The sequence below is a fragment of the Nilaparvata lugens genome, chromosome 2, assembly GCF_014356525.2.
Source record: "Nilaparvata lugens isolate BPH chromosome 2, ASM1435652v1, whole genome shotgun sequence".
Lineage (NCBI taxonomy): Eukaryota > Metazoa > Arthropoda > Insecta > Hemiptera > Delphacidae > Nilaparvata > Nilaparvata lugens.
In genome coordinates, this window is record NC_052505.1 from 29,573,408 (window position 1) to 29,645,496 (window position 72,089).

The window sequence follows — 72,089 nt, forward strand, 5'->3', positions numbered from 1 at the left end:
CGATGAATAACATGGTTCTTGCCAACAATCGGACTCTTTGTGAATTTAGATATGACCTATACTGTATATATATATATATATATATATATATATATATATATATATAATTCTATCAATTGAATACATGGAAATAGAAGTATTTATTTCAGTCAGTTATGGGTAGTTGATGAAATTGAATATCAATCAAAAAAATAAAATAATTTTATCAGTACAGAATTAGTTGAATGAACTGTCGTTGTACTGAGTTCTTTGTCAACAATATTTTGATGTTGGTATTTATCCATTCATTATTTTCCCAGGAGTTATTTTATTTGAATTAGAAAATATCTATCAGGTCCAATCAATTCATCATTTGTAACAATGAATTGTCCAAAACATGAATTTAATCGAAATAAAAAAAGGCCCATATACTTCTGTATTCATGTTCGTGAACGTGTTCGCATGTTTACACTTGTGATGGATAGCCAAAATATTGTAGAGCAAACTGCACGGCGAATTGTAATGGAGGACTCTGAATGAAAAGTTCAGCGTTCAGAGAGCGGTACAGCGAACAGTTGAAACAGAGGCGAGCGGCACGACGAACGGTTCGGGGTACAGTACAGTGAATGTTTAACATCTGATTTTTAACTTTATGAAACATATAATGCTCATGTTCGTTGAAAGGCGCTGTTCGGCGGAATTCACGGTTTGCTGCGCGGTTAGAGGTTTGGCGGAATTCACGGTTTGCTGCGCGGTTCGAGGTTCGGTTCAGCATGTGTGGTCGCACCTTTAGATGTTACAGGGCAATAATACAGATCACAGGTCAAAGCAACATAATAATCTATACTATAATAAAGGAAAGAACTGGCTTATACACGTACGGAGTAGGAAAATTATGTTTGACACATTATCACGTCTTAACTACTGGACTGATTAACTTGAAATTTTGCATATCGATTCTTAATTAACCGAGGATGGTTATAGGCCTATTTTCGATTCTTCAAGATTTGATTACAGCAAGTTCTCAGTTTGTCAATTTTTCAATTTTTCATGCTTCCAGTTGTTGTATGGAAGCATCTGAACATTTCTTTTAGAAGGGAAATTTGAAGACAGGTATGATTGGGAATCTTATTCAAATAATAAGAACAGGCTTCCCGTCGCACCCAAATTCCGTCCACCATTTTTGAACCGCCATTTTGAATCCAACTTCATTTTTTTAAATATGAAAGTGGTAATATGATACATGATTTCAATACAGGATTTCAAGAGAAAATATGGTGAAGGAATGGTGAAAACCGCACATCGATGTCTCAAACCTTTCAAAAGTTACTATAAGTCAAAGATACTGATAATCCATCTATCTATCATCTCCTTTACTATAATGAAGGAAAGAACTGGCTTATACACGTATACACGTGTAAAGGATAGAAAAGTTATGTTTGACGCATCATCATGTCTGATTTAGCCTACTTGAAATGTTGCATAAATATTTTCTTAATTAACCGAGGATTCTTATAGTCCTATTTTCAATTCTTCTAGATTTCATTACGTCAAGTTTTCAGTTTATTAAGTTATAAAATAGACCCTTGCGAAGCACGGGTTACCTGCTAATAATGTATAGAATATTTATGTATTATCTAATATATAAAATTATATAAATCATCTTGCATTGAATCACTTCATAACTCAAACTCAAATCAACGCCTGTTCAACCGAATCCCGTCATTCGCGATTGGTCAGGTTTAACATAAATTATCACCGTTTATTGAAAGACAAAGTCATTTCGCAGCCTGTTGCAACCTAGCAACACATTGAGCGATAATAAGAGTTGCCATCCAATCTACTACGACTGTGTTTTTGCACACCTAGCGTCCAAAAAACGCTGCAACACACACACGCACGTCAACACTAATGCTGCCCGTTCAACATATATATGCTGACAGTCTGACGTTAATCTCAGTTGTAGTGAGATCAACTTTAAACTGGCAGCATTCCTTCGAAATAACTTCAATGCTTGCGATTCGACCAATGTTGACAGTTTGGAGTGAATCTGAGAATAGCTGCAGGCAGAAGTTGTTTTCGGCTCGTTTGAGCGAGTTATGATGCTGCTAATGTGCGCGACTTGTCGCGTCATTTCACTCATTCTATACATATATATTCTATACATCACATATTCTATACTCTTACTGCTCATTTCAATCTGGCGCCTGCAGTGAGATTCACATCAGTCTGTCAGCATAGATTAAATAGGATGTGTTGACATTGTTCACGAAAAGTACTGCCAGTCTTAGAGAGATTCACTATACTTGTGTATTTACTTAACATTGACAGCATCGGTTGAATTAGAAACTTTGATACTATTTACAAGGAATGCTGACTGTTTGAAGTGAGTTTTACTATGGCTGAAATCTGTCGCCGTTAAAAGGCAACAAACTGTGTTTACAGGATGTCGTTAAAGTTTCGACGCGTTTATTAACTGAACGTTGATGACCGATTGATGTGTCGCTACGATTGAATGGTGCTATTTTGAGTTTACTCGTTACTGTTTCGACGTGTTTATTAGCTCGAGGTTAATTGCCGATATTGTTGCTGTGATTGATTTATTTATTGGTACTAACACATAATATCACGAAGTAATCCCGAGGAAACAACAAATTTTGTCCAAATTTGTTCTCTCCATACATTATGTTAAATAGCATTTTGGGGTTGTTTTCAATCAATCTTCAGTCCGGATGTATGTTGACTATATAGAGAGATGACTATCGAGTTTAGATTGTTGGGGAACTCATTTTGGATGGAATACCCTACTCAATTAAAAAAAGATTTCTCCAGTCTCTTGTATCCAAGTTCTCTTATTCGAAATGTGAATTTGAATGGATGCAGAACTGACTATTTCCACTAGAATATTCCACTCAATTGGAAAAATGTTAATCCGATCAGTTTTTTCTCTTCTTCCATGTTTTCTTCAATACTTCTTCCTCTCTAGTGCCACTAGCCACCAGTGAGAATAGAACTAATTTATTCTTAACTCAACCAACTAACTAAACTAGCTCATTTCATTCTCTTTGTTTCCATGAAATTAAATTGACGTAGGTTCCTGTACCAACCTAACTTCTCCTAACTGAAACACAGAGCTTTATAACATAACAATGTTATTATATCACGTCTCGGTAGATAAGATTCGATTTTCCATTCACTTATAATGTGTTGGCTTTCTTGAAAATTCAACAACAATGTTCTTGTGAAAACTATACTCCATGGATGTAATGGTACAATGGCTAGTTTCCTGTGCTACTGTACAGTTTTCTTCCAACCATTTTGGATCTATTTCTTCTACTCATTTGCTTTTGTCTCATCACATTTGATCATTCCTCTTTCTCTTCCTCTTTTATATCATATTCGAGTATAATCCATTAGATATTATAATCTATTGTAAGGGTGACTTCTCTGAATGATTCATGAGTAAGTTGTAGAATCACTTCCTGGTGGTTCGGAATCCACCTCAAACTGTAGGTTCATTCATTTCTCATTACCCACGCATAAGCCTAGAACTCATGTAGACATCACACTCAACAAAAAAAAAAAATCTGTAGAAATAAAGCATCCATCAACCATCTCTCTTCAACTACTCTCTATCATTCCTCGTCTTCTTACAATTTATTTTGAGCCTTCTCATTCTCTTCATTGATACTGTGTTAGGACATGAAGGAATACAAGTGACATCAGCTTGGGAAAAAGAAATAATGCTGCTACGATGCTTGAAGTGAGGAAGAGGTTCATTGAAGAGGTTATTTCCTTGAACATATCCTATCAAATCTTGTAAGGAGTTGAAAAGGCTGGGTGTGAAAAATGATGGTGATGTTCATATCCTCTTTCCATAGTTGACCTTGCATATAACTTGTATATTCTCTATCATTCAATCTCTACATTTTCATTTAAATGCGACTGGATTCTCATTCAACAATAATATAGTTCCTAATCTCACAACAATATCAGAAATAGTTTCAAGTTTATCTTTCCTTCCTTTTCTCCTCATCTAACACTCGTATGAAGATACTTGGTTTAAACGGAGAAATATCAGCTGCTCGTTTAGACCCCGTATGGAACACATTATGATAAATGTGACCATATTCAATAGTAAACGTGGTTTGGGGTTAAACCAATCCAATCTGATCTCTGAACAAATTATTCCAATCTTATCACTTTCCTTATCTCTTTTAGCAATTTTTGTATATTATCCAAATCTTCTCGTGTTCACTCATCTCCATCCCCCGTCGCTTTTCCTCTTCTCCTCTTTCTCTAGACTACAGTCATCATTGTTTCTCATGACGTATGATTCTATTCCTCATCATCATCTATTAATCTCCACCTTTCACCAAATATTCCCATTGCTTCAATCTTTCTCATTCACCCAGCTTTCTTTACTCCCCAGCAATTGTTCTCCTGGCAAGTGACCTGGCAAGCAGTTTATATTTTTTATAGCGTGGACAGAGTCACAAGCCAAGAAGGCAGGGCGATGAATGCGAAAAGTGAGAACCTATGAAATATATTTGTTGTTTATTGCTTGGGTCACCAGCGACCTCATTCACCTTATCTCATTCCTCCATTTTTCCCTCCTCGCCTTCTCTTCCTCAATCTCCCACACCTTCTTATCTTCCACATTCTACACCTTACCATTCTTATTCATCCTATACCTCCCTATCCTTCTTCTATAACTTCAAACTCTTCTCTTTCTTATTTCATTCACTGCTTTATTCACTCACCACCTTCCTACACCCCTAATACTAGCATTTATCTTTCTTCAAACCTTCACGAACTCTACTATGATATTAACTCTCACTATAGTAACTCTGTATCACACTTCGATCCTCTAATTGGTTTTGGCTGAGAAAAAGAGTATTCTTAACAACTTCATTGATCCCTTTCGTTCACTCTCATTGAGCTTTTTCTTCTTCATTCCCATCTTATTCCTATGATTCTTCTTCTTTTTCTTCTTCTTCCTCTTCTCCCTCTTCTCCTTCTTCCTCTTCTTCTTCTCCCTCTTCTTCTCCTTCTTCTTCATTCCTTCTTCTTCTTTTTCTCAACCTTCATCTTCTTTCTCTTCTTCATTAGGGTGACGATTATCATATTTTCTGCGGTTGCGAGGTTTAGGATAGAAAAAGTGAACATTGGAGTCATGAAGGGTACAGAGGAAGGATAGGAAGAGAGAAGCAGAGGAAAGAGAGGAGAGATTCTAGAGGGATAAGAGCAGAATGAGTTAGATTCAAGTTTGGTGGAAACAGGGACTGGATCTTGTCTGGGTGAATGGCCTTGGCTAGAGTAGGCCTACAGTGAACATAGATCAAACCAAGTGGTTACACGGCAATAGGCCGGTACTTTGTGGTCAGGCGAGATTTGGCCTTTTCCCGCCACATCCATCCTCCCCATTTTTGACAATGTCCTTCCCTTTCCACTCCCTTCACAACAATCCCATCTTTCATTACTCAACTACTAAAAGTCTTCTGCTTCTTTCATTCCCAAGGAATGATTTTTTTTTTGTCAATAATATAGTTATCCAGCCTAACAAGAAATTTCACTTAATTTAACAGCCTCGAGAATCAACCATCTTCCGGGAGAGCAATAATTGGATTCCACGGGCATTGTCAAAATATGGAAGCGAAGAGATGGTAAGAAGACGAGTAATATACTACTAAGACAAATGAAATAATTCAATCTATCCTGACACACTACTGGGAAAATGTGATAGTAACTCGTTCCATTCTTGTTCTGGTTTCAATAAGTTGATAAAAATGGCAATTGAAAATAGTGTATTAATAATTTATTAATTGTTTCATGTTACCAATACTAAATTATAATATACTAGGCTACAAATTGAAAATATATTATGAAGTGAACAAATTGAAAGCAAAATGTAGTGGAAAATGGTAGTGAGATTCATAAATAAATAAACGTTTTAATGTAGTAGCAAGTGACAACATCAAAATGCATTACGTCAAATGGTAACAACAAAGTAAACACATAACAGATAAATACAACTATTAGGTACTATAAGTCAAAATTGTACATAGATAAATAACTATAACTATAGCTACACCCAGAAATTGTTCTCTGACCTCAATGTAATAATCATGTAATGAGGCTATTACACTCCAAGATCTATTTGGAAAAATTCATTGATTGTACAAATGCAATTCTTTGACAAAATTACCTTTAATTTATGTTTACTTTCCTCGCCTTACCAAAGGTAAGGAAAGTATTGCTCTCCGAAAAAAATTAAGGTAACCAAATTTCTATCTATACGTTTCAAGGTCCCCTGAGTCCAAAAAAGTGGTTTTTGGGTATTGATCTGTATGTGTGTGTGTGTGTGTGGTGTGTGTGTGTGGTGTGTGTGTGTGGTGTGTGTGTGTGTGTGTGTGTGTGTGTGTGTGTATGAGTGTATGTGCGTCTGTGTACACGATATCTCATCTCCCAATTAACGGAATGACTTGAAATTTGGAACGTAAGGTCCTTACAATATGAGGATCCGACACAAACAATTTCGATCAAATGCGATTCAAGATGGCGGCTAAAATGGCGAAAATGTTGTCAAAAACAGGGTTTTCCGCGATTTTCTCAAAAACGGCTCCAACGATTTTGATTGAAATTATTCCTGGAATAGTCATCACTAAGCTCTATCAACTGCCACAAGTCCCATATCTGTAAAAATTTCATGAGCCCCGCCCCATCTATGCAAAGTTTGATTCCAGATTCTCAATTATCAGGTTTCAGATACAATTTGAACAAAAACTTTTGAGTGGAAGAGATTCAGCAAGGAAATCTCTACAATTTATGTTAAGTAACATTTTCACCTAAAATTAAAAATAAGCTCGAAATTCGAGAAAATGTGATTATCCAATAGCAAACTGTTGGCAACTGTTGATTCTATTAAATGATTCACTATGAAGAGATAGCAGACATCGTTTGTCTCCAGCGTTATTGCCCTGTCACCAGATGGCTCAAATCTTTGAATAGTAGACTTGAGATGCGCGGGAACACTAGCGTCAGGTGATCAATTTTCATAACGGCAAGGAAAGTTGTGTGAGCGCGCCACACCAGATTTTCAAATTTTGTAATATCCAGGTTTCTGATAGGAGGAAGTAGAAAATTGAATAATTTTATCGATGTATAGATTTATCGATGTATAAGTTTTTTGAGTCCTGGTGTAATTGAACCTGATCAGACCCAAAGTACTCCTATTTCTTGTTCTGTTTGAGTGATTTGAATCCAAGTTATCATAAAGATTAATATTTTCTGGAGCTCTGGACAATGAATAGTGCAGGTACCGTCATCACACCAAGATGAGCAAACCCCTCTCTACAATGAGCTCTGGAGGGGAGACCACAAATCAGTCTGATACATGTTTTTTGCATTCTCAGTAGCCTTACACTAGAGGACTTATGACCCAACACAAAGGTCCCTCGACTCAAATAGCTTTACATAAATGCAAAATAGACCGTTCTCAGTACCTTAGAACTCACACACAGTCTCAATCATCGTATCAGGAATATGCCTTTACTGATTTTTTATTCAATTTTCATATTCTTTTTCTCCCAATCCAGTTTCTCATCAATAAATCCTTGAAAATTCACAGAATGACTTACAGCTTCTGTAGTATTTCTTCTTATATAATCTAATCCCAAATCTTTCATTTTTCCTTCATTAATGCATAAAACATGAGCAGTACACCAATCTTGAGTAGTTTCGGAAATAGTTTAATTCGTTTCTCAGTACTCCATATGAATTTGACTTAAGAGAGATATTAATGTCATCAGCGAAGAGAAAACTCTGTACTTCTGGATTTGGGTGAGTCATTCATATGGGTGAATCATTCATTGGGTGAGTCATTCATATGAAATGATGAACAGAATTGGACCAAGAATTGATCCCTGAGCAACACCATGCTTTACAGGTTGATACCCTTACTCCTTTCCATAGATACTTTAGTGGATTTAGAAATTCCATGAAAAGCACGGTATGAGAGCCGGCTTGAATCTCCTATATTTATTTCTAGTAAGTAATTTCTAGTAATTCCATGAAATCTCACCTCTTGTTCGAGTTCATTAGAGGTAGCCTATTTAATTGGTGGAGCGAAAATAATTATTTGCGAATTCAGAGTTCTAATTTAGTGAGAACGTACAAAAATTAAACAGAGAAAGTTAAAAGTGATGGTCATCTTCTGATAGCCTACTGTAATTACAAATATTAGTAACCACATAAAATATGTGTGGTGGCGGATGGAGGCGGTGAATCCAATAAAAACATGTTGGATGACAGATTAAAAATATTGAATGCAATCTAATGACAGATTTAATTGAATCTACTATAGATTCATGCGTTTATCGATATTATCAATTAATATTATTATAATAATTATTGATTAGAATCTCGACATACTGCCATATAAATATACAAAGGACTTCTGCTACTGCAAATATTGACATTATGATAATAATAATTATCCAGCAGTTGGTGTACTGCAATATTTAATTTCTTCCATCATTATCAATTAATTTATTTTCAAAAATGAAAAAAAAGTCGCCCTCTCTTCAACTAGCAAAGCGGTTTTAAAAAAAATCTTAAATCTGAGAAATAATAAACTAAGTATAATAAGAAACTTCAGTCCTATAATAAGGTCTTAAACGATATTTCAGACTAAACAATGCAAAGTTTTTCCGTTTTGCCCCCCGAATCCCCTTTCAGTTTAGGAGAGTTGAGAATATATACACCCTTAGCACGTTGGAACGTTACAAAAAGGGGCTCATGTTGTGTGTTTGTGTTATAGGCTCAAACCTAGCGAAATGGGGTTGAACTGTGTATGTCTTATAGGCTCAAACCCATCTAAATGGGGAATCGAAATCGTTCCTGGTCTCTAATGTTCCATTGTTTCAGGAAGAAAAGGAATTATGAATCTTTTAAAATCTGTCTATAATACTTGAGGGTCATATACTCCGATTTAATATTATGAAATTTGTTAAGTGAATTACAAGCGCGATTGTCCCTCTACAGTCACAATCCATCCTTCCTTTTGAATGGATTGATTCCCAGTTATAGAAAAAACAATTACTGTATATATTTAGCTCATCAGTTCATCAAAAACTAAGTTAAGGAATCATACTAGCATAGAGAATATTCATAAAATTAAAAAAACATTTCCTGTGGAAACTCCATTATTGATTGAATCAAGGATGAAGGACCAATGGGCCAAGTGAATAAAAACGAGTAAACTTTTCGTAGTACAATCTGTCTAGTGAAGTATTTATTACTACCTAGTGAACGCTCGCCCAGGAAGTAAACACTTGCTTAAAAGTGAATAAACCTAATACGCTCTCTTTAGTGTTTGTTCCCATAAGAAAATTTAAGTGTACAATGCAGGATTGGTTGAAAGCTAAGCATCTTTATTCAATACAAGAGTGGCATGACACGAGCCTGGACGGTCTCAATTTTTTTTAAATTGTGTGATGTAGTCTCTGTACCTGATAATTTGTTTCTTATCTGATTGAATGTTCCTAACATGACAATGTCAATGTATTTTTATGTGAATACCATGACAATTGAATATGTTCCATTCCATTCTATCTTCTAGTGTTTACTAGGAAAAACTGGAGTCTTCACTATAGAGTAACTAAAACTATTCAGCGGTTTTATTCACATAGAATCTCCTTAGTTCTTACTAAGTTCAGCTATTCATAGATGTGTTCGCAACCAAATACAAAAAGTTTACGTCTACCTGAATAATTTCTTCTTATTTCTTGTAGTCCTATTTGAATGATTGAATTTTTAATCTCTCTAATATAGAAGAAACTTTGACACTCTTGAGGGTATTTGTTCGTGGATATGTGGAAACTGTTCTCGAATGAAATAGTCAGTTTGAAATTGAAAAAATGTTAAGATCAAATTATTTTGAATTACAGTTAAATTATTTAATGAATAAGCAGGCTTCATCCATCAGATTATTTTCAAAAAGTAAAAAAAATTTGAGGATATCTGTTCCGTTTTCAAGTGAAGTAAAGTTCAGTTTAAAATTGAAATAAATTTCAGATTAAGAGTTACCAGTTTCAATAATTACTCCTATTTCCCCCAGCTAACCTATTTCCATATAAAATTAATTATTCAATCAATTTCAATAATAGTCATTTTCATGAAATTTATATTTATTTATTTGAGTAAAAATGTACAATACGAGGAGAAAGAAAACAATCAATCACCCAGAACTTCTTCCATTCCTTATTTAGTCACATAATAATCCTTGTTTCAATTAAAAAATTACAGGAAATTAAAAACTAGCCCCATTTTGCTTTTGGATATTAGAATTTCATTTTCAAATCTCCAAATCCTTTCATGATGGAATCCAACCACCGCATTGAATGAATAGGCTGGACAACGAAGCGAAATTAAAATACAGTACCATGCAACGAGTGGGCCAATAAATCTATTTTTGTACTCGGTTAGACCTTTTTGGAATTTCTCAGGTGTTGGCCTATTCCTGATATTTCTCAGAAAATGTAATTAAGAGTGGATTCTAGTCACTCTGATAAGTACAGTTATGTGTAAAATATTTGTTGTACAGGTGTACCTCTTTTTATTATATATTGGTCAACTGAAGACTGAACAATGAAGAGTGGAGAACTGCACAAAATAGGTACAAGTTATTTGATACCTGTTATCAACCCTATTATTTAGTATAACCCCAATAATTAGGAAATGAATCTTCCTAAAAAATAATACTAATATTGTGAATACCTTGAATCTTTCCAACAAAACAGATGATTCAAGTATTGTTCATCTAATAAAAGAAGTAAAATTGACGTGAACACAAACTTTATTTGAAATATACTATATCAAATTTGACCCAAAAATACTTCTTGAACTTCAGTTGTGTATTTATATCCTATTATGAATTTGTTAATAAATAAATGCGAGGACCATCCAATTTTGGCTCTATATCCATCCCTTACACCTTACAGGCTCGAAATCCTCATTAATTACTCTAGTCGTAAATCTAACAGGAAGCATCAAATTGTTTTGATTGTATCTTTTTACTGATTAAAATTATTCATTCATTCATGTGCAGGAGTTTTGGAATATAAATATTCTCTTTCTTCTAATATTTGCAGTTATATAAATCATAACATCAACAAGCTTTACTTCCAATAATCAAATTCATAGAATGTGTTAAACAGAGTCTGTGATGGTACTACTTTCGCGCCTGCTACAAGTCAATGCCCAATAGGGGATCAGATGTCGGGGAGAACAGTTGTCGGAAGCGCTCGAGGAGAACGGTTGTCGGGAACGCTTCCGACAGACGTACTCCTTTTTTTCAGTAGGAGAACGGATGTCGGGGAGAACGGTTGTCGGAAGCGCTCGAGGAGAACGGTTGTCGGGAACGCTTACGACAGACGTTCTCCTTCTTTTCAGTAGGAGAACGGATGTCGGGGAGAATGGTTGTCGGCATTGGCATATTTTCAGCAGGGTATTGGCTGTCGCCTACGGTCAAAATCAAGAGGAGAATGGTTGTCGGGGAGAACGGTTGTCAGCGACCCCTTTTAACAATGATAGCATAAGCAAAATACCCTTGTCTGCAAGTCATCATTTAGATACAAGAGCTTGGTTAAAACATACAGTGGGCAAGGCGCATATTAACATGAACGCAGTACGTGTGGCGAGATACAGCACGAGTATTTCCAACAATTATTGTAGCACTATGTGAGTAGAATGTAAGGTCAGCTCAAATTGGCAACACTTACTAAAGCATAAATTAGCATGAGAATATTATTCCTATACTGTTATTAATTAAGATGGTATAAGTTATTAATTTGTATGGTATATCGTAATATATCTAGAAACTGTGTCTGTTTAGAGCCCATATACAACATCTATGTGTAACGCTTATCTGGGTTTACTAGAGGATGATGAATATATATAATCGCATTTTTATCACAAAGTGTTTCATTCCGGATCAAACCAAGTATCTATCAGATCTATAAACCAACTATCAATATTGATCTCAGCTTAAACCGAGATAGGCCAAGGGAAATTCTGTTTTCCAGTTTCTTGTGGACTCTTGTATACAATCAATACCTTTCAGCATTCATAATCAATTAGAATCTATCCATTACATTGTTTAGAGATTCTTAATAATTTTTTTATTGGAACCTTGGTTATTTCAAGCTAATTTCGATTGTTTTAATCCGACATTTCTAAGAGAACCTTATTCTATCGAGAATAAACTTTGAAAATACTATTCTGTCGAGTACAGTCTGACGTGTTCATTTTGCAGGTAAACGAACTGTATTGCAGTGACGAGACAGGACCACTAATTGAAGAATAGGCAGGCAGACAGGCGCCTCATGTAATGAAGCAATGTGCATCAGCTCGGTTAGCTTCTCAGGGTTGATGAACGACAACGTATGTTACCATGTGAAAGGGTGAAGAAGAAGGAAGAGGAGTGAGAGGCGGAGAAGGAGGAAAAGTTAAAGGTGCAGGTGAAGGAGAAGGAAAAGGAGGTGAAACAAAAAAGAAGAACATGAAAGGTGACAAGGAGAGGAGCATGAATAAGAAGAGAAGATGCAGAAGATGAAGATTTAATTAGTATTCAAATTTGTAAACGATGACGATGATGATGATAATGATCGTGCACACCCGTCAAATGCGAATTATATGCTTGAATAGATAAGACGAGAGTGAGTTAGAGAAAGAAAGGCAAACAGAGAGAGAGAGTGAGAAAGATAGTTATTTAAGAGAATAGTTTCTTTGTACTCCCAAATCATCCATTGTGAAAACCACTGCCCATAATCTGTCGACTTTGATTAGAACAGTATACTATCACACACTGAATATTTCTTTGTCTTGCTGTTTTTTATTGCACTCTGCTTCTTCCACATCCTCCTGGTATCCTTGAAGTAGCTCAATGATTCTTCTAAATATCAAATGAATGTTTCTGAAACTGTAATATTTCCCAGTCTGATATTAAAAGTATTTTTCAAAGAAATATATTTAAAGAATTGGGCTTTATCATAATTTCTTCAATTTTGATAGTAGACGAAAATTTTAATTTCTGAACTAGTTTCTGATGAGCCAAATGCTTTGATGAATGAGTGGTTTTCATGATTTAAAGTTGTTCGAATCAATATCAACCAGAACATCAACTTTATCTTAACACAGAGTATTTGCAGGTATTCTTTTTCAGTATGTGAATCATTTAATTAAAGAAAGAGTATTAATCATTGGATAGACAAATCATCATTAGCATACATGCTAAAATATTCCTCATAATACATTTGAACGATTAATATTGGGAACAAATTTGAGAGTACATGAATGAAATCACCTATCGTAGTAAGCATGGAGAGGTTAATACAGCTTTTTGTTCTAGGCAAACTTCCATACTCGCTCTGACTAAAAGCATGAAATACGAAAATGCGATGAATTTCAACTAATCCACAGTCTGCTATTGAAATGTTACAGCATTTGTTACAAAGTATCAAATTTACTCATTTAATTGTTAATCAACTCTGCAGATGGCACAAATAATGAGTTGAGCTCATGTATAATAATTACAAATATCAAGCTTCCCATTGGTGTAATTAGTTGGAAATAGGATAGCCGTTAGGAGAAAAACATTGAATAATCGTTTGGAAGTTGTTTTATTCAACCAATAATGTTAGTTGAGAAATGATCTATTCACAGAATCAGAGCAATAGATTTCAAAAGTTTCTCACAATTAAATAAATATGTATCTCTTATCATAAGATTTTCTCTTGAAGTGGCTATATATCCATAAATTTTAAATTATCTCTGTGTTACCGTGATTGATTATGATTAGTGGAATAATTTTTTTTTTATTAAGAATTAGCACCTAGTCAGAGACAAATAAGCTATTTATTTTATCCCAATTTTACTAAATGGACTCTCTCAAACCTCATCCTATGATTCAGTTTGTCTAGTTTTTGACTACAACTAATTAGTCTACTTTGTACCCTATAAAATAGTTCCATACAATCAAGTTAGTAGGCCAATAATAATTTTTTTGGTTTGAAAGGATGAAAATTTCACCATCACTAACACCAGCTTCAAGCCATCAATTCACAACACAAATTTCACTCCACTAACTCACGCGGTTTTGTTCTTTTGAGCCTCCTGACCAGATTATCAACATCAAGCAGCTGGATTGCCTCTATATTGTCGTGCTGGTGGAGTCTCTCTTCATGCTTGGCCGCAAAGTGCTCAATAACTTTCGTGACTGTCTCCAATTGAAGGTCGCGATGAAGATCAGCATTTCTGATGTACCAAGGAGCGTCAACAATATTTCTTGGTACCTTATTTTGAAATCGTTGGATAATTTGTATATTGGATAGTTTAGTACAGCCCCAAAGTTAAATGCCATAAGTCCATACTGGTTTCAGTAGCTGTTTATATAGTAGAATCTTGTTGTATATGGACAGCCTGGATCCTCTTCCCAGCAACCAATACATCTTTTTGAATTTAATTCCTAGTTCTTCCCTTTTCTTCTTGACGTGTGCTTTACATTTAAGCTTGACATCAAGCGTCATACCCAAATATTTGGCAGTATTAGCATGTGGAATGACTTTCTCAGTGGAATAAATGGATTGAAAATTATGCATCCATTGAAAAAAATCATTAGCATTGGGTGGATTGAAAAGCATTCAATTGATAAAAAAGCAAAAATTTAATTGCAATGCATACAATTCAAAGCAGCATGGAACCAGTTGAAAATGGTCGAAATATCATATTTTTATATGATCGTGACAGGTTTTTATTGATTTTTTGCATTCTTGGTAAAATGCAAATCTAATAATTGTGAAAAGTAATACTCAGAGCCGGTTTATGAGCTCGGGATTTCGTAGTCCGAGGATTCCGTAATCCGCGGCGTAACGAAGTCCAGGACTAAAAAATGGGCTTATGAGACAGGGCGTAAGCGCGGATTAATCTTTGAGCCGGCGCAACTTTAGACCACGGAGCAACTGTAGAATTCACAGGGAATTTTTGTTGTAATGTTGGCAGCAGGTGATTGGAAGCACTCTTACCTATATTTTTGTCTTCGTCTTTCGTGTCTTTCTTCTCACTTGGAAGTTCACTGTCAACATTCGTCTGTTCGCTTACTACGACGTGGACAAAATAGTTCACAGTTTCAATTATAAAATAATCAATAATTATTTTTAATGATAATAACCAATAATAATTTTATCAATAATCATCCCACACTTTCTTATAGCTTATACATTGAAATCATCCACATGTTCGCACAACCAATGAAGTTACCTACCTATCGTATTTTAAGAAGAATACCTTCTAAAGGTATTACCTCTATTATTAGAAGAAGGTACTTGTATAACGTTTTCTACATAGTAATTTCAATATACAAGATTATTACCTACATAATTATTCACTTTCTGGCGAACTAGTTTATTTTAATAATGCAACAAACTTATAATATCTTATAGTGATACATAATATTGAATATAATTGATTATTGAACGAGCGTTAGCGAAGTTCTGACTTTTGACTTACTGAAGGCCAAAGTCGTTTTCTGTCTGTTTGTATGTTCAACAAGAACTTTAGAGAGAATTGATCAATCATCTTCAAATTTTGAACACGAATTCTTCGAATCTTTTTATAGGCCAAATTCGTTGGAGAATAAAATTGACTCACTCCTTCGTCCTTTTTCAGGATATAAAAATAACATTGGAAGAGCATAAGAAAAAAATTGTTTTGATTTATCATTTATCTGTAAGCTGGAATTATTCTTGTAATTTTAATTATTTTTGCATGCTATTTTTGTAATTTTTCCATACATTTAAAAAAAATGGTGCTATCTGGTAGATATCACACAGACTGTCAGACAGACAGACTTTATGCGTCGACACATGATTTCAGCTGAATAATACACAACTTTAATTTATATAAGTTCTATATTAACTCGTTTCCGTCTGTCCGCCTGTCTGTAACATACACGTAATTCATTATACTACTTGTGATAGCAGTTACTATGACAATTTTTTTTGTTCAGAGTGTTGGATTTGTGAGTAGAAGCTCCTATTAGTGTTCACTAACACTTGATTATTCAATGTATAGGTACTCTCATCCATTTCATATCATTTCATAAAATTACAAAATCAATGATGAATTTGATTTGGATGAATGTCTATTTTGAATTATATCCATTATGTAGTGTTTCATTCTTGTGTTATAAATTTAAAAAAATATTTTTCATGGCTTCCTTGTATTGGAATTTTTTCGAAATCATCTAACACATGAACACCTTCCTGTTTGAAAAAATGAAGTTGGATTCGAAATGAAGTTAGATCCTTATGACAGAAAAGCGACAGAAAGTATTTTTTCCGATTCGAATGGGATCACCATGGATCCTATTACTGTGATATCATACTTCTAAAAGATATATTCAGCTGTTTCTATGATAATTCCCATCAACTCTGTATAATCACGAATTGCGGATCTTAGAGATCTATAAAGCAGAGTTTTTAATCATAATAACCAATAACTATGAGCGAGTTCTTCAACCCAGAGTGTCTCTAGTGAATATATAATATTTTTAAATTGTATAATAGATTCTAAATTGGTTTCCGATGGTAGGAGGATAGACGCTTCCCATACTAGAACTAGTGCAAATACTCTCAGGATACCTAATCATCGAACTACTATAATATATTCCAAATCGTTCCTTGTCAGTGCTTGTCGTGAATGGAATAAACTTCCCAACTCTATAAGATGCATTGAGAGCCGAGCGGGCTTTTTCCTGTCTTTGAAAAAGTATCTTATAGAGAAAATGACTGAGTCTGTCCAACCCTTGAGCACTGCATGACAAATATTCTAATCTCCCTTCCTCTCCATTCTTCATTCCATTCATTCATTCATTTTCCACATCCCATAGCCATTCTACATAATACATATTCATCTTCCCATCTCAAGATTTTCTGTTCTTTAGTATTGTATTTATTGTCAATATTACTCAATCAATTTCTGAAATTTCAATTCAATCCCACCCTATAACATTATTTGTTTCATTCATCTAATTTTAATTATTAATAAAATATTGTATTCACTATTATTCATTCTTATTTCATTCATTCATCACATAATTCTAAGATTCAAATCAACTAATTTTTAATTTATTAATTAGAGTTTCTTATTTGAACATTACTTCGAGTTATAATTCCCAACAGCTCTAATTCATCACAACCCGGTCGTGTGTTAATGGGAAGGATATTTAATATCCTTAGAGAATCGACAATAAATTATTTGTTGAAACAACGCCGACTCCTGAAGTTACATCACATTATTATATTATCGTTATTCTAATTGCATTCTATATTTATTTTCATTCATTAATTATTTATACTTTGTAATAATCGTTGAATAACTAGCATTATCATCATTGTGAATTAGTGTATGAGCCAGTAAATATTGTAACATACATGAATAAAGAAATCTAATCTGATCTTTTAATTAAATTAATCTTAATTTTAGACAAACCTGATATTCAGCACCACTTTTGAAAAATTATTGGAAAACTAATTTTTATTATTTCTGTGAAAATTTTTTCCTTCATTCACTTCTATTCTGAAACAAAAATGTTTACAGCAAGTGGAAAATTTCATGTTTTCTGCTCGAAATGTCGTTACATTTAAGAACATAATTATAATTAAAAAAGTAAGTATAGGTCGGATGAAAATCATCTTGATTCCATTAGAAAGCATACATTCTTTACGTTACATTTATATAAAATTCTTACTCATCACGTCAACCGACATTTCTGAGAGAAGTGGTACTCATAAGAAAAAAATAATCTGGAATGTTTTTATCTTCATAGAAAAAAATAATTTCCTTTAAATCTTTCAACCCTAAAACTTTCTCAGCACTACTGAAATATCAAGGATGATATTCTACATACAATTCTGTGGAATATTATAAGAAATTCAACATGTAAAGCTTCCATCAAAGGATTTGTTAGTTAATCCTCCATTGTAATATTAGTGAAGTAAAGTAATTGAGAATAGTCCTTCCGATTCATTTGTAAGGAAAGATGGTAATTGTATTTTTTTATAAAGTCTTTAAACTTGTCAATGATGGAAGATAATGGATGGAATACTCTTGTGAAAATAAAGTACCTACCTACTAGAAGGAATGAAGAATATTTCAATAAGATTATTATTGTTCTTGTTCGAGTTCTCAAGAGAAGGAATTTCTAGAAGCTGGAGTTAAGTCTTGCATTATTCTAGTCTATTTTTTTATTCTAACAGCGGTGAATGTACCTGTCCATGAATGTAACGGTCCATGAATGTCTTGACGAATGTGTGTCTCTGAGCCTTCTGAGGCGGGATTGTGGCCTCTGAACTGATTGCAGTCCTGGAAGTCAAGCCTTACCTTGAGGCTTGCGACTTCTCGTCCCATCTGGACATGTGAAGCTCAACCACAGAGCTCAAATTCAAATTTACTTTTGAAGTTACAACTTTCTTTCTATATCAAGCAAACGACCCAGGAATTCCAGATGTGGCATAATGGGTTTCAGTGACTATAGACTTTCAAAGGGGGAGGGAAACGTGAAGAGTTGGATAAATTGTAACTTTGGACTTGGGGATTACAAAAATTACAAATTTCATATCATTGTTTGAATAGGTCTAATAGATTTTCGGTTGTATTTTTGCAAAGAAATGTGAAGCCATACTTTCTGTGTAAGGATTCAGCTGAGAATTTCTGTTTCCTTTTAAATTATGTACTATAATCCACAAAATACTTTGAGTTGAACTACTAGTATAGTAATAATTGTTGAATGTCCACTTTTCATGAATGTTTTAAAATTATATTTTCATCTTAAAGTTGTAGAGGATCCTGAAGTTTTAAGGACGTCAATCTAACTTTATCTAAATTTTGTTTTGATATCACATATTTTTTAATAATCTTCCTATGTAAAATTTCCGTGATATAACCCTTCAGGGATAGCCTATTTGTCTTTGCAGTTTTTCTTATCTGGGATTATCAATATTTATATTTCACCAAGTGCTTCCTGAACTAATTTTTTATTTGTCATTGTTTATAAATCTTTATGATTGTTCATGATTAACTTTTAAGAAATATCTATGATCACTTTCAATTCTTCTTTCATAAATTAGTGTCCTTCAAGCTTCTCATGATTCAATCTTGAACTTGCCATGTAAATATGTAAAGTATTACCATTTATCTGTATCTGAGATTACATTCTAAGTTATTGATTCTATTTTGGGTTCTCATCATGTACTAACTTTTTCTTGTCAAACTGTTAAAGGCGACAATATATTTGATATCTTCTATCTATTTCGTTGTCTCTTGTTCATTATGGATTCCCGTTCTCCAGCACTAAGTATGAAATCAAGCATCCCTTTTATCAAGTTATATTGTGTGTGCTTCTGAATTCCAAATTAACATTCTAAATTGATAGCACGGCACAGATTATATTTATCACCAGTATTATTCTCTCAAATGCTCTTCTATAGCATTGACTAAGCAAATAGCAAGATCTAAAGCGGAATAGTTCATCTAAATCCAACATCATAAATAGCTCTAGATAATGATTTATACCAATCTTGTGGAATCTCTCTAAATTAAGGTATTAATTGAACAATATATTATTCTGTGACACATCGAATAATGAATTACATGTGTCATTAACAACATTTTGTTTATTTTTGTCACATGAATAATGTATAACATAATATTTACAAGATGTTCGATGTACTCATAAAGGAAGATTTTCTTGTGAGAAAATATTTCATTCAAATAAATTTCAAAAATTGGATCATCTTATTTTACTTGAAGCTTGAAGTGTGCAAGGTACTGCTATACCTGCTACTGCTGATTGTTCAATTGCACAAGTGTGCTTCATTGTAATCAATATAGGTTTGTTTTGTGATTAGAAATCAGGTGTATTGAGCCAATACACTCTTATTACACTCTTATATTTTCAATGGTTGGAGGATAGACTAGTACAGGCTACTGGTGTACAAATTCACTTGTGTTCGTAATTAGTGTCCGAAACATAACTAAAGAGGTATCAAGGAAGGATATCCATGAAAATAATATAGGCCTACTTTACTGTATCTCACAAGTCATTCGCAAACAATAATACGGTAGGTATAAGTATGCATTATTCCAAGAAATCATTGATTGGTCTTGAAATATTTACCGTGGCTTGAGTTTTTTCATAATCACTTTCATCTTTTCAAGTGATATGGTAGCATATTACATAATCCTATAAGATAGGAGAAATATCATAAGATAGAGGAAAGATATCATAAGAAGATGGTGTGAGAGTTTGAAGGGCACCGTTTGATAGATTACCAGCGTTGCATAGCTTCTCTAAACTACGTGGACTATCGCCTTTTAATATATTGGCTGAAATAATATTTCATAGTATAGAGTGTTCCAAATTTCATTGCTATCATAAACCGATAGTCCACGTTGTTTTCGTGAAGCTATGTAACGCTGGTAATCTATCATATATGTGCCCTTTAAACACTCTCACCCGGTCAAGACAGTAATAGTAGACATTAGTTGACAGTAATTATTGGCTCAGGATGATAAAAATTACAGTCAACATTTCAATAAACGTTTTGATGAACATTATAATCAACCATTAGTTAAGCATTCGATTCTTTCCCAGGTAGCACAGAAACGTTGAAATAAAGTTAGAAACACGTAATACCTTAACGTTGAAAACACGAAAAAATGTCCGTCGTTTCCACATTATTTTCAACGTTGAATAATAGTTGAAAAAACATCGTGGTAACCATTATTTTCAACTATCAACAGACGTTGAATTAGCCATACTTTTTAACCGGTACCTTATTAATTACATGATAATATTTCTAAAATCATTTGGAAAGAGATGAAAATACGAAATCATATTTCCATTTATTTACATATGATTTCATGTAACAGAAATATTACCGTGCAATGCGGTACATTGGTAAGGTGAAATAAAAACACACAATAAAAACCATATTACTTCAATTTTGATCCACAAAAGTTATTATGATGAAAGTTGTTTAAAAAACTGAGATGGTTACAACCAAATTACCATGGTAATTTAATATACTCTGCCATTGTATAGCTAAAATCTCAAAAATATTTTATGTCTGTAAGAAACAGAACTTAAAACTATTATATATTATATTGAATGATGAAATACGAAATAAATATTTTTTCATTACCATGTTACAGTAAAACACTTTTATAAACTGCTTATCACACTACATCCAACCACTTTTTAATTTTAAAAACTGAATATACAAAAGTTATGTATACATTCAAACAAAAATGTTGACTGTAATTGGAATACCAATAAAAATTGCAATAGATACAGTATTGACATTTCAAAAAATCTGGAGTGGCGCACTCACACAACTTTCCTTGCCGTTATGAAAAATGATAACCAGACGGTAGTGTTCACGCGCATCTCAAGTCTACTATTCAAAGATCTGAGCCAGCTGGTGACAGGACAATAACGCTGGAGACACATGATGTCTGCTATCTCTTCATAGTGAATGATAAATATAGAATCAACAGTTGCCAACAGTTTGCAAGTGAATAATCAATTTTTTTCGAATTTCGAGCTTATTTTCAATGTTATGAGAAAATGTTACTGAACATTAATTGTAGATTTTTATGCTCAATCTTTTCCACTTGAAAATTTTTGTTTAAATAATTGTATCTGAAGCCTGATAATTGAGAATCTGAAATCAAACTTTGCATAGATGAGGCGGAACTCCTGAAATTTTCACAGATATGGGACTTGTGGCTGTTGATAGAGCTTAACAATGTCTATTTTAGGTATAAGTTTAATCAGAATCGTTAGAGACGTTCACGAGAAAATCGCGAAAACCCTGTTTTTGACAACATTTTTGCCATTTTAGTCGTCATCTTGAATTAAATTTGATAGAAATAGTTTGTGTCGGATCCTTATATTGTAAAGACCTTAAGTTCCAAATTTCAAGTCATTCCGTTAATTGGGAGATGAGATATCGTGTACACAGACACTCATACACACATACCAATACCCAAAACCACTTTTTTGGACTCAGGGAACCTTGAAACGTATAGAGAAATTCATAAATTGGGGTACCTTAATTTTTTTTGGAAAGCAATACTTCCCTTACCTATGGTAATAGGGCAAGGAAAGTAAAAATTGGTTTTGTTTTAGTAGAAGCACTAGCTGTATAGAACATGAACTAAATGTAACAGAGAGGCTTATTTAGTATAGAATAAAGAGACTATAATCACAATTTGGCCATTTGTTTGAGAAGGCTAAATTATGGTAAAAGTTTGGTGGATTTGAAAAAGCTAGCCAGCAATCAAAATGCTGAGAGAACAAATGGCCACAGTGTTATTATACAGTCTCTCTGTAGTGTGAAATAAAGAAAGTGAATATTAAATGCATGAAAAGTTTGTATATTGTAAAATTATTACAAAAAAGATTATGGATGTTTGAGATTCTCTAAAAATTTACTTATTGGCACTTGGCCTAGTTACATGTGATTGGGTGCTGGATCATTTCTCCGTTTTTCTCGACCTCCATCATGGTCTTTGGAGAATCAAAACCAATTTTGGATTATTATATGGATTTCTTCATTTGGGGCACTGGAAGTAGACTTGATGTTCCACACTGCACCTGAAAACAAAAATTTATAACCCACTGTGAAAAACAATAATATTTAAATTGAAAACTGCCATGTAATTTATATATATTTTTCCAGAAGAAAAATTTAGTGGGATTGAAGTTAGTAGAGATGTGATTAAGATGAGTTTGAGATGGGATATTATATATGAATATATATACAGTTTGAGTCATATGTATTGGGAACCCTTCAATAACTTGGAGACTATTGTGGATATTACTGTAACTTTCAGGATACTCTATACTCATTTAGTATCATTTAGTAGTACTCATTTAGTAGTTATACTCTATACTCTATTCATTTTGTATGAAAGTATCATAGAGCATTTTTATTGATGTCATCTTTCTTGTTTTAAAGAGGTCTTTAAAATGATGTATCACACAATGGGTGTTTACATTTAAAATATTCGAGATACAATCCCTAAGTCATCCCCTTACGAGGGGTTGGGATTCAGTTATAAATATGTCAAAAGGTAGAATAACATTGTAAATCCTGAAATTTACAAAAAAGGGTGTTCACTGGGAACCGCATGGTTTTAAAAAGCCACAAATTTTCAAATTTTGAACAAAAACTTTATTTTTTCACACAATGTGTTCTACAAACATGAAACTTGTAATTTTCTCAAAGTTTGTAGAACACATTGTGTAAAAAATAAAGTTTTTGATCAAAATTTAAAATTTGTGGCTTTTTTAAAACCATGCGGTTCCAGTAAACACCCTTTTTATATCTAAAACTACAACATTCTCCAACTTATTGAAGGGCTCCCATACATATGACTCACTCTGTATAATAAATATACCTACTCATGCTAAGAACTTGATCTGTGTAGAAAAGTTGGGGAAGATTGTGGGAACAAGTCAACTCATTGAAGATTCTAGTGAAGAAAAATAAATCAATTTCAAATAACATAGAATAACACTGATATAGCCTATTACTAAGGCCCGTTTACACAGTATAAGTTTAAGCTAAAGTTCAAACCTTTTTTTTAGTTTAAAATAAATTTCTGTTTTTAGAGTATCATTTTGAACTGCCTACCTAACCTAGTCTATAAATCAAGAATTCACAGATCTTTGAATTAGGTACGGGTACTAAACTCAGTGATGTGAGTAACTCAAGATGAATTTTAGTTATTCTTTTCTAATTAGCAATAAAAGTGTGTACTGCATTATAATTTTAGAATTTTCTTGTCAGAAATTGAATAAGAATACAGTAACATATGTGCCCACTTTGAAAACAACCAACAACCAACTAGGCAGGTTTTTGGTACGGTAACTTAGCCCAAGTTAGGCTGGTTTAGTAAAGTTTAGCTTGAAAGTTTGTAGATGATGACTACTAATCAAAGCATAGTCTATTTTTGAGAATGAAATATAGGCCTATTAAATTTATTTATTTATTCATAGATGGCTTTCATTGGCAGAGAGATCCTTTTGGATGTTCTGCCTTGCCGTATTGGTATTACCCATTGTCATTTCCTATCAACACTCAAGTTTATAGGTTATAATATTAGGTTCTTCATGTTTTCAATATATTAAATAAGATGATATATTATGAAAGATGGTAATATAATACGACTTATTTTTTCAACTTTTTAAATAAATAATAGAGACTATATCACAAGGTAACGTTTTCAGCATAGGTTAATTTTATGCTTGCCTAATCACAGAAAACTATAAAGGGTAACAATCTGAATTTCATGTAGGCTATCATATACATGAATACATAATATAATAAATAATTTGTAAATGTTTAACTTACCTTTCAATCATTCAACGGATAGAGATAACAAAAATTGCAGACGATCACATCACATCCACGATTCCACTCACAGCTTTAAAAATGCAAGGTTAGGTACCGTTGCTCCGTTGGTATTTTCTTTGAGTTGAGCAGTTTCATTGCGCATGCTTGAATACAATTTTGCGCAATATTTGAATATTGGAGAATTCATAGATTTCGTGTTTTTAGGATAATTGACATAATATTAGGCATAATTAAGTGAAGCCACATGAGTGGCTTGTGATTGACACTTGAAATATTGTTGGAATCAATATAATAAAAGTGGTTATCATATTTCGAATTGAAAACTTGAAAATGATTTCAAAGTCTTGGTGTGTTATTTTATAAATGGCATTCTTTCAAGCATAAACTGGAATCCAATATGAAAAAATGATATAACTTATTCAATTTTGGTTAGAATTATTTGAGATTCTAGGACAATGTTGATAATATAAACAGAAATGTTTTTTGATTTTTTTCAAAATTTTTTATCAATAATTACAAATTATTTAAAATTTTAAACGTCAGTAGCCCGTCAACGGCACGTTTGACGGGATTTTTGCATACCAAAAAAGTGCTGGAAATTCACTTCTACAGCCGAATTAGTCATAAAAGACTGCTTTTTCGAACATTTTTGGGAAACTTGAAAATCAGTCAAATTTATTTCTAAGTCCCTATCTGTATTAAAATTAGCGCAAAAGGTCTATTATATAATCAACAGTGCGTTGTAGACGATTTTCGCAAGAGACAAAAAGTGTTTGAAATTCAATTCTGCATCCGAATTATTGATCAGAAATACAATTTTTTGACTTTTTTGGGAAACTTAAACATTTGGAAAATTTATTCTAAGTCCTTCTGGATTTAGCGCAAAAGGTCAATTATATCGTAAACAGTGCGTTGTAGACGATTTTCGAAAAAGACAAAAAGTGTTTGAATTGCAATTCTGAACCCGAATTGATCAACAAAAAGCCTGAAGTGAACTTTTTTGGAAAACTTACAAAAATGTCAGGTCAGTCTTAATTGGTGCAAAACATTATTTTTATCTCGATAACAGTGTGTTGGAGACGATTTTTGAAGAAGATAGAAAGGGGTTGAAATTCAATTCCACTTGAGAATTGTTGGTTAGAAAGCCTAAATTGAGACATTTTTAGGGATTAAGTTACAATGGTGAGGGGGGAGGAGACACCTTCTGAAAAAAATGTTTGATTTTCACTTAGTGTGTTGACTGGGTAGGTACTGTAAAAATTCCATACTGTACCAACCTTTCTAATGTTTCTTTTAGTAAACATTTCTAACGTTTATCAAACGTTGTTTTCATAACGTTTATCAGCATTATACATTCTAGACGTTTATTAAACGTTTATAGAGTAAACGTTTATTTTAGTAAACTTTTCTAACGTTTATTAAACGTTGTTTTCATAACGTTTATCGGATTTATACATTTTAAACATTTATTAAACGTTTTTTAAACTTTTTGTGCTGTGTGGGCTAATATTCCGAATTGATATCATTCTTACATACAATCACAATACGGTACTGAGAAAAAAAAATAACTATAAAAAATCATGAATGGTTTAATTTTTCATGGATAGTCTATGATGACGTGGGTTTTTTTATTGAAGATAATTTATTACAATAATGATAGTATAGTACACAATACAGTAGCACAGCTGGCTGGAGAATATTGATCTTGAAAGAATTGAGATGAACTAATGTGAGCTCTGTTGCACTTATAGAATGTGAAATGATGTAGGCTTGGTCAACGTTAAAATAATTTATTAAAAATCTGGTGTGGCGCACTCACACAACTTTCCTTGCCGTCATGAAAATTGATCAACTGAAGTTAGTGTTCACGCGCATATCAAATCTACTATTCAAATATCCAAGCCAGCTGGTGACAGGACAATAACGCTGGAGACACACGAAGTCTGCTATCTCTTCATAGTGAATGATTTAATAGAATCAACAGTTTGCAATTGAATAATCTTATTTTCTCGCATTTCGAGCTTATTTTCAATTTTTGGTGAAAATGTTACTGAACATAAATTGTAGAGATTTCCATGCTAAATGTTGTCCATTTGAATTTTTTTGTTCAAATTGTATCTGAAGCCTGATAATTGGGTATCTGAAATAAAACTTGGCTTATATGTGGTGGAGCTCCTGGAATTTTTACAGATATGTGACTTGTGGCAGTTAATAGAGCTTATTAATGATTATTTCACGAATTTGATCAAAATCGTTGGAGCCGTTTTCGAGAAAATTGCAAAAAACCCTGTTTTTGACAACATTTTTGCCATTTTAGCCGCTATCTTGAATCGCATTAGATCAAAATTGTTCGTGTCGGATCCTTACAGTGTAAGGACCTTAAGTTCCAAATTTCAAGTCATTCCGTTGATTGGGAGATGAGATAACGTGTACACAGACGCACATACACTCATACACACACACACACACACACACACACACACACACACACACACACACACACACCCGAAAACCACTTTTTTGGACTCAGGGGACCTTGAAACGTATAGAAATTTAGAAACTGGGGTACCTTAATTTTTTTAAAACTTTTTAAAGTAAAAAGATAGCGCCACTAAATTTTGAAATATTATGGATGATGTAAGTTTCGCATCTAGGGGCCACAAACATAAGACAGCAACTCCCAAAGAACAGCTTTTCATCTTCACCAAATGCCCAGATCGTCATTTTTTCTCGAGTGGCCACGTCACTTCAGTCTCCCGCCAACTGCTTGTAACGTGGCTTCATCCGTTTTTGCAAGCGAGAGGCAAAAGTTTGGCATAAATCTAACAAAGAACAATCCAACTTCAAGCAGGGTTGAATAATAATCGAGTATATAAATTGATGGGATATATTGAAGTGTATGATTGATGGGGTTGTGTCTTGTGTGTGATTGGTCTCGGAAATTTTAAGCGTAAGTTGATGACTTCCAGAGTCATTGTGATGCATGAGAACTCAGACTCACAGCGCTGGTCCAATCAAACGGCTACTCCAACAAATCAAATTTGATGTTTTCGATAACCCACCATACAAACCCGACTCAGCCACTATTAGTAACTTTCACCTTTTCCTTTAGACCTGACTTTGAGGGCAGAGCTTCCAAACTTACAAGTAGCTTCAAAACAACATCATAGCATTACTATACTCATTCGTCTGCCACAAGAGGTGTAACAGCCGGATTCCATAGATTCAACATGAAATTCGCAACACAAAATGTCTAGTACAGTTTTCTTATATTGCCTTAGTTTTTGAGATACAAAAATTTTTCGATATTTCTGAAAAACGTCAATATCTTGAAAACTATTATTCAAATTCTAATTCTAAGGATAAAGCTGGGGAAAAATTCCAATGAGATTTATATACTTAATTTTTTGTTACTTTGTTTGACATTTTTGAACTTTCAATGAGCGCTAAATTCCAAACAGTTTGAACGCTCTTGAAAAGTTTATTAACGTCAAACAAAGCAGCAAATTATATCAATCTTATTTGACATTTCTTACTATTTTTAACCATATCCTCACAATTCGGTTTTGACAGATAGTTTTCTAGCCATTGACGTTTTCAAAAATAATGAAAAATCTATATAACTTATCTCAAAAACTGAGGCGATATAAGAAAATTTCACAAGACTTTTTTTTGAAAATTCCATGTAGAATCTATGGCCTTTGGTTGTTCCACCTTTCATGGGACATTCTGTATAGATTCGTCTTTTATTAATGGCCAATCGGAGGTTCGTAAAATGACCCTCCTAATGTATGGTACCTACCATTTTTTATTGATAATGAAAATAAGATCTACTGTGTCTCGAAACTGTGATGGTGCATAGTTATAGGCCTTCACTTGTTTGCAGCAAGATGCAGCTGATGCTAGTGATGCTGGCATTGATGTTGGATGCGAGTCGCGCAATGCAGGAGGTGGCCTCTGAAGCGGCGTTCATCCAGCTGCTAGGCGGCTCGGTGGGCGCTCTCTACGTCACAGACGGACAGGGTGATCCGGACATTTCGACGCTCGAGACTGCTTGCAGCCAAGTGCCATCGGTGGTCTGCGCATACGGAGTGCAGAAGCAAGGCAACGCAATTGATAAAGGCCTGTTCGGCCGCTACAACCCCGGTCAGGTTGGCTTCTTCAAGGATGGCCGTTGGGCTTCAACTCTCTCCGTCAAGGGAGATTTGATTGCTAAGCTCAAAACTCTCACCGGAGCCCGTTAATTCAATTTCTATCTTCATTTTTCAACAACTCTATCGAATTTTCATCTTCTATTTATCACTACTTACGGCATCTTTTAGGGCAACTCAATATATTTGACGAAATCAACCACCTCTTATAGTCAGCCCAATGAAAATAGACCGATGAATATTTCCCAATACAATTCAATTTATTCGCAACACACAAGAATACAATGAGAAAATGCAATATACAACAAAACAATAGCAGTAACAATGATATTAACACATTAAAGACAATATTGCTAAAATGATTTGTGCTGGAAGAAAGAGGGGGAAACTACCTTGCCAACTATGGTCCCCCATGTAATATGCAGGTAAGGTAAAACTGAAAGGGAAGGGTGTGTGATAGGGAAGTGAAAGAGGGTAGTTAGATAGGCAGGGCTGGGGGAAAGGAAGATGTGAAATAACAATAAAGATAACGGTTACAATAATTTGAAGATTAAAAAAATAATTGCTTTTTATCCAATTAATGATTTCCTGCTCCATTTCCTTTGTAATTTCAGCATTGTTGAGAAGATGATCCAGAATTTTATTGATTATTATATTACTTAGATAAATAAGTTGCCGTCCAATTGTTTCAATATTAGTATTATTTATATCAAATACTTATTTGAAGTAGGTCTCAAGCTGTGATGTCTATTTAATGCGTTGTTGGTACATGGGGAATTTGTTCTATTTTTTTATTAAAGATTTGATTACATTTTCAACATAATATAACTGTCTAACTGTCAAAACCTTGAATTCATCAAATATAAGGTCAGTCGAGAAAAATCTGGGTTTATTAAAAATAGATTTAATAATTATTAATTCCTGCATTATGAACAGTTCTTCCAAATGGGAATTATAACACCCTCCCATACTGCTATTCCGTATTGGATTATAGACTGTACTAGGCCTATAGCAAAAAAGAGCATTTTAAGATGAGTTGGATTCAGAGTTTTTTTAGTTGCATGAAATTTGTAAAGAGGTATTTCATCCTTCTGCAAATGAATTCGATATGGATATATTAAACCCATTTCAGGCTCTTATTTATATAGATATCTAGATTGCTAGATATTTACAATTTTTAACTTTACTATTGATAGGACAAGTGCAGGAGTTGGGGTCAAGGCTGCAATTTGAATGGCAGAGTTTCAAGTTTAATTCTTTTTCTGGCTGTCCTAATTTATTGGAAGGAAAAGAAATATATTTGGTTTCTTGTATGTTCAAGCTCGAAGTATTTTTATCTAGCTACTTTTTTATACTCAATCAATTTTGCTCTATAATTTCATGGAGCCAATCAGAAGACCAACCAACCAGTAGAAAAATTCCTCTGCCAGAAGATACAACTCCAACAACGACTAGGATCAGCCCTGGCTGAAGCAGAAGTCATCGCATTGCTAACAAACCAACTGAACCATGAACTCCGGACCCTGGTCCAGGCAGCACGACCACAGGATCTCACCTGCACCAGTGTCAACAGGCAATCATTCAGCAGCAGCTTCCAAGTGCCACTTCTGTCCTGAGTACACTTCCTAAGTACTCACTTCCACCGGGACTGTCCAGTGAAAACAAGGGCACCACCAATCAACTACACACCACCAGCTCCAAAATGTCATTCCTTTCCCGAGTATCACTACCACCGAGATTCTCCAGTACAGAAGGCATCAAGGCAGGGAAATGACAATACTGGAGGGAATCAGACCCCACCTTTCCATCAAAGACACAGGTGTCCCGATCAAACCAAAGGCCATGAAATCACCACCTGCAACACCAGCCATATTCTCCACTCTGAGTGTAGCCTGCACCAAAGCATCACCAGTCCACAATCTGACAGCTGCCCAACTCGGTCCATCAAGTGATCAACCAGCCATCACTCCGGCCGCCGATCCAGCTGTGCAGAGTGCCACTCCAACACCTCCAATTCCTGAGATGCCAACCACGGTTACACCAGCAGAGACCAACCACAACAAACGAGAGTCAATAATCATGACAGTTCAACTTCCAGGCAGTCGTTTGCCTAGAATACCAGTCAGGTTGCACGGCAAATTGTTGCATGCCTTACTAGATTCAGCACACTTTCATCCAGGCCCATAACCTCACTACCAGTCAAGATACTGTATACACTAAAACCACTGTCCAGTTGGCTAGCCAGTCCACCAGCTGTAATATCACTGAACAAGGAACTTTACCATTACAAATCCAACACACTGTACAAGAAGTTCCACTTCTGGGACTGCAAGACTTATGACAAGACCTCATACTGGGTAGACTTTGGCTCATTCAAAATCAGGCCATCATTGATTTCAAAGCAAACCAATTAATGTATGGACAACAACGACACGAGACAATCTTTTGGGAAGAAAAACCCAATAGAACTATGTTAATACTAATAGTATAGTTAATACTAATAGTTCGACTCCAGACACTTTAGAACAACTAACAAAGGCAGCACCTGAAGCCTACCAAAGCCAGCTACAACAAATCATCCAAACTCATTCAGAGGTTTTTATGGAGCAAACACCACCCACCACCACCACAGCTGCACAACACTCCATCCACCTCACCAGTCAACAGCCTATCAGCAGTCGACCCTACAGATACTCAGCTGAGAAATCAGGAATCATGAAAGAAGAAATTCACTTATTGAAAACTAGAGGTTTTGTGGAAACAGCAGAAACTGCCTACAACTCTCCCATTGTGGTTGTTCCAAAAGAGGATGGAACATCTCGTTTCTGTATTGATTATCAAAGACTCAATGCTATCACAATACCCCTCCTCAAATTCGAACCCATGATGCCCTCCGGAATATAGGGAAAAGCAAAGTGTTCAGCTCACTTGACCTTCTTATGGGTGGCAGGTGACACTCACCACCAGTTCTCGACCTTATACAGCCTTCACCACACCAGATGGGGAAAAACTGCAATTTACTGTGATGCCTTTTGGACATCGAAACGCTCCAAGCTGCTTCCAGACAATGATGAACCTGGTCCTCAATGGTTAATGTTTGTCGAAACATTCGTCTCAAACGAATGTTTGTCGTTACATTTGAGAACATAATAATCGAATATCGGGGCAACAAGCTTTGCTAGTTATTTCTACTTCACATTCCTTGCCCTATTACCATAGGTAAGTATTGCTCTCCGGAAAAAATTAAGGTTTAAAAATTTCTAAATTCCTACACGTTTCAAGGTCCTTCTAGACCAAAAAAGTGATTATATATATATATATATATATATATATATTATATATATATATATTATATATATATATATATATAGCACATAACAGAAGACACTTTAAAGTTTGTAAGATGAATAAAAACAGGAGACACAAGACATAAATAGATTGAAAACACATAAAAACTTACATTTCAAACGGAAATTTTCGGGAACTGAGTTCCCTTCCTCAACCGAGCAAGCAATGCGTGATACAGTTCCAAATCCAAAGGTTGTGACCACAGAGTACGCATGGAGAGTCAAGTGTAGCAGGAGAGACCACAGATTACGTGGTGCAGATGGATGGAGAGAAAAAGGGTACAGATTCAGGGGACATTATGGGGTATTTAGGGGGCGGTTACAAACGGGAGATTCAAGATTTGAGTGGGTTATGAATAAGGGAAGGTGTAGCTTATGAATTGATAGAAAAGAGGAGATCTAAAATCAGAAATCAAAAAACAATTAGACTAAAATTGGAGTAAGGAATTATAGAATTTGTAGTATACCAGAAACCAGATGTTATGCAAAACAGATGACATAAATCAGTTATAATATTTAATAGTTTGTTGATTGGAATTCACTCTGATCCTACATGTTTTGATAGAGATTACACACGTTGAGTATTAATCTTTGAGACTTTTTTATTTCTAATATTCTACATGGCGCAGTCGGTAAATAAAAATCACAGCAAAAGTCAACCATTCGATGGAACAACCGAAGATTGGATATATTGGCACGAAAGGTTCAAGATTTTCCTACGAAATGGAAACATCAAAAACGAAGAAAAAAAACGAGACTTACTACTTGAGAATCTGGGACCGCAACCATTCCAGATAGTTTTCGATTCTATGCATCCGACCCCCATAAACAACATTGGATTTAATGATGCGATAGAAGTCTTAAACAAATACTACACGAAACCACAAGCACCTCTATCCCAGAGAGTTTGTTTTTCTCGACGATTCCGGAATGAAGGTGAGACCATAACTCAATTTGAACTAGATTTAAGGTTTCTCGCAGGAAATTGTAATTTTGGTGATAACCTGGATCACAGAGGAAAGAAACACACTTTATGCTTATTCCGTGCCTGGATGAACGTTTAAGAGATCAGTTCATATTAGGCATCAACAACGATAGTTGGCAACTTGAGTTATTGAGAATGCATGCATCAACACAAACAACTTTTACAAAAATAGTAGAATCAGCAAAATTGCTGGAAACCGTTAACCTTCAACAGCAAGAAATTAAAAACTGTGCCTGCACTTTTTAAAAGCTGATAAAGAAGATAATTTTGAATAAAATTTAGAATTTAGAAATAGGCCGACACATCTAGAAAATACCTGAGTCTATACCTAATTCATGCAGGTGAACGGGCTAGAGTCAAGAAAACTTCAATTAATCTTGCCATGCCTGATTTAATAGGTTTATACTATAGAATAACACTACAATTTGAAATAATTGAAAAATACAAACAGCTTCAATAAACCTTGGCAACTAAATCGAACAACAGAAACAACAATTTCATGTTACTTTGGTGACATTCTTCATCTGATTCGGGGGCGCATTACTATCCCGATTAGATAGCAATACGTCACAAAACCAAACATATCAGTCATCAAATAACAAGTTGATTTCAACATGGAATTACTCAAGAAAGAAAAGCCTGTTGAACCCAAGTTTCGTCGATAGTAACCCATATAACCCATTTCATAATAATTTTGAATCCCCACTTTTGATTGACATTCCCGAATGAACCTTGTTTCACTACACTGCACTTTCGTTGGTCTGTACGTTGCTTTATCGTCGGGGTTACAGTACCTTGTTTTTGGCGGTGAGCTTTTACCGGTTGAATTGGGCTTGACGGCGACGTCCTCTTACGTCCCTAGACCTGTCGTCTGAACGGGTGTCTTGAAGCGGTGTTACATAAAGTTGCGGAACCAAAGGGGTGGTAGTACAAGAAGTTGGTTTGGGGACACACATGAACCGCTGTAAATGAATGTATTACAGCATTAATTTCTAACTCTTCCTACAATTCATCAAAAGCTAAAACAGGAGTTATCTATTGATTACAATTAATTAAATTCTCTCATTCTATTTGAATCCTCATTTTATATAGATTTTTATCTTTAAACTAGTGATTCTTTGTATCATAATAATTCATCACAAATAATTCAAAAGTTCTGTTATAATTTAATAAATTAGCGTTCAGTTAAAAGCCTTAATGCCATGAGAAGACACAGTCAGAAAAATATAAAATTGAGTCTTAAACTCAATATGAACATAATCTTAAAAATTTCATTCCAATTTAAAGGCTATCTTCCTGACTTTCAGCAATACTCTACGATAATATATTTCCAGAAACAATAACTCAAATGTAACATAACTGAAAACTTTCTATACTTCTTTAGAAAAAAAAAATTATAATTATCTTCCATCACTAATAAAATCAAAGGATTATTCTCAATCAATATTATTAACTTGAAAAATAGCAGGCTTTGTTAATACATTACTCTTATGGAAGTTTCAATCAATTAAATTCCCTAAATTATATTTTAAACTTATTTTACGTACCTTAGCGGTTATTTGAAGAAACAATTATTCGTACATGAAGAAGAAACACAATTAAACCTTTCAGGACATGGCACTACTAGTAAATTTGAACTTTAATAAAAAAAAACTAGTTCCTACATTAACTAATTGTATAAAACTTATAAACTTGCCCAAAAAGGGGGAAACATAGTGACTACATCTTTACTCTCGTAGTGCTCCTAGCAAAAGTGTCCTCCGAAATGTAATCTGGTCTCGCTGTTGGGGAATCCCCCCACTACTGTATTTAGAAACAGGTCTCCTATTGGGCGAAAGGAATCAATTTGACCAATCGTCGCGTGGCTTCTAGAGCCTTTGGACCAAATAGTAACTGCAAACTCGGTAGTTTGTTATAATTTCAATGCTTGCTGTTTTCCAACTTATCGCACTTTATGTCGCGACAAGAAGGCTAAGTTTTAGAGATAATTCCATAATCTACATTCCTCGACGACTCGGAGCCACAATTTTTAAATATCTATCATGGGAAACTCGAAGTCATGGCCGTTCATAATAGAGAGAGAAAATAATTTATTTATTTACAATTTACACAATTTTTAAATATCTATCATGGGAAACTCGAAGTCATGGCCGTTCATAATAGAGAGAGAAAATAATTTATTTCGCTAACTCACTTACAATAATGGCTCTAGTCTATTGCGTATTAAATTTACTGTTATAACTTGGGAAAAGGCCTGAATTAAAAGGAGTGCTCGGCACAAAACAGTTCTACAAATTTGAATAGAGTGAAAATTTCTGATAAACATCAGGCAATGGAATCTAACCCTCAAAAGTACAACGAAAAATATGAAAAGAAATCGACTCTAAAATTGAAAAAAATACACATTGTCTCTGTTGTGGAAATCGGCGACATTCTGATGGTGTCATGTGCACTGCAAATAACAAATTTTGTAAAGCTTGCGGAGGTAAGAACCATTTTGCTAGAGCATGTCTAAAAGTAGGGAACGCTACAATTGTAAAAGACAAACAGATAAATCAGGTCCGCGAAAATTTATCAATAGAAGATGACAACCTGTCATTTTCCGATATTGAACATATAAGAACTCTGGAAAAAGGCTGTAAAGTAATGGTGAACGTTAAACTCAACAACACACAGTGAAAATGCTGTATGATCCAGGTGCCGCTTACAGCGTTATTAACGAGAAATTATGGAAAAAATTGGAAGTCCCATTTTAAAACCAACAATAAACCTCACGGCATACACAGGGATTGACATTGAAACACTTGGAGAAACACATACAAATGTCAATGCTTTTGGTGACTCCAGGAAATTACCAGTAATTGTTATAAAGAAAGATGACATACCTTTGTTTGGACTTAATTGGGTCCTCAAATTCAATCTACCCTTACCTCCCGGTGCTGAAATATGCTCAGTAAAAAAAACGATAAGCTCTCCACAAACAAAGAACTCAGCTTTGGTAAATAAAATAATCACAGATTTTTCTGATGTTTTCAATCCAAATCTGGGAACAATAAAGAACTGCAAGGTACTTTTCCACATGTCAAAAAATGCCATACCAATAGTTGCAAAACCACATCCAGTTCCGTTTTCCTTGAGAAAAGCAGTAGAAATGGAACTACAACATTTAGTAGACAGTAATGTACTAAATGAAACACTAATGACACACATAGTACTAAATGAATGTACTATTGAAAACAATAGACTTCGAGTACAAACCACAAAATGTAAATGGTTTGAGGGATCAGTGAACTATTTGGGACACAGAATAGATCAAACAGGTATACACCCCACAACTGAACACATCAAAGCCGTAGAAGATATGCCATCACCGAAAAATGTCAAAGAACTAAGATCCTTCTTGGGATCAATCAACTACTACAGTAAATTTGTTCCACATCTACAATCACTGTGCGTTCCGTTACACAAATTACTTCAAAAAGGAGCAAATTGGCACTGGGATAAAAAAAACATGAACAAATCGCTACAAAATTGAGACATTTATTAACAACATCAGATACTTTAGCTCATTATGATGAATCACTTTCTCTAATTCTTGCCACAGACGCAAGTGAAGTCGGATTAGGTGCAGCTCTTTTTCACAGATATACTGATGGTACTGAAAGGCCAATTTTGTTCGCATCAAGACGACTTGACAAAGCTGAAAAACGGTACAGTGTGATTGAAAAAGAAGCATTAGGTTTAATTTTCGGAGTAACACGTTTTGGAAAGTTCCTCTATGGCAGACACTTTGAGATTCGTACTGATCATAAAGCTTTAGTGAAAGTTTTCGGTGAAAATGACTCTATTCCAAAAGTTGTTTCCAACCGTATTGCTAGATGGGCTTTAATTTTGAGCTCATACGACTACTCAATAAATTATCACAGAGGTGCAGATAATGCAACGGCGGATATGCTGAAGTCAAAAAACGAAAAGTTAGGGGAAAACAATAGAGCACATCTTTTCCACCTTCGATTTCAAGATATACCATTATCAACAAAGAGCTTACAAGAAACAACAAAACATGACACAACACTTGCAAAAGTTACAAACTATCTCCGAAGTGGTTGGACAACAGATACAAATGTAAACAAAGAAATACTACCATATTACAATAAACGAGAAGAACTATCATTTGAAAATGGCATACTCCTCTGGTCGGGTCGTTTAGTCATACCCACAAGATTAAGAACAAAAGTACTACAAATTCTTCATGAAGGTCATCCAGGAATTGTAGCAATGAAAGGAAAAACACGATTCCAAGTATGGTGGCCTGGACTGGACAAAGATTTAGAGGAACATGTAAAACACTGCACCGCATGTCAAGAAAACAGAAACAGAGATGTTGAGATGCCACTTTTCTCATGGACTCTTCCAACAGAAGTGTGGTCTAGAATCCACATAGATTTTGCAGGACCATTTTTAGGGAAAATGTGGTTAGTCGTTGTAGATGCTAGATCGAAATGGCTCGAAGTAATACCCATGTCAACAACCACAACAAAATCCACGATCAATATATTACAAGATCTTTTTTCTAAATTCGGCTACCCAAGAATAATTGTAAGTGACAACGGCCCTCAACTGACTTCGTATGAATTCCAAAATTTCTGCAAAGAACTGAACATAAAACATGCACATATCACCCCATATCGCACAAAAAGCAATGGATTGGCGGAGCGTTGTGTACGAACATTCAAAGAACGTATGGGAATTTCAAAAGGTAGTACTGGCACCTTACAAGATAAAGTAAATAAATTTTTATTCGCTCATAGAACATCCCCAAAGAGAGCAACGGGAAAAACACCTGCTTTCATGATGTTCGGTCGCGAGTTATGCTGCAAAATAGATCTATTACTACCAGATGTTAACGACAGAGTAGACGAAGAGTAAGTTAGACAAGGGAACAGCAAGCCGAGAGTCAACGCAAAGGTGTTCGGAGAGGGCGATGGCGTATAGGTACTAGACAGATCAGGCAAAGGCTACAAAAAAGGAAAAATCGTTAAAGTAAATGGACCATACTCATACCTAGTGAATGTTGAGGAAACGATGAGAAGATGCCACGCAGATCAACTGCGATATGCAGATTGAACTTAAGAAGAAAGGGGGAAGATGTAGTATACCAGGAACCAGATGTTATGCAAAACAGATGACATAAATCAGTTATAATATTTAATAGTTTGTTGATTGGAATTCACTCTGATCCTACATGTTTTAATAGAGATTACACACGTTGAGTATTAATCTTTGAGACTTTTTTTATTTCTAATATTCTACAGAATTCAACTTGAATGGAATTTATTTTTCATTTTTATTGAACATTCAATATATATTTGATAGCTGTGAAATTTATTATGATATGATGGAATTTATTTCAATTTGATCAAACAGTTGGTGTAGAGTTGATAGCTATGGTACTATTGCTGTCTGTTGAGACCAGGACTGGAAGCAGCTCCAAGCACCCAAATAAAAGCCAATCCTTTCGTCTTGACATCTATGGAGGGGGCTGTGGGAGGGAGGGTTTCAAGGACTTTGACTTTGAAGCATTGGTCAAAGTTCTTGTTGTGCTCAGAATCATGGGTAGGGATTGGTAGGGAAGTATTATTTTTGAAGGAAGCCCTGTGATTGTTGATCCGGAGGTTTAGGGCAGTGGTGGTTTCACCTATGTAGAAGGCAGGACAGAAGTTGCAGGAAAGGAGGTAGATGCAATTTTTGGAGATGCAATTACTGGATTGATGGATTTGGTGGATTTAGTTGGTAATAGGACTGGTAAAGGTCTAATCACACACTGGTAAACACACACACACACACACCTTTTTCCTCTCCAACCATCTGCACCGCGTAACCTGTGGTCTCTGCTGCTACAATTGACTCTCCATGCGTACTCTGTGGTTATGACCGTTGGATTTGGATTTAAAACTGTGAATTCTAGCGTCAGGTGATCAATTCTCATAACGGCAAGGAAAGATGTGTGAGTGTGCCACACCAGATTTTTATTTATTAATAAACAGAACACAATTCTCTAAAATGATTGTGTTTTTATTTCACAGCTGGCTTTATGTCATCTTATGAATTTCGGGGATGCGATATTTTGATTTTTCACATACTCACTCGTTCACTCACCTTTTTACTATCCACAGCTGTTTCAGCCAAGGATGAATTTATCTTTTAATGTCGTTCAGCAAGTCCTCTTGTTCCATCTTCATAAATAAAATTCCTCTCAATCTTTCAACCCTGCAAATTCCTCAAGAATACTGGAATATCAAGGATGATATTCTACATACAGTTCTCTGGTCAAATTAGAAGAGCGAAATGAAATTTTACACAGTTTGACAACACTATAATACTTCTTTGTATGGAGGGCCAAGTCTCAACTCAAACATGCTTTTTTCTATAACTTTATCTGTTGTAGGCTAATATTCATGAAACATTCATGACGCTTGTCAGTTTTTAGAAACAGCATCTGTATCTGCGTAATTAATGCCTAGTTTTGTACGTACTATATTCTTATCTCCATAATATGATAGTTATAAATAAACATCATTATTATTGGCACAACATCCCATGTAGAGCCTTAGTTTTCACAGCCACATCCTTCCATTCATCTCGACATTCTGCTGTTCTTCTCCATCTTCTTACAAGTTTTCGCAAAACCTCCTTCACATCGTCAACCCACCGCTTCTTTGGTCTTCAATGAAGTCTTCTCCCTCCGGGTTTGCCTTCCAGCATCATTTTTGGCACTCTCCCTTCTGGCATTCTGTGTACATGACCAGCCTATCTCAGCCTCATACTTTTCACAACAATCCTCGAACAATCTTTCTAGTTCCTTGTTTGGTTTTATCCTCCATATTCCATTTTCCTTGATTGCTCGAAAATCTTTCTTTCCCATCTCTGTAGCAGACATTTCTCTCTTCTAGTTAATGTCCAAGCTTCGACCTCATATGTCACTATTGGTCTTAGAACTGTTGTTTTTGAATTTTTATTTTGCTTTTTTTGACACATTCTTTGACTTGAGGATTTTCTGCGGGGCGAGATAAGCCCTATTCTCGGACATCATCCTAGCATCCACTTCTTCAGCCAGATTATTTTCTTCTGTTATTAGAGTGCCTGAATACTTCAATTTATTATTGAAATTAATAATATTAACATTTAATTTCATCTAATAAGTGATTTTTACTAATATTTATTAGTAATAATAATATTTTACTAAGTAATATTTATTCAACTAATATGTGATTTAATCATTAAAAATGATCCCCCTCTTTTTATTTCATCCTCTCATAAGCTTCTTCTTTCTCATTCCTCTCCCCTGACGATTTTTCTTCCTCTTTAAACTTTCACTCATCTCCAACCTCATTCCATTGCAGACTCTGAACAAAAGTGTAAGGTAAATCTGGGAGAAAATCTTGTGAGATGGAGCGACTATAACAGTGCTTGCTGTTATTGTGGATTTTCAAAATAAGCTTAGAGCAACAATCCTGTAGAGAGGCCTCTGTAGTGGGACCCACTTCAGCCTGTCAGCATTGGTTGGATGAGAAGCGTTGATGTTGTTGATTCAGAATACTGTAAGTTGAAAATTAACCCAACTGCAGCGCTGCGCGTTCCTACAATCTGAAGTGGTGAAAGGATTCAGGAATGGTCTGGCTTCTATCGAGAATGTATCTTCATCGGTACTTCAACTAATCAAAATCGGATATTGGATGCGAATTTTGATGATCCTTGTTATGATTTATCAAATTGTATTAATACCATGTTACTTGTGAAATACATTACAGTTGCACCGATCTTATCATATGTCAAGCTATTACTATACAAGCTATACTATTACAAGCTATAGCCAATTTTTTATTTTGAATGATCTTTGGTTATTACTCTATGAATTTCTTCACAGAGTAATATTGATGCAGAGGCGAATATAGAATACATATTTTTCAAGTCAAGGTTGATGTAAGGTTAAGTGATTATAAGTAAACACCCATAATATTCAATATCAGTTCTGCTGCTCATATTCAGAGGGTAATTTGCGCTGAATGCCCCTACCGTCAAGCCGTCAAAAATACTTCCACCACCAAAAATTCAGATAACTATACTTTTTTCTGTAATTACTGTACTGAATTTTCTTTATATTCATTATATCGGGGGGCGGGCCCCCTGCCCCCTCTTATATACGCCCCTATATTGAATATATACGGTGTATTGATATACTAGTAGGTAACCAGTGCTTCGCAAGGGTCTACTTTGAAACTTTTCAAAATGAGAACTTGACGTAATAAAAAATTCGAAATTTAAAAATAGGCCTATAACCATCCTCGGTTGATGAAGAATCTTTATACAAAATTTCAAATCAATCACTCCAGTAGTTCAGACGTGATGATGTGTCAAACATAAGTTCCCTACATCACATACGTGTATGAGCCAACTCTTCCCATTATTATAGTAAAGATGATGGATAGATGAATGATTTATCAGTATCTTTGGATGAGAAAAACTCTCTAACGGTTTGAGAAATTGGTGCGGTTTTGATGCGACAGAAAATCAGTTATTTTTATTCGAATAGGATCCCCAATCATGCCTATCATCTAATGTCCCTTTTAAAAGAAATGTTCAGCTGCTTCTTTACAACAACTGGAAGCATGACAAAAAAACTTGACGTAATGAAATCTTGAAGAACTGAAAATCCTCGGTTAATCAAGAATCTATATGCAAAATTTCAAATTAATCAGTTGAGTATATTTCAGACGTGATGATGCGTCAAACATAATTACCTGTTCCTTACGTGTATAAGCCAGTTCTCTCCTCTATTATAGTATAGAAAACTGAAGAAGACATAATACTTGAAAACCTCACAGAATCATATTGATTTTTCCAATACATAATGAATTTTAGTATCGATTAGACCCTCCTCAATTTGAATCAGGCAGCCTTTTGTTTTCCCATTTCCAAACAAAATACCTAAAATATTCGTTTACTGCGAATTTGTGTCTGATAGTACATCATAACTAAAGAATATAAATTATCACCTTTTTTATTGTGATCTATTCATGTTCTTCTAATGAAATTCTATGATAGGCCTACAGCATGAAGACTATATCCATTTCATTTGTACTGGTGGCAAAATTTTACATTAAAAATAATTATTTGATAAAATCCAAGTTCAATTGTAATGAAAACAAATTCTTTCAAAATAAATTTATTGATAATAATACGTTTCGAGGGAAAAAATTAAGAACAAGAAAATTTGGAAGAATCGGTATATGAACCGAGGAACAACCACTCCGTAAGCTAGCGTTTTACCATTATTCTACACGGCCGTTCGGAAATCATTGTCTTGTAACAGCATAAAAAAGCACACTTCTGGACTACAACAATGTAGCCTGTGGAACTTCATGTACGGTAGCATAGATGAAATTTGAACATTAATTTTAAAAAATCTAGAAGGAAAATTGAAATTTGGGCTTCCAGGTGCACGAGATTGATATTTTTAGAATCTATGTGCAAAATTTGGAGATCTGAATCATTCCCGTTTTTCCTGTAAGCAATCCACAAGTTGACATGTTCTGATGCGAACAAACGAACACACGAACAAACACAACCCTACTCTCTCTTATTATATAGATGACATGAATATTTTATCATAGATAGATTTGGAACAAATTATAGAACAAGACACAGGCATTCATTATCGGAAAATAAGTGACACGGTACGATGTACAAAGGAAGTCTCACCAAGCAAGAGGTTAAGAGAACGCGAGAGAGGAAGAAAAAAGATGTATGTTTGTTATAATAATAGAGAGCGAGAGAGTATATTCATCTGAAACCACATTCAAGTTAATTTCCAGTGGCCAGATTGATGCAGCCACAGATTGTCAAGAAAGGAGGGTATGTTCCTCTCTCCTAGTTCTGACAAACTACTTCCCTCACCACAATATGAGTAAGCCAGTACAGAGCAGAACAGATATCGCTGTATATCTCGGTATGTATGAGTGAGGTAGAAGTAGGAGAGAAAACCTTAGCAGGTTATAACTATATACATCAGGTTGACCTATTCTGGCCCACTTCAATCTGTCAGCATTGCCAATAAACAGCATCAATGCTACCCATTGAACAAACGCTGACAGAATCAATTGAATTCAGTCATAGCTATATTATCAGTGGTAGCAGTCACTCAGGAGTTGTGATCAGGGGTGGGGAAGTTACCCCTGTTCTGACTCCCTTCCTCTTTCACTGATGTGACAAATCTAGTCATGTGCAGCAGCCCACTCACGTCACACATGACACACGTGACAGATAGATGGCGTTACGTGTGTGTCACGTCTGCCTTGGTTCATTTCATATAATAACTCAACTCCCTTATCACAATGGTGCACTGTGCTATGCATAGGATGGGCCGAAATTCACAACTCGGGTTCCGAGATTCACTGTTGTACTTGGATATCACACACAGTGTGATAGTGTATAGGATCCGGTGGTACAGAGGTATGGAGCTGGAGAGAGAAAGAGTGAGAAAGGAGAAATTTACAGAGGTTTAGGAGAAGATTTAGTGAAAAAGATATTATTTTTTATTAAGAATTTATTTCTAAGACATCACAATATATCATCATGAATCAAACACTTATTCATAACAAAGAACAATAAAGCTAAGTGTTCAATATAAATTACAAAGTTTAAACTCATAAATTGTCAGTAGAGGAGAGTTTGTTACTGTGAATTTATTAGACTGTGACATGATTTTCGTCCATATTTCCAATTTATTCCGCGTTGAACAGGTTTTTATTCTTATCAGGAAGTTTCCAGGAGTTTGAAAATATTTTTATCAGCCGTTTCTTGTTGAAATGATACATCAGAATGAAAGGGAATTGAATACTCTATAAGGTCAAAATCTGCTTGGATATTTTTGATCAATCGAAAAAGTTTCAAGGCCGAAAATGCAGAAAACTTATTGTAAGTGTATTTCATTTTAAAAAGCCGTGTTCTTCTCTAAAATGTCACACCTAGAAAGTATAATGAACATGGGTGAGTTATTGATAGAAAACATTTTTTACTTTCCTTGCCCTATCATCATAGGTAAGGAAAGTATTGCTTTCCGAAAAAAATTAAGGTACCCCAATTTCTATATTTCTATACGTTTTAAGGTCCCCTGAGTCCAAAAAAGTGGTTTTTGGGTATTGGTCTGTATGTGTGTGTGTGTGTGTGTGTGTGTGTGTGTGTGTGTGTGTGGTGTGTGTGTGTGTGTGTGTGTGGTGTGTGTGTGTGTGTGTGTGTGTGTGGTGTGTGTGTGTGTGTGGTGTGTGTGTGTGTGTGTGTGTGTGTGTGGTGTGTGTGTGTGTGTGTGTGTGGTGTGTGTGTGTGTGTGTGTGTGTGTGTGTGTGTGTGTGTGTGTGTGTGTGTGTGTATGAGTGTATGTGCGTCTGTGTACACGATATCTCATCTTTTAATTAACGGAATGACTTGAAATTTGGAACTTAAGGTCCTTCCCCTATAAGGATCCGACACGAACAATTTCGATCAAATACAATTCAAGATGGCGGCTAAAATAACGGAAATGTTGTCAAAAACAAGGTTTTTGGCAATTTTATAGAAAACTGCTCCAACGATTTTTATCAAATTTATACCTAGAAGAGTCATTGATAAGATCTATCAACTGCCACTAGTCCCATATCTGTAAAAATTTCAGGAGCTCCGCCCCAACTATGCAAAGTTTGATTTCAGATTCCCTACTATCAGGCTTCAGATACAATTTAAAACAAAAAAAATTTAGTGGGAAAGATTGAGCATAAAAATCTCTACAATTGATGTTTAGTAACATCATAGAGAAACAATAGCGTAAGTAGATATCCCATGGTATAGGGAATTTATGTCGCAACTTTTACTGTTATCTCAAGCCGATTATTGTCGATCATTGTCAATTTTCACTGTCTTGTTGAGGTGATAGTGTATGAACGGCACAGTTTGAGAGACTACCAGCGTCACACAGCTGCATAGGAAAGAACTACGTGAACTATCGGCTTGGGATAACAGTAAAAGTTGCGACATAAACGCCCTATACCATGGGATATCTACTTATGATATCGTTTCTCTATGCTAACATTTCCACCTGAAATTGGAAATAAGCTGAGAATTCAAGAAAATGTGATTATCCAATTGAAAACTGTTGGCAAGTGTTGATTCTATTAAATCATTCAAGAGATAGCAGACTTCATATGTCTGCAGCGTTATTGTCCTGTCACCAGCTGGCTTAGATCTTGGAATAGTAGACTTTAGATGCGCGTGAACACTAGCGTCAGTTGATCAATTTTCTTAACGGTAAGGAAAGTTTTGTGAGTACGCCACACCAGATTTTTTTTTTCAATTTTTCTTCTTTAATCTGATGATTAATTGCAACAAATTAATATTATTGAAAAGGAATTGATTTCTAAAATCTGAAAAGTGAAAAATAAAGTTTGTAGGAAATCAGCATTATGGTAGTTTATTTTGTTAATTTCAACACACCGGTTTTTCCACCAACACGACAACACAGAATGTTCTCTGATGGGTTGATTGGATCGGCGTATCGACGGCAGCCAGACCTGATAACAGCGCTTTTCACACACATCCCGGGACGACACGTCACGGTACGATAGGACAGAAAAATCTATGTTCTTTTAGGATTTTTTCTAGACATTTTGAATTGATATATTATTTATCAATTCTTGAGAAAACATAACAACAGGTCAGTGTAACTTACCGAGCGCGAGGTCTACTGTTCACAGAACTACTAGTGAATAATTCAAATCTTGATGAAAACTAGATGATAACCGGTCCCGTCCAGGTTACTGGATTCCATTATAACCTGAATTATTTAAATGTTTTTAAAATTTCTACAAATATCTATTTTGAATCAATATAAGCTAAAATTCTATGGCTTTCCATGTCCTACACTGTTATTGAACGGGGTACAAAGGGCTAGTTTGGTTTATTATTGAAGCAGGATAAGCAAGAAGAGCATCTTGTAACGTATTAAAATTCGATAAGAAAGCAAAATTGCTAATTGAATGAATTTTATAGGTCTGAAGCAAACAGCTATTCTATTATAGCCAAGTGCGATAGCAACAAATGAAAAATTAGATAATAACGGGTACCATGGCTAAAATTAGAACAGCCGAATAGAGAAGAACTTTATTTGCTATTTATTATATTATATAAAGTATTGGGAATTTTGAGGTTAGACTTTAATACCTACTGGTCGGCGACCTAATAATCGATCAAGCCATATAATATGAAATCTAGCCAGACGCCTTGGCAAAAATTTGTTGTAAACAAATAGTATTCAACTAGAGAATTTGGAAAGCACATGGCTACTTGTTGTAGAGGGAAAAACAACTTAAATGTTCCAGAGGACGACTTCGGCCACCAAAAATCCAGGACGACCAGGAAATTCGGATCGCCACCATCGTCTTGTGAAAATTCAGCACGTGAGTGATAAATTATCGAAATATATAAAGTTAGGTCGCCCTCAGTGCTTCGAGTGAAACAAAAATGAAAAAGCTAGCTCGTCGAAAGGTTATAAATATTGAAATTATTATAAAACTTGTGCAAGTCTTAAAAAGGTACAAAAACATATTTTATTGGATAAGAGTTGCATCAAATTTATATATCTAAAGATGCACAGATTAAAGGAGTATTTAAATTTAATATAATGTACATATGCTCACTCAATCATTAATTTTATCAGCGAATTATAAGATATAAATGTAGCTCTTGTTCACTGGATGAATTAATTTATCTGATTCCACCAGAGACCGAACCTTAAGCCCTGAGAGATATATATTGAGAAATATACTGAGATCTATAGATATTAATATATTTGAGATTTATGATTTATCAATTGATTATTTTTATGATTTTTGGAAAGGAGATATATAGTAAGATTTTTAAATCGACAAGCAGCAGCAAGTCGATATCTGAGCTGCATAGAATAAATGCATACGATTAATGAATTAAGAGCACATGGTAACGTTTCGTGCTAAAGAACTAGTAAGCTAATCTGTGGTATTTTATTTTTTGATATATTTGTTTTTATTTTTATTATCTTTGCTTGTTGCTCTATATATTTCTACATTTATTTGTTCGTGGATATTTTCTTGTACAATATATGTATCAATTTTTTATGGTGTATCCTTTATTTGATTCTCCACTTCCATGCATGACCAATCTCATATTTATTTATCGAGTTATCAGTATTGAAATATTAAGAAAATTACCATCCGACTCCATTTTTCACCGAATAAGTTGGTTTAATCAGCGATATTTAGCATTGATAATCAAATCTTCGGAAATAATACGTACCAGAGATTTATATAAATTGTACAAGAGCAGTGAACTGCGGGAGCTCCTGGGCGAGCCTATAAGAATTTTGTCCAAGTTGTATTCTAAGAAACACTACCAGAGTTGTATAATTTTTTACTCATGCTTTACCGACTGCAGCCAAGCCAGGCAAAACGTTATTCACAAAAATAACGTTATAATCTTCAATATCCAGATCCATCTTGACGGTAGATGACATTCAGTTGACGAATATTAGGTATTCCCAAAACGAGCAAGTGCTCGGAAGAACACGCATGTGTGTAGATGTGTGCTCGTTAATCAGCAAATAGCAAGATGAATAGTTCGCCGAACGCCAACATTCGCTGCTTGCCGAATGTCGCATGACTGGAGCCGGCTTACTTCCATGCTTTACAATGTGTTTGTGTAGAGCTGCGTGTCCATGAACACGCGCATCTCACTTTTCATCAGCTGATTATAATCATCTTTATTTGCACGAAAACAGTAAAGTACAGATATAACTAGTAGTTCTGTGAACAGTAGACCTCGCGCAGTTATAAACCACATTCTCCTCTAATACTGCCCATCAGAGTAAAATCTGTCCTGGCCTGTAGTGTCGACGAAATATCAGTGAATAAACGACTGATGGCTGTTTGGGTTGTTGTGTTGACATTGCTAATAATTTGATGTAAACAGCTATGCTACTATTATCAAAAGCTTACAGAGTAGAAAACAGAGAAAAGTCGGGAGAAGATACTATGCTACCTCAAGTTATCAATTGCATGCCTCACTGCATGAAATGCCTCACTGTGTGTGTGTGTGTGTGTGTGTGTGTGTGTGTGTGTGTGTGTGTGTGTGTGTGTGTGTGTGTGTGTTTTTCAATAAGTTACATTGAGATATTGAATTGCATGCAATTTATAATCCACTCCACAGCTGATTTATGATAAATAATTATTCTATAGTCACATAAATTATAAACATGAAAACATATAAACATAAAGAGAAATGCAAAACCGTCGACTTGAATCTTAGACCTCACTTCGCTCGGTCAATGTGGGTAGCATCAGCAGCTTTGTACAGACTTGATTGCCACGAACACGCACATTTCACGTTTAATCAGCTGATGCTACGCTAATGATATCCGTACAAATACTGTGATATAATCAGCTGATGAAAAGTGGAATGCGCATGTTCGTGGCGCTCAAGTCTGTGCACAGCTTTATATGAAGGTCGATGATTCGAGACAGACTATAAGCTAACAATTGACTCGAACATTCCGATGCTACTCTTAAACTACGTTTACATTGGTCAAGTTTCTTGAATTCAAGCTGTTTTAACGTGGAGTTGAATTGGTGATCTCGAAATTTTGACGAGTTTGAGTAGCTTGAGTTTTCATAGCTTCAAAGGTATAATATTAAGTATAATATTTATAATAAAGTAGAAAAATCTAATTTATCTCAAAGTAGTCTTCTTACTTTCAATTTATTATTTTCTCGCATCATACTTTTCTATTCAGTTGTTTTTCTGCATTTCACATTGACTAGATATTTTTCACATTGATAGATATTTTTCATCGACCGAAAAAAAGTTTCAAGGCCGAAAAAGCAGAAAAATTATTGTAAGTGTATTTCTCTACAAAAAGTCATGTTCTTCTCTATTGGATTGTAACTTTATTAGCTTAATCCCGAGCTCGGAAACCGGCCCTTAAAAATTTCAGTTGCCACTTTTTCTCACTCTTATCACTCTTAATACGTTCCAGAGATTTATATGAATTGTACAAGAGCAGTGAACTGCGGGAGTTCCTGGGCGAGCCTATAAGAATTTTGTCTAAGTTGTATTCTAAGAACCATTACCAGAGTATGATTTTTTACTCATGCTTTACCGACTGCAGCCAAGCCAGGCAAAACGTTATTTACAAAAATAACGTTATAATCTTCAATCTTAATAATTTTATTGAAAAATATTATCCAATTTGAATAATGAATGAAAGTGTACCGAACAACCTTAAAACAATATGTTAATTGAGGAAAAGATGAAAAAGAACGGAGGAAATAAAAATAAGTAGAAAATAATGCGAGCAAAATTTGAGGACTGACTGGAATAGAAGAAGATGAGAAGGGAAGGTGTCTAAGTGGCTCCATTTTAGCCACGTGTCGAATTTACATAAAGAGGCCGTTTGTTTGCCAGAAGAATAAGAAGAAGTAGAAGAAGTGTAAAATAGAAGAATAAGGAGAGCAAGAGGAAGGAAAAAATAAGGATAGGGAGGAGGACTGGACAAGCACGGACTTAAGCCATGAGCAGAAGAGAGCGATCTTGTTCGCTATCATAATTCCATCAGACAAAAAATTCGCAAACCCACAACTTAAAACACGAACTTGGCACATAAATCTTCCCCTATCCTTGTTCACCTTGCCTTGCGGCTACAGCTGCAAGAGAAAAGACTTCAAAGGCGAAAACATTGTTCAAGTAGCTGAACTGTTCCCAACAGAACTGATTCCCTGAAACATGAGTGAAATACTGATACGCTTTGCTCCACTCAAGACGTCTTGTTTCCATTAAACTGGTTTTTTCTTTAGTGTTTCATCCTTTCTGATCGTCACCAGGTTTCTTGTGGATTACGCACTCTTTAATCTCATTTCATATTATATTATCACAGCATAGCAAGGCCTAGAGACCCCACTCGCCAATGTACGTACAGACTCATCTGCCACAAAAAAGCACATTTCAATTTTCATCAGCTGATGCTATTACCAAAAAATCTTACAAATAAAGCTTCTGAAACTCTGAAAATCTAATTGAATAAGAAGAAAGAATAAATGTTAACTGAATCTTTTAATAAATAAAGCAGCAGTTTAAAGTAATTATTGTACAAAATTACTTCACCATGAATTCATCTGCTAGATAAATGATGCTTATTAGAACTGTATTTCACTTGTTCTGTATATATTTGTAATTGAACGAGTGTTGGCGAGTTTTCAACTCAAGGCCAAAGTCGTTGTCCGTCTGTGTGTATGTTTGTATCAGTATTTGTATCAATGTGAATGTCATCATCATCATCATCGTCATGGATTAGGGTTTCAAGCCTGTTCCGGCGTCCATCTCTTCCTCGGTCTACCAATACTTCTTCTGCCTATTGGCTTGTGAAGTAGGGAATTCAATGAAAAACGGTCTACAGGCATTCTAAGGACATGATCTGATCACTTATTTTTATAATTATGTTTTTATCAAACTCAACACTGGTCGGACATCACATTCTCTTCTTATATTTTCATTCCGAATCCGATCCTCTCTTTTGCATCCTTTGACTTGTCTAAGGAATTGCATCTCTGCTGACTGTATTCTTGATTCAAGCTTCCTTGTCAGCACCCATGCTTCACTTACGTGAGTCAAAGTGGGTATCGCCATGGCTCTATAAAATTTAATCAAGGTGTTCTTCCGGGCTCTACCTTTAAGGGATCGAGTGATTGCTCCGCATACCAGGTTGAATTTTGATATCTTTTTTTGGACATCCTAGTCTTAATCATATGTGATGTCGCAGCCTAAATATTTAAAATTCGAAATCTGCTCCAGAATCATGTCTCCTGATACTTTTTTGGTCGTATCGGCCACTTGCCATTAAAAGCCATGATTTTCGTTTTGATTGCAGAAATTTTCATTTTAAAAAGTTTGCTTATTTTGTTGAGCTTATGCATTGCAATTTGTAGCTTGTCCTCAGATTCCTGTACGATTACTGTGTCGTCCGATAACATTAGAATAGAATATAATAGAATTATTTATTGTCATTAAACACATAGTGCAATAGACGTAGTCTATTGAATGGTTCATATAAGTGCGGGTAAGAAAAATACCCTTGTCAACGCGTTGCTGCCACATTTGCATAAGCTCATCAACATAAATATTGAAGAGGGCAGGTGAAATTGGGCATCCCTGTTTTACTCCTTCATTTGTCAGTATTTCTCTGGACAATTCCCCATTTTCCAATGTTATTATTATGATTGTATTGTGATATATTGTTTTTATGTTACTGATTTAATGTTCGGGGTATCCATTTGTCATCATGATGTTCCAGAGTAGCTCTCTATCAACATTATCAAATGCTTTCTTCCAGGCCACGTGGGTTTCACAATTATGCTCTCTGCGCTTCTCAATTATCATCTTCAATGTGAACACCGCATCAATACAAGATCTTCTTTTTCTGAAACCCATTTGATTCTCCTGTAACAAAGATTCTGTTATACTTTACAGTCTCTTAGCAAAGAGTGAAGCATATAATTTGTATGTTGTATCTAGCAGACCTATTCCTCTGTAATTTCCTGGGTTTTATCCATCTCCTTTCTTAAAAAAAGAGACTACTTTTGACACCATCCATTCTTGTAGTACTGCACGGGTTCTCCAGCAGGTATTGAATAAATGCAAGAGGCGGGAGGGAAGAGTAGTATGGAAAGGTCGGTTCTGGGACACAAGTGACCCAAGTACTGACCTTCACCTCAAGGTCACCCAAGTCGACCAAACCTAACCTCAAGGTCACCCAAGTCCACCAAACCTAACCTCAAAAAAAAGTTGAGAAAAAAATTAAATAAAAAAAACAATAAAAAATTGAAAAAAAAATTTAATTAAAATTTGAAAAAAAGAAAAAAAATTGAAATTTGAAAAAAAAATTGAAAATTTGAATTAAGAAAAAAAATTTAAATTTGGAAAAAAAATTGAAATTTGAAAAAAAAATTAAAATTTGAAAAAAAAATTGAAATTTGAAAAAAAAATTGAAAATTTGAATTAAGAAAAAAAATTTAAATTTGGAAAAAAAATTGAAATAAATGGGAAATAATCGAGAATAAATGAAAAATAAATGACTGGGGGCTATAAAAGGAGTTGAACTGCAAGGAGTGGGACATTGTGTCTTGTGCAGCCGTGCTGTCAGTACGTGTGTGTGTGATTTTTGTATGTTCAATAAAAGTAGCAATGAGTTGCTGATTCTTATTCCTCAAATCCTCTTCACCCACATTTAGTAATTAAGGAAAAAGTGATCATTCTATAGAATATACAAGGAGATTGAATATCCAAACAGTAATGAGATATCCTCTGGGTAGCATGTATGCTTTCAGATATGAATTCTAGAGTGTGATCAAATCATTGTATCACAAGAGATATATTTTCCCAGTTATATTTCCCAGAAAAGCATCCAATAGTATTCAGTCAGTGTTCACTTACAGCTCACTAGAAGCTGCAATGAGCTTGGATATAGTTGTTGGAGTATACATAATAAACAACAAGTAAATAGATATCCACCGTGGTGTAGTGGTTAGCACTTCTGCTTCCCATTCTAGAGGACTCGGGTTTGAATTATTCATAAGTACCAAGGTTCGAATCTTCATTGTATTTGTATATATGGAGTTGTAGGATGTTTGATTAAGGAATGTAAGTAGGTGAAGTGTAGGTGTAATTGTTTGTAAACCATTACGCCACAATGAATATCTTTTGTTGAAATATGACTCAACAGGAAAGTTTTCATGTTTCAACTGGTCTGTATGACATCATATAATAGCCGATTGATGAGGAAGTCTGGAGCAAGCACAAATGTAAGACTCATGATCTGGACATGATTCTGTATGAGAGACTCTGGACTCTGAACTTTGGACTCTGGATTCTAAACTCTAAACTCTAAACTCTGAACTCTGAACTCTGAACTCTGAACTCTGAACTCTGGACTTTGGACTCTGGACTCTGGACTCTGGACTCTGGACTCTAAACTCTGAACTCAAATGTCATGCATCGTTGAAAAAGTCTGTCAACGAGTTAATACCATGATTATGTAGTTCCTCCTCAAGCTCAATCACTGCATCCCGCAAACATAGCTCACTGTTTGACATCATGTTGCAGTAGACCGAATACATCTCAGTGCTGACAAGCCATCTTATACCAAACAGAGAAAAGTGGTGGTGGTGGGGATAACTTTTCCTGTTTCAACAGGTCTATGATGATGTCACCCAATCATCACTCACTTCTCAATTCTTCATTATCATTAGTAGGAAGAAGTATCATATTCTATATATAATTCAAGTCTTTGAACATAAATCCTTTTTGATGTAGTGGTTAGCATGTCAGCTTCCCAAGTTGGAGGTTCCAGGTTCGAATCCAAGGCTGTAAAGGTCAGTATCAACAGAACCCGAGGATATATATATTTTTTTGTATGTATTGGGTAGAGAAAAGAAAACAATAGTTTTATTCATCCCATTTACATTTATTTTCCATTATAAAACAGAATATATATATATTAGTCATTGAAAATCCTCTTCTTTATTTTGTGGTTTCCTGATAGACCTCTGCCGACCTTTCCTCTCGTTCTGAAATGCTGCATACTCCATCAGTTTGTACCAGCAGTGGTTAGCATGTCAGCTTCCCAAGTTGGAGGTTCCAGGTTCGAATCCAAGGCTGTAAAGGTCAGTATCAACAGAACCCGAGGATATATATAATTTTTTGTATGTAGTGGGTAGAGAAAAGAAAACAATAATTTTATTCGTCCCATATACATTTATTTTCCATTATAAAACAGAATATATATATTAGTCATTGAAAATCCTCTTCTATATTTTGTGGTTTCCTGATAGACCTCTGCCGACCTTTCCTCTCATTCTGAAATGCTGCATACTCCATCAGTTTGTACCAGAGAAGCAGCACTGTAGATAGATATCAGTAGAGCAGGGCCTCCTGAACAGCCCTCTGTAACTCTGAATCTCTTCACATGTCCATCATCTCTGCAGTATGAGAATCCTGAAAAGGTCACCTTCCTGTTGTTGCTGATAAGAGTTAGACTCTTGTCACCGCATTCAAATTCACACCAATACTTTTGGGATGAACGATCATCAAAGATCAATTCAATCTTGACATCCTCATTTCGCCAATTATAGACTTTATCCAAATTTACAACAGCTACTCCACTATACTTGAGACTGTAGATAGTATCCAAAGGTACTCGTTGGCTATCACCAAACAGAACATAACCTTTAAAGTATGACATTGTCAACAGATAGCAATTAGCTGATGTTCAAGAGACAAATGTCTCCACTTATATATAGTCTATAATGATGGTGGTGGGGGCAAAAAGTAAATGATAAAACAGTAAATCAAATCAAATATTTATTTATTGACATGAAAAGGTTACAACAAAAATATCTATCTTCCAGCATTGTCTTCATAATCCAATCATGGGTTGAGTTCACAATAATGTGGAGCTCCATTAATCCAGTGGGTACTGCAATTGGTCTGGGAGACGACTCATTTGCCGGCTGGCTCCTTATCTCTCTGCGGCCGCCAGTCGCCCCACCACTGGTCGTCCGGCTGCCACCAGTCATCCGGCCGCCGCTGCCAGTCGTCCCACCACCTCCAGTCATCCAACTGCTGCCAGTCACCCCACTGCCACCAGTCATCCAACTGCTGCCACCAGTCACCCCACTGACAGCAGCCATCCCACTACCAACAATAATCCTGCTGCAGCTGGCAATCATCCCACCAGCTGAGGCCAAGACAGCTTCAATTTGGCAGTAGCCCTTCATCCCACCAATTGGCCTCACCGCAGGATCCAAGAATGCAAACTTCCACAAGGAACTGGGTGATTCCTAGAGTTTCCACGCCTCCCACTATTCAACATGTCTGTATGGCATGGTTTAGTCATCCACTCAGTGGTCAGTCAGTTGAATTACTGATCATTCACTGTTCAGTCACTGCTCAGTCACTGCTCAGTCACTGTTCAGTCACTGTTCAGTCACTGTTCAGTCACTGTTCAGTCACGGTTCAGTTACTGTTTAGTCACTGTTTAGTCAGTGGCACTCGGCACTTGGGATGGGTCCAAAATGTATAAATAGCTGAGCTCAAACTCTCAGACCTCAGTATACTGATAAACACTGACCAGTATGTATATCAAACAAAGGAACCATAAGCTGACATTGGAGGAGGTTGCTCCTACCATATTGGAGATTACTAGGCTAAAGTGTGGAATAAAAAGGAGGCATAAGGAAATCATGCTGGGTGGATGGATTGCAGAAGAGGAACATGTAGAACACTTCAAACCTCTATCTGAGCCAGTAGCCAACCTAGTCGAAACTCTCCAACAGATGCCTGTTCAACAACCGCAACTACCTCCATCAAGATCATCCAAGAAGCATCCCAGGTATCTGAAGCCTAGAATAAAAATGCACTCCAGGCGTGTGAAGGGTAGGCAGAGACAATCCAAGCCAGAGTTGTTATCATCAGAACATCGTCCTTCCTCAGCAGCATCAACACACCACATATATCCTACTCCACCAACAACACCATTTGTTAAACATACCACATATACAAGGCGTGAACTTACTGGTGCAAGAAAAGCAAAACATAAGCTCCAACTCTCCAGCATTGATGAAGAGTCACCAACATTTGAATCATATGGGACTGGAGAAGTTTCAAGTCCAATAGCAGGCACCTTAGGAGTTCGACGACAACTATGGAAAGCAGGAAAGCAGGCATTTAAAGAGAATGAGGGTGAGGAGTATAATATGAGTAGAGGATATGATGATAGCAGTGTTGAGGAGCTGTCTGGAGATGGACAGGATGATGATAAGAATGTTGAACAATTATTGAATGAAAGTCACATTACAACAGTTCAGAATATCCTTGATCAAACTGATCTAGCTGGAAAACAGGTAGCTGATTACATTAGAGGATCATTGAGCAAGGACAATGACAATTTTGATGACACTTTCGGGCCAAGAGTGAGAGACAATGCTTACTACCTGGGCAATAAGTATTTCACTTTTGGAGAGAATGGTGATGAAATTGTGCTGACTGACCCTGTAGATGAGGAAGAAAAGACCTTCACAGCTACATTGGGACTTTGTGAGTTGATTTTCAAGGAGAATCCAAATCGTGCATTAGTTGAAACCGCTGACAGACAGGCCAATGGAGAAATATTGAACTGGACCAGTGTGCACAGACAGAACAATGATCCAAGAGGTGAGATTGTTAACTACAACAAAGCCAAGTATAAGAATACAATCAAACGCCTTTTGGATGATAGCAGAGATGGCAGTCAAAGACATTCTGAGAGACAAGTGACTGGGAGAGGATCTATTGCTCCAAGGCACGATTTTCGTAAGGAGAAAAGTCAGAAGATCTATAGAGGAAGAGGTGTTCTGTCAGCTATCAAGGGTGCTTCTGGTAAAATAGTTAATAAGGCAATCAACATTCTACCAGTTGAACTTTATATCCCTGGCTATCAATACTGTAGACCAGGAACAGAACTTCAGATGCGATTAGCACAAGGTGATCCAGGAATCAACAAACTTGATCAGGCTTGCCAGGAGCATGATATTGCCTATTCCAAGAGTGGTGATACAGCAAGCAGAGCAGTAGCAGACAGCATCTTGGCAGAAAGAGCCTGGGACAGAGTGAGATCTGAAGATGCAGGGGTGTTGGGAAAAGCTGCAGCACTAGCAGTCACCAACATCATGAAGGCTGAGGCAAAATTTGGGGGAGGTATGAAAAGATCACTGAAGAAAGTCAGCAGGGTGGCTGAGAAGGGGAAGAAACAAAAGATTCGAACATCAAAGAAAAAATCAATGAAAGGAGGTCGAGGTCTTTACTTGAGACATCAGAAACCAAAGGTTTGTACAGGTCTTTACTTGAGACAGCAGAGATCGAAGGTTGGTAAAGGTCTTTACTTGAGAAAGCAGAGAACAGTGACACCTTAGACACTAGGTAATATATTGAGGTACAATCAAAATCATAATGCTGTACAAATATGGATATATATTGGATACATAGCAGATTAGATTCATTGTGCTGGAATCATCTGTGCAGACATTTTGTGGATCAACTGTGTATCTGAAACAATAGAGAAGATGGTACTCCTATTCTCAAAGTTGGGTGACTATGGTGAGATAAATGTATCATCAATCTCCCCATTTGATCTGAAGAAGGATGTGGATCATGTAGAAGATGAGGAAGAGGAAACTGATATGGAGGAGAACAATGAGGTAGAGGTGGAAGAGGAAGAGGATAAGGAGGAGGAAGAGAAAAAGGAGGAGGAGGAGGAACAGAAAGAGGATGAGGAGGAGGAGGAGGATGTAGTGGTGAGAAATACTACTACACCTATACTTTTAACTCGAAGGAGCATCAATTACCTGAAGGAAAGAGGTTGTGAGGTGATTCAACAACAATGACAGGGTATTGTCTCTATCTGAAACAGTGTTTTAGAGGTATCAATGAATAATTATCATCCTATGACTATCAGACATCAACATAGAGGACTTGCCAAGGACCAGTGCTGGAAAAGGAGTCTACTTACTGGGACATCACCTGCTTGACATGGGCCAAGGAGAAACATCATGGATACATCACTTTTCTGCACACTCAATATGATAAACAACTTGGATTATGGAACAGAGATATATCTTTTTGCAGTCAACTTTCCAATGAAATAGATGATGAATTGATCAATAAAGAGCTGATTACATTCCAAACTGTTTACTTATTACCTAACATCTCCTTAGATATGGTTTAGCTATAAGTATATTAGAATGTCAAGTGCCACTGACTGAACAGTGACTGAACAGTTACCAAACAGTTACTGAACAGTGACTGAACAGTGGCTGAACAGTAGCTGAGCAGTGGCAGAGCAGTGACTGAGCAGTGACTGAGCAGTGACTGAACAGTTACTGATCAGTAATTGAACTGACTAACTGACCACTGAGTGAATGACTAAACCATGCCATACAGACATGTTGAATAGTGGGAGGCGTGGAAACTCTAGGGATCACCCAGTTCCTTGTGGAAGTTTGCATTCATGGATCCTGTGGTGAGGCCGATTGGTGGGATGAAGGGCTACTGCCAAATTGAAGCTGTCTTGGACTCAGCCGGTGGGATGATTGCCAGCTGCAGCAGGATTATTGTTGGTAGTGGGATGGCTGCTGTCAGTGGGGTGACTGGTGGCAGTGGGGTGACTGGTGGCAGCAGTTGAATGACTGTTGGTGGTGGGGTGACTGGCGGTGTTTGGATGACTGGCAGCAGTGGGGCGACCGGCAGTGGAGGCCAGACGACTGGCGGCGGCCGGACAACTGGCGGCGGGGTAACTGGCAGCAGTGGGTCGACCGGCGGTGGCCGGACGACTGGCGGCGGTGGTTGGATGACCGGTGGCGGCCGGATGACCGGCGGCGGCGGGGCGACCGTACGACCGGCAGCAGTGGGGCAAGGAGCCGGCCAGCAAATGAGTTGTCTCCCAGACCAATTGCAGTCCCCACTGGATTGATGGAGCTCCACAAAATTATATTGTGAACTCAACCCATGATTGGATTATGAAGACAATGCTGGAAAATATTTTTGTCGTAACCTTTTCATGTCAATAAATAAATATTTGATTTGATTGACTGTTTTATCATTCACTTTCTGCCCCCACCACCATCATTATAGACTATATATGAGTGAAGACATTTGTCTCTTGAACATTAGTCAATCCCCAACTATTGACAATGTCATACTTTGAAGGTTATGTTCTGTTTGGCCATAGACCTTTGGATACTATCTATAGTCTCAAGTATAGTGAAGTAGCTGTTGTAAATTTGGATAAAGTCTATAATTGGCGGAATGAGGATGTCAAGATTGGATTGATCTTTGATGATCATTCATTCCAAAAGTATTGGTGTGAATTTGAATGTGCTGACAAGAGTCTAAATCTTATCAGCAATAACAGGAAGGTGACCTTTGCAGGATTCTCATACTGCAGAGATGATGGACGTGTGAAGAGATTCAGAGTTACAGAGGGCTGTTCAGGAGACTCTGCTTTACAAATATCTATCTACAGTGCTGCTTTTTGGGTACATACTGATGGAGTATGCAGCATTTCAGAACAAGAGGAAAGGTCGGCAGAGGTCTATCAGGAAACAACAAAATATAGAAGAGGATTTTCAATGACTAATATATATATTCTGTTCCATAATGAGAAATAAATGTATATGGGACGAATAGAACTATCATTTTCTCTTCTCTACCCACTACATACAGAAAATACCATATCCATGGGTTCTGTTGATACTGACCTTTAATAGTTACTTTACAGCCTTGGATTCAAACCTGGAACCTCCAACTTGGGAAGCTGACATGCTAACCACTACACCATAGAGGATTTATGTTTGAAGACTTGAATTATATAGAATATGATACTTCTTCCTACTAATGATAATGAAGAATTGAGAAGTGAGTCATGATGGGGTGACATCATCATAGACCTGTTGAAACAGGAAAAGTTATCCCCACCAACACCACTTTTCTCTGTTTGGTATAAGATGGCTTGTTAGCACTGAGAGGTATTCAGTCTACTGCAACATGACGTCAAACAGTGAGCTATGTCTGTGGGATGCAGTGATTGAGCTTGAGGAGGAACTTCATAATCATGGTATTAACTCATTGACAGACTTTTTCAACGATGCATGACATTTGAGTTCAGAGTTTAGAGTCCAGAGTCCAGGGTTCAGAGTCCAGAGTCAAAAGTCCAGAGTTCAGAGTTCAGAGTTCAGAGTTCTGAGTTCAGAGTTCAGAGTTCAGAGCTTAGAGTTTAGAATCCAGAGTCCGGAGTTCAGTGTCCAGAGTCTCTCACACAGAATCATGTCCAGATCATGAGTCTTACATTTGTGCTTGTTCCAGACTACCTTATCACTTGGCTATTATATGATGTCATACAGACCAGTTGAAACATGAAAACTTCCCTGTTGATTAATATATTACAACTAAAGATATTCATTGTGGTGTAATGGTTTACAAACAATTACACCTACACATTACCTACCTACATTCCTCAACCAAACATCCTACATCCCCATATATACAAATACAATGAAGACTCGAACCCGGGTCCTCATGAATAATTCAAACCTGAGTCCTCTAGAATGGAAAGCAGAAGTGCTAACCACTACACCACAGTGGATATCTATCTACTTGTTGTTTATTATGTATACTTCAACAACTATATCCAAGCTCATTGCAGCTTCTAGTGAGCTGTAAGTGAACACTGACTGAATACTATTGGATGCTGTTCTGGGAAATATAACTGGAAAAATATATCCCTTGTGATATAATGATTTGATCACACTCTAGAATTCATATCTGAAAGCATACATGCTACCCAGAGGATATCTCATTACTGTTTGGATATTCAATCTCCTTGTATATTCTATAGAATGATCACTTTTTCTTACATTACTAAATGTGGGTGAAGAGGATTTGAGGAATAAGAATCAGCAACTCATTGCTACTTTTATTGAACATACAAAAATCACACACACACGTACTGACAGCATGGCTGCACAAGACACAATGTCCCGCTCCTTGCAGATCAACTTTTTCCATAGCCCCCAGTTATAGATCCCCAGTCATTATTTATTTTTCACTTTTTGTGAAGTTGAGAAGTTGATATTGTGGTAATTATTCATATTGAATGAATAAGACTAAGAAATTGTCAAAAAACCACTGATTTATTGATAATTAGAAAGACCGGTTTCGGTTATTACACCATTGTCAATCTCTGATAAACTATAAACTGAACTGTTTATAGCTTATCAGAGATTGACCTTGGTGTAATAACCGAAATCGGTCTTTCTAATTATCAATAAATCAGTGGTTTTTTGAAAATTTCTTAGTCTTTTTCATCCAATTCATTTATTTTTTATTTATTCTCAATTATTTTCCATTTATTGTCGATTTTTTTCTCCAATTTTTTTTAATTTTTTTTCTTTTTTAAATTTTTTATTTTTTTTTGAGGTTAGGTTTGGTTGACTTGGGTGACCTTGAGGTTAGGTTTGGTCGACTTGGGTGACCTTGAGGTTAGGTTTGGTCAACTTGGGTGACCTTGAGGTGAAGGTCGGTTCTGTCATAGAACCGACCTTTTCATACTACTGAGGAGCATCAATCCTCCATATTTTAAAAGCTCCATATTTATCCCATTGATGCCTGCAGCTTTCCGGTTTGTGGATGCCTTGAGGGCTTCTTGCAGCACTGTCATGTCAAGTTGTTCCACATGACAAAATGACATTCTGGAGGAATAGTTTGTTCCCGTCCTGCAGTGTCATCAGACCATAGCTTTTTGTAATGGTCAATCCATTCACTCTTCACCATACGACTTATATTTACTAGCTCTCTTTTCGATTTCTGCATCATCCTCATGAACTTATAGGCCAGTTTCTGCCTGCCATGTACGTCTTCTTCCACAGTACTAATATATCTCTCCCATGATTCTGGCTGTGCCCTTCTTATTACTTGTTTTGCAACGTTCCTGGTTCTATTATACAATATTTTATTTTCATCAGAAGGATTACTCAAATATATCTTCTATAATCATTGTTTCTCTTTTACAGCTTTTTCAGTTTCCTCGTTCCATACTCTTGAGCCCCTCTTTCTGTATATTCGTTTCTTTTTGTACCTAGAGCTTCTGCGGCACTCATTTTCATAGCTGTTGATATATTCTCCAATTCTATTTCTATATTCTCTGTGGTTGGTATTGTTGCAAGCCGGCTCATGAGACGACGTTGGTAGAGATCCTGTATGCTTCCATCGCTCAATAGAGATACCTTGAATGTTTCGTCCTTTAAGTTCTTGTTCTGAAAACTGCCCGAATTCTTTTTCAATCGTATATACAGATCAATTTTGGCTATGAGTAGATAATGGTCTGTGTAGAGATCTTGTCCTCTGAAAACTCCAACGTCACTGACTTGAGCTGTCAATCTTGGATTAACGATGATATAGTCTATGATTGACCTTCTACCTCTTGCACTCCATGTGAACTTATGTATATCCTTTTTGTGGAAAAAGGTATTGGAGACTTTCAGCCTTTCAGCTGATTGGAGGTAACAGAATCTCTCAATCGTTCTCCATTGTTGTTGAGAGTTTCCTCACCAAAAGTTCCTATGCATTTTTGCACTGGATGTTTCCCAATTCTTCCATTCAAGTCACCAAGCAAGATAATGCCATCGTTTGCATTTATATTGTCAACTACTTTCTGCAACTCTTTTTAAAAGTTTTATGATTCCTTCTTTTTCTCTGCATTATTTGACTCCGGTGTATAACCTGCTATGATTGTGAAGTTCCCTCTTTCATGCCTTATTCTCACAGTCATCAATCTTGCATTCATGGAAGAATAGTATATAATTTTAGATTCCCAGGATTTATCGATGGAAATGGCTACTCCCTTACTGGCTCTTTGGTTCATGTCAACCCCGCTATATAGCATGACATAATCCTCTCTATAGCAGCTACCTATCAACTTCTTTTTTGTTTCTGTGATGGCGGCTATGTTTATATCATTCTCCTTTAGCAAGCGAGCCAGTTCTTTTTTTTTATTTGTTAAACCCCTAACATTCCAAGTGGCAATCTTTACAGTATCCGTTATCCATTCCTATATATTTTTGGTTTTCCGCTAACAATCCGATTATTCCAGTCCTGATCTGAGGCTTTATTTTGAAGCTTGTCAGTAATGGAGATGTCCCCAGGCCGCGGTACAAACGCTGCGCTGGGCTAGCTTGATGATGGGGACGCCATCTTGCTGCTTCCAAGCCCGCAGGATTTGTTCTCCCCCAGGTTCATCCGCCTCTTCCGCCGTTTGAAAGTACTTAGTGTTATCTACCTACGCCTTCAGAGCAGTTAACCGTTTGTTTTGTTCCGTTTCAGTTCACTACAAACCTATCTTCCATATCGGATTGAGTTATCCAGCCGCACCAACGTGGAGGCGCGCATCCTAGGGTAGTGTAAGTTATTACTTGAAAAATATCCTCCGAGGATGCCGGGTTAAAGCGGCCTCGAAGTGAATGTCTGTATTGATATCAATGTGAGGTTTTCGCCATTCATTTTCTCATGGATCTGTGTATAAAAATCATTAACTAATCACAACCTTCTCATCTAGGGAAATGAATTTGGGTTCATATGAGGGACAAAGATGTTTAAGCAACAGAGTGATTTCCAAAGATTAATATTATTATTTCAAAAAGGATCCCCAGTCAAGGAAAGGTTATAGAGGAAAGAGTCTGGAAGACAATTTTTGACCCCACAGTCCTGTTAAGGGTAGTAAGGAGGAAACCATATCAAAAGTCCCCACCCCTACCCAGTGTGCTAAGGGGGTGAGGTTGGTTTAAAGATACCACTTTTTTTTAGTTTCTCGCATAAAACTCAAAAACTATTTATCCTAAGAACTTGACTGTCATATAACATATTAAAGCTTACATGATTTCCTACAATATTCATCTCTTAAAATTTTCTTATTCTCCTCTAGTTTTTGAGATATCCGCTCTTGAAGGTGTGACATTTTTGAAAAAAAAAACACGATTGCCACCAATTTTTTCCTACTTTTGCTCTTATGACTTTTAAAAAACTCATATCTTGAAAACAATGCGTTCGACATAACAAACTATTCAAAAATGAAGCTTCATAAATCTTCTAAACTTTTTGTTCAATGGAATTCTGTGATATTCCCATCAGTTCCCGAGTTATTCGCTCTTGAAGTTGTGTAATTGTTCAAATGACAGGTTTTTATCCAATGTTTTGCTCTTTCAGGGCTTATAACTCTTCAACAATGCATCATAAAAACGTATGCTTATCGTAGGTTTGTAGAGCATTGAATTCTCATCGAAATGATGTATTATTTCACTATTCCAAGTTTTCCTACCATTGCTATAGCAGCTTCAATGTAGGGGCGGAAATTTTCATTGCTGCAACAAGAGTATCAACTCAGCAGTCCCACTCCTTCAACAGAGGGGATAGAGATGCGCACTTTTGCTATGTTCACCTTCTAGCTAGTCTAAATCAAACTCCAAAGTCAAAAATTGTTACACTTCAAATGTCATTGTCAAACGATCAATTGTTACACAATGAAAATCTCACCCCCTACATAAAAGCTGCTATAAGAATGAAAGGAAGACTTGAATCAGTGGAATAGTACATCATTTTGATGAGAATACAATGCTCCACAAACCTACGATAAGCATAAGCTTTTATGATGTTTGATGTCATATGTTTTTTTCCATATATTGGAAATCGAGAAGAAATCTATAAATGAATTCGCCTGAATAAACCCACTTTCTGAGGTGATTTGAGACTTCACGGAACTGTGAAACATTGGAGGAGGGATGAAAGGAATGTCAACTTGAAAAAGAAGATTATTAACTAGCCCCAAGTGAGTGTGTCTCAACCCACTGATAGTTGATTTAGGAGCTCCTAACTGCCAGTACTTGATGATAAAATCCAAATAGTCACACGTGAGATTCATTTGATAAGAAAGGCATTCATTTGGAATAACATTCATGCTTCTCTCCTATCAATGATTACATTCTGGAGTGATTGAGACAAAAAGGGGTACATCACGTTTTGCTACGCTTTTCTGTTTATTTTTCCTACAAAAATCACCTCTCTATGTAGGAATTACTTATATGTCCCATGGACAATATTCCGATTCTCCACTACGCACGAATTTTTGAACGCGCTGTGAAAAATTGAGGAGCAATCTGCTCCTCATCTCTCTATGAGAATGAAAAATGAATTCACAAAATCGATTATAAAATTTGTACGTTGTCGTTTCAGTTAACTGAACCACCACTAACTTCCATCAAACACAAAGATTGGGCCTCTAGTGCGTGGCGGGGAGGTTGTGAAGAGGCACCTCAAAAGAGGAGGGGAAACTTTTTCAAAGGCGTTATCATTCCTATTTTCTGCATGATCTGCAGCGCCAACTTTCCAGAAAGAGAGAGCTTTGCAGGATTTTTGCAGGAAAAGTTCAGAGAGAGAATCATCGCGGCAGTTATCGGAAATTTCAAATTCAGTTTCACAGAACAGTGATTCTGTGGTGATGACGGCACGTCAAACTGTCTCCATCTCTGTCACTCTCATGCAGGTTGCAAATCGCTATCTTTCTCACACTCGTTCAATGGTTGACATATTTTTTCCACTAGTCCCAATAGATTACGGAGGGTAGTACTGTGTGAATTTCTGAATGCATGTTACTGGATTTCCCTTATCGACGAGAGTTCCAACTACTGTGAAATCTGTGTCTGTTGGTGGATTTCACATACATGGTACACGGGTTTTGGTACACATGGTATTCATGTCCAGCGACACTTCACATCCAATAAACGTGACTGATATGATTTTCCTTGTCGACGTCTCTGTAGCTCAATTTGAGATTCACTACAAACTGTCAGCATGGATGCAGAAAAGCATTGTTGTTATTTTCATAAGGACTGAATGTCAGTTATAGTTCTGGAAGTGAACCATGTTTTTTATGGATGGGAGTTCTCTCTTCCTTATATCATTTTGGTGGCGATGAAGCTTTTCAGTTGATCTCTTTTGACTATATCATTCTATACTAGACATGCTGTTTCATGATAGAATGATTTCCTGTCCATGTAGGTATCGTAGCTATTTTTATTATTGAGAACTTCATTCCCATTTGATTTGATTGCAGTTTCATGAGGAATAATTTGTTCAGCAGAAATGGCTGATTTCATGAATCGATCAACATGATCGAAATTTCTTGTCAAACTCTAATGTGAGAAATAATCTATTGGAATTTTTCTAACGTGAGAAAATTTCTCAAATTCTGACATGGTATTGAGAAATAGTCATTCAAATGTGAAAATTCAGAAAAAAAAACAACTAGCCAACTAGCTTATCTGATGTATATCACGCTAATATTATTCCAAATTTCCCTGTTATTCACAAAATTCATGACTCTGATAATCAACAATCAACATGACACTGATATTTTGTTAGATGTAAACGTGATGTTTGTCACGAGATTCATCGAATAATTTTGAAATGAAGATGAAGAATCGCTAAAATCATCGACAAAAACTAGGATCAAAACTTTTCAATTGAAATTTAAATAGAAGTAATGTTGTTTTCAAAACTGTGTATCCTTATCAGATCTGGAAAAATGGACTAAAAATGGATGGATCAATTCGAAATAGACAGATGATAAACAATATTTCGAGTAGAATATCATCATGATAGGAGTAATAAAATGCTCTTCTGCGTTCATCATCCTTTGATATGGAGTTATGAATAGGATTGGAGGTGGAAACTTGAGTATCGATAAAGAACATTTCTTGATCATCATCATAGTTTGTTTAAATTTGTTATTATTTTCGATGAAAATGTCCATCCGCTCCACACGTGACCGAAATGTGACAATCGAAGTGTATACCTGATTACAATCTTGATCAAATTTTGAAGTAAGATCACAAAACTGTACTGGATTGTCGTTTATTTCCAACAATTGTGATTCAGGATGCCAGAAATATGATCATTAAATTTAATCCAATATCATCATAGATAAATCATCCATTTATTTATAAAAATCGATGTTTATCATAACAATCAGAAGGTAGGGTAATGGAATCTGATTTCTCCTTCTATCTCCAAACAAGACCAAATATCTCGAATATTATCCCATGAACTCGTGGATGCATTGAATTGTCCCTTGACTCCACACATAGCACTCAATGCACTAGACTTTTCTGAAAGCAGTAAGTGTGTGAGTATGACTGTGTGTGGATGTGAGTGTGTGAGTGTTTTAGTAGGTGAGTGTGAGAGAGTAAGCAGCAAGCCATAGATAAGTTGAAGACAGGAGACATTTTTTCGCACTCCCCTATGTTTGCCAACTCATTGTTCTGAAGTACCTCAGGCAAAAGTTCACTTCCTCACCACTCTCTATCACCCTAGACCTCTACCCCTCTCATCCACAGCTACTCCATTCTCCATCAAGAAGTTCTCTTCAACAATCTCCACTATTTTTCCTCCTACTTCTCCCACTCCCCCTCCACTCACACCGCTATTCTTGAGAAAACACACATCAACATGCAATTCTTTTTCGAATATCCACCCCTCCTCTCACTATACGCCATGTTGCCATGTTGACACTCTTCAGTCACAGTTCATGATTCATGCTCCAGCAATTCAACATGCTGGGAAAAATCTGCTTCAAGAAGTTTGTTCCATTGTTATTCCTCATTAGTGATATTCTTGAATTGTTGCTGGTTTTTTTTTATAGTTCCGTTGTGGAGGACTATTCAAATCATAATTTGATCAAAAAGCATGGGAAAATCAGCTATAATATTCATCAATTTGAGATGACTCTTATTCGGGTAATACATGAATATAATGTGGTTTTTCATGATTTTATAAACATTCAATGCACTTCATAATGCATAGTAACTCAGAAAAATCTGTTGTTGAAAATTGTCTTATGATTATCAGTAATAATTCCTATTATAACTGTCTAGATTGTGAACATGTAAGTCAATTATATTCTCATCTGCTATGAGTTATGGTGGAGCATGGAGTGATTCAACCCATTCATAATTTTGATCACAATTATAGATCAAAATTAATGGTACATTTGGTGAATTTGTTTCCCCTATAGTTATCTCCCATGAAATAAGTGATATTGATATAAATTCTTGCTCTTTGAATAGCTATTCTGTGCCGAGCACTCTTTTCAATTCAGGCCTTTTCCCAAGTTATAATAGTAAATTTAATACGCAATAGACTAGAGCCATCATTGTAAGTGAGTTAGCGAAATAAATTATTTTCTCTCTCTATTATGAACGACCATGACTTCGAGTTTCCCATGATAGATATTTAAAAATTGTGGCTCCGAGTCGTCGAGGAATGTAGATTATGGAATTATCTCTAAAACTTAGCCTTCCTGTCGCAACATAGAGTGCGATAAGTTGGAAAACAGCAAGCATTGAAATTATAACAAACTACCGATTTTGCAGTTACTATTTGGTCCAAAGGCTCTAGAAGCCACGCGACGATTGGTCAAATTGATTCCCTTCGCCCAATAGGAGACCTGTTTCTAAATACAGTAGTGGGGCGATTCCCCAGCCGCAAGACCAGATTACGTTTCGGAGGACACTTTGCTAGGAGCACTACGAGAGTAAAGATGTAGTCATTATGTTTCGCCCTTTTTGGGCAGGTTTACAAGTTTATTTCATTAGTTAATGTAGGAGATAGTTTTACTTTTATTAAAGTTTAAATTTTTAAATTTTCTAGTAGTGCCATGTCCTGAAAAGTTTAATTGTGTTACTTCATCATGTACGAATAATTGTTTCTTCAAATAACCGCTAAGCGGTTCATGTGTGTCCCCAAACTAACTTCATGTACCACCCCTTTGGTTCTGCAACTTTATGTAACACCGCTTCAAGACACCCATTCAGACGACAGGTCTAGGGACGTAAGAGGACTTCGCCGTCAAGCCAAATTCAACCGGTAAAAGTTCACCGCCAAAAACAAGGTACTGTAACCCCGACGATAAAGCAACGTACAGACCAACGAAAGTGCAGTGTAGTGAAACAAAGGTTCATTCAAGAATGTCAATCAAAAGGGGGAATTCAAAATTATTATGAAATGGGTTATATGGGTTACTATCGACGAAATTTGGGTTCAACGGGCTTTTCTTTCTTGAGTAATTTCATGTTGAAATCAATTGGTTATTTTATGACAGTAGCTTAATATCAAGATTTCAGACCGGTTTTTTTGCGCAATCCCCGAGAAATAAGGAAAAATTTTTGCGCAAATCCCCCTCCCCCTCACCCCTCCCCCCTCTGTGCCCCCCTCTCCTCCCCCTCGCCCTCTCCTTCTCCCTCTCCTTCTCCCTCTCCTTCTCCCTCTCCCTCTCCCTCTCCTTCTCCTTCTCCTTCTCCCTCTCCCTCTCCCTCTCCTTCTCCTTCTCCTTCTCCTTCTCCCTCTCCTTCTCCTTCTCCTCTCCTTCTCCCTCTCCCTCTCCCTCTCCTTCTCCTTCTCCTTCTCCTTCTCCCTCTCCTTCTCCTTCTCCTTCTCCCTCTCCCTCTCCCCTCTCCCAGTGAGGACGAGGGGGAGGAGGACAGAGAGAGACAGTGAGGGAAAAAAAAATTTCCCTTTTTGGAGGAAAAATTCCCTACTGTCAGATTAAAATGAATCCATCTTTATACTGTCAAATTAAAGTGAATCCATGTTTATACTGTCAAATTAAAGTGAATCCATATTTCTACTGTCAAATTAAAGTGAATCCATATTTCTACTGTCAAATTAAAGTGAATCCGGTTTGCTTTCCACCCGACAGTTACGAAGAATTTCCAAATTTATATTGAAATTTTCTATGTGCTGTACAAACCTGCGGGCGTTGCTTTTTAAGTGTGCTCTCCGAGAATATCTATTAGTAAATTTAGTACGAACAAGCATTCCAAAAATATTTATAGATATTCTCAGACCTATATCACTTGGGGTATCAACATCATCAATATCGGTGCAGTTCTCTTAGGAAAATTCGATTTCCACTGACATTAAGTTCCCACGAGCGTGAAAGAAAACTTTTAAGTTTATGCTTGTTTAAGACTAGAGAATACTCATTGGGCAAGTTGATAACCTCTTTAAAGTCTCCTTCACTATCAATTATGTGTATGCAAATTTCACCACTATCAGGAAATGTGACATTGGTTACAGTATACCAATCGTAAGCCAAATGGTCAAAACCCCAATTTGCTTGTGGGTCTGCATCAATTGAAAATTCATTAAAGCTTGTGCAATCGAAATAAGCACTCATCTTATCAGTTCGAACGTTTCAAAGCAAATGACACCTTCTGTTGCTGCAATTCGACGCGTGCTATACTTTCCTTATCTAATGTGATGTCCAGCAATGCTTACAATGCTTACCGCTCGTTATAGATTTTCTTTTGGGGCTAATACAAACCCAGCATATTGACCAAGACCCATTTTCGATGTAATCAAATCTCCCACCTGTTCCTCAGTCAAATTATGTTGTTTAGCTTCTATCCAATTCATATTAAAACTAACTTTTGCGTAATTCCTTACAATATCGTAGGCCATTTTGTGAATGAATAATTTTAAATAATCTATAAAAGCGGGTGAACATTGCAGTCTCATCACAGTATCTTTTTCAGAATTTGTAATCAAGGTTGTTAGTTCATCATTAACCTTTTTAACAGCAAGATCCAATTCATCTTTCTTAATAAAATCTTTTAAATCAGTTTTTTGTGCATATTGCTCAGTAATTTGTTTAATCAGACCATTAACAGCATCCTTTGTAACGAATTGTTTAATCCCATCAAAAATAGTAGCTTTTATTGCGTCTGCCATTCCAGATAATCTTTTTTCAAATTCTTCCTTAGTTATATTTTTACTAGTCAATTTCTCCAAAACAGTATCTAAATATTTATTATCAATTACTGACGGTTGTGTTTCATTTACTTTAGTAAAAATTTCTGTACTAAGCTGTTTCAGTTTAGTGTTAAGATAGTTTCTGTCCAAGATCTCTAAATTTTTAATTTTATCAGAAATGGCTTTCAATTTTTCGTCCAAATAAGATTTATCAACCTTATTTTTGTCAATACTAACCAACTGGGTTGAAAAGGTATCTGATAAATTTTTCACTTCTCCTAATGCACTCTGTAGAGTTTGTGTTCTCTCTATGATAACTTTATCAATATTTGCACTAAAATTCTGTAATGAACTTTTAACAGCTTCACTGATTCCCTGCTGATTTATTGAATCAATTATAGTCTGTGTTATGACATCAATATTACAGGAAACCTCAGCAGTTGAAGCGGTAGCAGTAGGTGTTTCAATCCGTCCGAATCGATGCAAGGTCATCGTGACACTAAATAATTAGTTTTGCTTCTCTGAGCTCTTCTAGTATAGATGAAATCTCAACATCATGAGCAGAATTCCCAGAAGCTTTTGAGGAATAGAGTAAATTTAATCTTTCCACTAGTTCATCAAAACTATCAAAGTATTGGTAATTTCTTTCATGAGAAATATTTTTTGCAAAATTCAACAAACCTTGTCCCTTCTTTTTAACAAGTTTTTTACTGGGAAATAATTTCTGAATCAATTGCGATTTAATTCCATGATTACGTTTAACATAGCCTCTTCGATCTAAATGTACGCCAGTAAGTGATAAGATACGTTTGTACTTGTCAAGGTCATCATTATTATAAAGATTTCTGTTTGGTCTCGCTTTGAATAATAATTCGAGTAATCCGCGAGTTAATTGAATTCTTTCTTTATCAACATCTATATATCCATTATCAAATATTACCTGTATATCACCGATATAATACTTTTCACTTTGATCTTTGTATGAAACTCCATAAGTAATTGAATTATTCAACTTTTCCTTATGAAACACTGTTAGGTATTTGCTCAACAAATCATTGATTCTGCTAGCACCAACATCATCATCATCATCATCATCACCATCCTCCTCTCCCTCTTCCTCATCTTCATACTCATCATCATCATCATCATCTTCATTATCAATTTCCATACTCTCTTGTTCCTCTTTTACTTCTTCCTTTTTTACATCATGATTAGAATGTAATGTAGATTTGGTTTTTCCCAATTCAATTATAGGTTCAATTAATGGCGAAAGAGATTTCCTATTGAATTCATCCGTTCGTTTTTCAAAATTAATAAGGCTTTTATGCTTGTCACTAATCACCTTTCGTAATGTCTTAATCGTTTCTATTAAATTCTCCTTCCTGTTATTTACTAAGCTATTTCCTCTCCTCTTCCTCCCCCTCCTCCTCCTACTCTTATGTGTTTTAGACAACATGACTGCACAAAGAATTAATCTCTACTGAGGGGAAAGTATCGTGTCCAGTGAATCCCGATATTTTCCTTCCTTTATAGTACATTCTTTTAAAATTGTAAGAAAGTTATGCGGTTTACGATTCCAAACTGTATGACAAAGTTTACTGAAATCTTTATAAGACATATCTCCTTCAACATGATCTCTGTG

At 35.9% G+C, this 72,089-nt stretch overlaps 1 protein-coding gene and 1 long non-coding RNA gene across 2 annotated transcripts; one reads left to right on the forward strand and one right to left on the reverse strand.

Annotated features, from left to right (window-relative positions):
* The first annotated feature begins 19,890 nt into the window (after nucleotides 1-19,890).
* LOC111056061 lies at nucleotides 19,891-30,436 on the forward strand. Its single transcript, XM_022343386.2, has 2 exons — nucleotides 19,891-20,159; nucleotides 28,351-30,436. Exon 2 carries the CDS (start codon nucleotides 28,355-28,357, stop codon nucleotides 28,706-28,708), a length of 354 nt encoding a protein of 117 aa, XP_022199078.2. The 5' UTR covers nucleotides 19,891-20,159; nucleotides 28,351-28,354; the 3' UTR covers nucleotides 28,709-30,436.
* Nucleotides 22,459-24,497, reverse strand: LOC120349847. The gene is made up of 2 exons (XR_005570454.1): nucleotides 24,462-24,497; nucleotides 22,459-22,699 (listed from the first exon to the last, which is right to left on the reverse strand). It is a non-coding gene; the product is annotated as an uncharacterized LOC120349847 (long non-coding RNA).
* Nucleotides 30,437-72,089: the final 41,653 nt, after the last annotated feature.

Coding starts and splice junctions, on each gene's coding strand:
- LOC111056061 (XM_022343386.2), top strand. CDS start 28,355: ATGCAGCTGATGCTAGTGATGCTGGCATTGATGTTGGATGCGAGTCGC.